The sequence below is a fragment of the Tamandua tetradactyla genome, chromosome Y (genome assembly GCF_023851605.1).
Source record: "Tamandua tetradactyla isolate mTamTet1 chromosome Y, mTamTet1.pri, whole genome shotgun sequence".
Lineage (NCBI taxonomy): Eukaryota > Metazoa > Chordata > Mammalia > Pilosa > Myrmecophagidae > Tamandua > Tamandua tetradactyla.
This window is the reverse complement of record NC_135354.1, coordinates 10,342,485-10,414,573: the sequence shown is the minus strand read 5'-3', so window position 1 is coordinate 10,414,573 and position 72,089 is coordinate 10,342,485. Positions and strand designations below refer to the sequence as shown.

The following is a 72,089-nucleotide window of genomic DNA, read 5'->3' as shown; positions in this document are numbered from 1 at the left end:
GGAAACCTGGGTTTGATCCATGGAGATGCCCATGCCAAAACAAACAAACAAACAAAAAACCCAAAAAATCTCATTTTTAAAACTAATGAAGGCTTTGCTTTTTCTCCCTCAAGAACAATGAAGTCCCTATTTGAGTGCCTCACTAAAGCCCATTTACTTTTATTTCTCTTTCACATGCTCCCTACTCTCAACCTCCCCTTTTCCTTGCCTTACTTGATAGTAAGCTTGTTATTTCGGCTCAGGATGATAACTGTAATCTCTTAAATGACCTCCTTCTCACAAGTCTCTCCATCTTACCAAAACGCACATTGGCTGTTGTGTCTTCCTGGACTAAATTCCATCAATGACTTCCCACAGCTTTCAGGATAAAGTTCGAACTCCTTGGCCCAGAATAAAAGACCCTTTACAATCTGCACACTGCTTCAGCTCCAAGCTTAACAGGGTAACACTACTGCTCTTGAAAAGCATGTGGTTTTCCAACTCTTGCTCCAGAACTCTAGAGGTCTGCATGAAAACTCTTATTTGGCCTTGCCAAAGTCTCAACATAATGTTTATCTAGCACAGATACCTCCTACATCATGGGATCTATGGAACCTTAAGTTCAGGATGAGAGCTGCTCTCATAATAAAGCTTGGGCATTCTTTAGTGCCCTTTTGGTTCTTGTCCCCACCTTTCAATTCCTTCAATAAATGTATTGGTACAACATTCTCAAAGATGTTATATACTGCTTCTAAAACTGAAAAGTTCTACCAAGCATTATGCCTCTTTCTTAGTGGTAGGAACTGTAACCTCTAATGTCTAATTAGATATCTATATCTAACATTCAAACTACCCTTAGGGAGTTTCTCTTTTAGTACTTTCAGGTCTGATATGGTAGAACTGGTAATTTCTTAAACTACACCAGGATCAGAATCTCCTGGAAATCATTGAACATTCCCCATTTTAGATGTATTGAACCCAAATCCATAGAAACTGCTTCACAGATATGTGTTCTTTAAAAAAAGTCTGAAGTTGGAGGTGTAAGGGTGGTTCAGTGGCAGAACTCTTGTCTGCACTGTGGGAGACCTGGGTTCAATTCTGAGTTCATGCTCATCCCCCAAAACAACCAACCAAACAAAACAGACAAAAAGCAAAATGAACAAACAAAACTTCAATAAATGGTGCTGCAATAATGAGATATTCACGTGAAAAAATAATGAAATATCACCCTGCCATACAAAATCCAAAAAAAAAAAAAAAAACATTCTGCAGGTGATATTGTTGCAGCCAGTAGTTTGGTATTTGAAAACTATGGACACTGTCCATATGGTCACTTCATTTGTGTACTATTTACTAAAAATATACTGTAGGTAAGACTTAGTGCTAGGTATAATGGAGCAACAAATTTTGATGCTTGGGGTCTTCTTAATTGCATGAGTACTTCACGCCTCTTTAAATCTGTTACCATTATGCTGAGATGATTGGAATTCAGTTGCTTATTTTCCACTTGTTCATTATTTTCTGGTGCCTTTATGGGTCATATAGAACAGAAAGTAACCAGATATTTGATAGCATGTGAATATCTGTTAAAGTCAAATTCAAGGAAAGGGAACCACACAAAATATTTCAAGCAGAAAAAGACTTAGTGAAGAGGATTTTGTCTTTGAAAGTATTTTTAGGTGATGGAGGAACAAATGAGAGGAACACACCAAGAGTGCTGGGATTCAGAAGTCAGGAAGCTGCCTCTCATTTTCTGATGCACATGAGTAGACCCTGGAATTCCCCATCTGGTGATGGCAACCACATCTAGCCACTCATGTTGCTTTGCTTTGCTGGACAGAAAGAAGTCAATCTTCAGCTGACTTTTACTTTCCAAATTTACTACGAGTAAATCTGATTTCCACCCGTAATGCTAGGTGGAAGCACATACGGTGAATGTCCTTCTGAGCTTTCAAAATTCTCTAATTAGAAGAAGAGTGGAAGGGAAGTTAAAAGGGATGATTCATAATATCTGCCCCCCAAATCAAGAATGATCTAAGTGATTACCATTTTTTAGGAGGATTTCTCCTCCTAAACTGTAAGAGAAGATAAAAAATTCTATGAGAAAGGAAAAATAATATTTTAAAAATGGTTGATCTTTGAGTTTCTGCTTCAGGGATTGTTTTTCATTCTTCATTCTGGCTTACCCTGCAGCTACCTCTATAGTTGGTTGTCTTGGCTTCAGGAAGCTATTCTAGCCTGTGAATGAGTCCCCTACAACTTAAGCCCTCTTTCCTTGGGAAATAGGGTATTTTATTGGGGGGAAGAAACTCAGATGTTTCTTCAAGTCTCTGGATAAGACATGGCCTCTGTTTCAATTATGAGACTCCAGTGGCCTTATATATTGAGGAAATAAATGAATGAATGAAGAATGAGCCAATCACCTTTGTTCTATGTGGGAGCCCAGGGGCTGAGCTGTTCCTTGAGTCTTTGTGAAACTCTAAAGCATGAAGCCACTTGTATGACCTGGGTCAGTTAATGTTTAAGCTAACCTCTTAACAAAGGAAGAATGCACAAATGATCAATGTACTCAAGAAACCAGACCCCTCTCTGTGTAAGATGCTCAACTATACCTTATAAATCCATTCCCAGAATCATGTTTACTGTTAACATATAATCTTTTTCATAAGACCCATCTGCTGTTTTTGTCTTGGACCCCTATAACTGGCTCTGTTGATTCCTGCCTAATTCCAGAACACTTTCACACTGAGGTCTGTACTGGCCAATGTCAGAGCAACTTGGTTCCCTGACTGACTTCCTTCCTTCACTCCTTTGAGTAAATTCTTATAATAAGATTCATGTCTAAGTCCATGCCTAGTGCTTTATTTCATCTTCTGACTGGAAAGGCCCCTGTGGACCAGGATGGTCCATATTTGCCTTCCTTCCTCTGAAGCCAAATTGCCTAAAAGAGTAACTAATGAGATGTTAAATAATGGGTAACTATGCAACTTCAGAACATTACTACTTCACAGTGTAGAAATGAACATAGACTCTTGAATTTATGCTAACTGTTGCTAAGTAATATCAGGCCAGGTCCTAGCACATCTGATTCTACATTTGCATTGGATACTGCTGCTTTTGTTTACTTGCTGGAAGTTCCATTTCCTCTTAGGATTTCCAAGCTAAGTAGTATGCAACTTTACATTTTGCTCCATTTCCATTGGACATTGTACATTCTTACATCTGGAAAGGGTTTTCTTAAGTGGAATTCAACATTTCTCTGGAACCTAATTCAATTCTTTGTCTACTTTTCTAATGACTCTTTAGTAGTATCTGGAGGTTCTGGGCTTTGAATGCACATGAACCCACTCTGGTATAGAAGACCCTTTCTTTTAAAAATAAAAAGTCTACTTGGAGGAAATTCTATATTGATTTCAGGTTTTGTTTCCTCTCTTCTCTTAGAATTTATGTGGGATATAATATTGAAAAATGAATCTTTTTCTCTTGCCTAATTCTCCTTTTATTTTTACTTTTAAGTACATCTTTTTGGTATGTTCATTAGACCACCTGGTGTTACTTTGATGGGAAACCTGTTCTGTCAACCAGTTGGCATAATATTTGCAATACTCTGTTGGTAATTTCTATTGCCTACCTCAATCTATTTGTCAATGTTTTTCTAGCAACACTTCTTCTTGATTTAGAGGGCTCATGGCCTCTGTTGGAGTTCCCACTGAGTTTCTGTACATTAAATGCTCTGAACTAAAATGATGGATATGTATCTCATTAATAGATGGCCACCATTTAGAGTTTTAAATCTATCTACATTCTAAATGCTTTCTCTCCATTAGTGAAAAAAATAGAAAATCATTGCACCACTCTCCTTTCCCTAGTCTAAGAAAGAGATAGATTCTGAATCAAGAGGCAACTAATAACAGAATTAATTTTTTCATGTGTTAATATATGCTGTTATCCTGAGGATATAAGGTAGAAAACAGCCTGAGTTATGAAATGCTTTTGTTAATTAAAATGCCTTTTAAATAATACATTTATTTTACTTTTAAATTTGTGCAAAATAGGAAAAGAATTTAAAAGTGCTTCATTGTAGATGATTCAAAAACTTGGAATTAACAGAAAGTAGTGTACTTTTAATATTCACTATTTAGTAATTTTTAATACTTATGTACAAATAAGAGTACTTCAGCCTTTAAAAATATTTTTGAAACTTATTTGCACTGTTAAATACTTTGCAAAATGTATACATGGTTTAGATATTTAGATAGTCTTGATGAAAGCCTTTTACACAGGCAGTGTCAGACTTATTTTTCAAAATATTCTAGGGAAAATTAGACCCACGAAAACTTCTTACTCTAATGCCTACATTCTTAGATCTTATATATTTTAAAATGTAGCACTGATCAAAGTTGAGGGCATGTTCTCAATTTAAGAAATAACAAATCATATTAATTCATATCTATTGGAGGCAGGATGTGTTGCATTTTAATAACTTCATTCAATCAAAAAGAATGTCTTATCACTTTTAGAGCTTTTTTTAACTTCTTTATTTCTTTTTTTTTTTTTTTTAAAGAGAGAGGGAGGAAGGGAAGGAAAGACAGAGAAGGAAGGAAGGATAGAAGGAAGGAAGAGAAACATCTTTAAACATTTTCTTGTTTTATTATATTTTGTTTGTTTGTTTGTTTCTTACATGGGCTAGGGCCAGGAATCGAACCGGGGTCCTCCGGCATGGCAGGCAAGCACTCTTGCCCGCTGAGCCACCGCGGCCCGCCCTAACTTCTTTATTTCTTAAAGTATAGATCAGGGCATTCAACATGGGAATCACAATACCATAAAATATGGAGGCAACCTTCATGTTGTTCTAGGAATTATTAGAACAAGGCTGCAAGTACATTCAAAAGAGGGTTCCATAGAAGATGGTGACTGCTAGCAGGTGGGAGGCAAAGTAGAGAAGAATTTTTACATCCCTACAGATGAAAGCATCTTTAGGATAGTTACCAGGCTGTGTATATATATATATATATATACACAGGCTGTGTATATATACATATACATATACATATATATATGAGAAGATGACGACAGACACGGTGAACATCAAGTTAAATCCAACAAATACAACAATTCACATCATGCTGATGTCAATGTTGACACATGAAAAGGCAACATCACAATAAAAGCGATTGACGTGTGGTACTTACAAAAGGACAGAGTAAATGTAAAACTTGTGTGTACAGAGGAATATTTTGAGCCCATCACATAGGAATCAGATACCAATTGGATGCAGACTATTTGAGACATGACTAGAACATAGTGGAGTGGATAACAGATGGCTGCATACTGGTCCACTCCCATGGTAGCCAGGAGATAGCAGACACTGTCTGCAAATGTCACATAAACCCATACTTACATTACACATCCCACAAATGATATTGATTTGTTTTCTGATATGAAGTTTGCAACATTTGGGAAGTGATAGCAGAGGTATAACAGGTATCAACAAATGCCAAATGTTCTAGGAAAAAGTACATGGACATATGAAGTCTGGAATCTGCTTTGAAAAGTAGGATTGTTCCATTATATAGGTCACATAGAGCAGTAGAAATACAGTGACAAGGACATGGTGAGAACTGTATTTGGCATCAAACCCCAGAATAAAGAATCTTAACACTTTAGGGCTATTTCCTTGTGTCATGGCTGTCAGTATGTAGAAATGATCAAGAAAGGAAGGGAGATTTTTGAAACTTCTCAAAATTAAAATACTTTCAATGTTTTATGTCACTTGTTTGACTTGGCTTTTCATAGCAAATATTCACAAAAGTGTTTATTGCTTTCCAGATTTTGTTTTTCCTTTTTTGAAATCACTGAGAAGCAGTTATAACTTAGCCATGGATTCATTTTCAAAGTCAAGAATATTTGCAAAGAAGAAGACTGAATCTAATATGTGCAGTTCAAACAAATGTAGATGAAGATTTCTCCCATTATATTAAACAGATATTCATATTTATTCAAATCACTATGCAGCTATTAAGATATGATCAGGCACAGTTTACAAAGACCTAATTTTTTTAATATTTGCTACATTAATCTGGGTCCAAACTCTTTACATTAGTAACCTTAGATAGGGAAGATTTTTCCACGAGATATCTTTAAGAGTCACATGTATTTCAAGGCTACTTACAAGAGTGTCTTTCTTAGCACATCTAGGTGACGTTTTTATAAGTCAGATAGATTTCATATATATCTAAGAGCCATGGTTTATTTTTTGCTAGATTATTTATAGGACAGCCAGTTAAATTTGAGTTTCAGCTATACTATAAATAATTTTTTAGTTTAAGCATTGCCTAAATTATTGCATTTTCATATATATATATATGAAATACTTTTTTTATATATATCCATATATATATATATATATATATATATATATATATATATATATATATATATATATATATGAAATGGTCCAAGTAGATATCTGCCCATATATATATATATTTATATATATACTTCTGAGTAATAATATTCTCCCATTGCATTGATTTTTTATTTTTTGATTATACTCTAGTTGCAAGTAAATCATCTTATAATGATTTTGGGTTTTTTGTTTGTTTTTTGCTTTGATTTTTGTATTTTTGGTAAATCTATCTCTGTACATGTATCTGTTCAGCTGACATAAAAAAATTAACTCATGATTTTTCATATACTACAAACCCTGAACTCTATTTCTCCAGTGTCTTAGTTCTTAAATGCCATTCTTTCTGGCTAAATACCAGTGGAATAACATTCCATTTACCCTTACATGGCACAGATTGTCTTGCCACTCATTAGCATGTGTCTTTTCTTACAGGCACAGAACTTCACCAAACTTCTAATCACACACACAAGTGTGCATGGCTATGATAACTGTTCAGCTGAATGGAACATGGGGAAAGTGATGTATGTTATTTCAATGTTGAATCACCCTCCCCAGCAATAAAAAACCAATTCCCGTAAGACTTTCAATTCACTTTCTTTTTCATTTGTTGGGTGAATATTGCATTGGGGAAATTTGAGAGCCACGTGTTTTTTGTTTGTTAGATGATCTATAGGACAGCCAGTTAAATTAGAGTTTCAGATATGGTATAAATAATTTTTAATGCAAGGGTTGCCTAAATTATTGCATGGGACAAAAAAAAACAAAGAAAAAAGAAGGGAGAGTTACAGCAGAGAAGATATGTTTTAACAAATGAATATGACTGCTGAATAATTATATTAATATATCTTTTGATCTCCAGTGTCTTGGAACAGGTAGAAGAGAAAATGAAAAATCTTGGAACTGCACATCATACCAAACATTAAAATCTGTTCCATAACAACTTGTTAAAATGTACTTGGAAATTTGTTGCTTTTCTGTATGCATGTTATTTTTCATGTTAAAAAAAAGAAAAAAATGCTGCATGGGACATACCTACAGAAAAAAATAACTCAGTGTTCCTCTGAAATTCATATTGAACTATCAATTGCATTTATACTTGCTAAGTGGTTCTCTCAGCCTGGGTTCCTGAATGACCATGGCCCCTGCCAGCATCTTCTTCCTCCATTTTTTTAAACAGAATTTTTTATATTTTTTTAATTAGGAAAATTGTAGGTTTACCGAAATGTCATGTAAAAAAATACAACATTCCCATATAGCCCTCTATTGTTGACTATTGCATTAGTGTGATACCTTTGCTAAAACTGATGAAAGAATATTAAAACGTTTCTAACTACAGTCTGTAGTTTACATTAGTTGTAATTTTTCCCATATACCACCCTATTATTAGCACCTTAATGTTGTCATAAATTTGTTGTAATTCATGAAAGGATATTCTGATATTTGCAACATTAGCCACACTCATCATCTTCAAGATTTATTCTGCTCTATTATCACATCTTTTATTTTCAAACATTCCTTCTAGTAATTTGCATGGCCCAAAACTTTCTCTTTTAACCACAATAGCAAACATAATTCAGCAATGTTAATCATACAATAATGTGATACCATTAACACCATCCATTTCCAAACATTTACTGCCAACCTAAATAAAACTCTGCACAAATTATCAGCTCATAATTGTCTACTTACATTCAATTCCCTTGTAGCCTATATTCTAGATGCAAACTCCATGAGTTTGCTCATTATAATTACTTCATATCAATAATATTATACCATATTTGTTCTTTTTTGTCAAGTTTATTTCATTCAACACATTGGTCAAGTTTATTCGTACTGTTGCACGCATCAGGTCTTCATTCATTTTTACAGCTGAATAATATTCCATCACATGCATATACTACATTTTGTGTATCCACTCATTGGTTGATGGATACTTGGGCTACTTCCATCTTTGGGTAATTGTGAATAATGCTGCTAAAAAATGGAATTCGCCTGTGTCCTTGAACAGGGGCCATGCTAGCCATCTCTGTGTTCTTCCAATTTTAGTATATGTGCTGCTAAAGCCTGCAACCTACACAGGATTCTGTGATTGGGAATGACTATCGTGATAAGTCACTGAGATTTGGGGATTATTTTTTGAAGCATGTAGTCTTATTTTGACAAATACTCATTGCAATTATGTTTTTGAATGTTCATAAATTAACTTGAGCTTCCTGTGACATGTAATTTTAATATTGCAAAGGTAAGTACTACACACTGTGAGTTGTGAGTCTGTTGTATGGTTTAGAATGCATCATTTGGTTAAAAAATAATTGATACCTTTCAAAGTGTTTCCCTATTCTTTCACTCTTCATCTTGGATTATTATAATAATATTTGTGAATTTGGGTAGTATGACTTCAAGCATTTAAAGATGGTCTCTACGCGTACTTAGTACAATTGGTAAAAATAACATCAAGTGGTTGTGTAGCTGCAAAATTATGGTGTCAATTCTATCTATGTTATTCAACAAAATTTTAATAGTTTACCAAACCTTACATCTAAATGTGTATTGTCCTGTTCAAAGTGATTTGGATGCAGAATATTTAATACCAGCATTAATATTTTTAACCAAATAGTGTCTGAGAATTCTTGTTTGGTATCTGTTTTCTGGATGCGGACTCTTCTTGAATATTAATCTGTTGTGTAATTATTTAATCCTTGAGAGGTATTCAAAACAAATGTGAATATATAATGGGCAAAATTACTTAATTACTTTTGAAAATTCTTTCAGCCTTCTGTAACTCAGTAATGCATAAGATGCAAAAATCACCTGGAAATGCTAGGAAAAATATAGCAATGATGTTGTAAAGTAATATGGAGCTCTCAGGCAAGTAGAGAAAATGCTTTTCAGTCATAGATTGAAAAGGAACCTGTAAACCAGTGCAGAGGCACTGGGATGAAGCTGACTTGATTTAAGAACAAAGTGAGGGCTGGGGAAGGAGAGATGTCTTGGATACACAGAGTGTAGGTGAACCCAGATACAATGTAGCTCCTTGAAAGGTTACAAGCTCAGTGAAAACTGCTTAGAAAAAATCTTTCAAAGACCACAGTAAATTGTAACAACCATGAAAAACTGTGCACACCCCAATGATCCATACTGAAAGGCTACAGTTATTTAGATTAATCAATGAAAGTGCTTTAAAAAGAAAATGATAAAAAGGGGGCGCAATATGTTTAGTGAAAGAGTTCTTGCCTGCCATGCCAGAGACCCAGGTTCAATTCCCAGTGTTTGCCCATGCAAAAGGAAAAAATAAAATGGTTCCAAAATGCAACAAAGCTCAACAGAAGTAAAGCTGTTTTAATTACATGAAGTTGCATCTCCTTTACAAAATATTAGAGAAACCAGGGCTTTAACCATTTTTAAGGTTAAAAAGTGTCAATTCTGTACAAAAGAAAAATTGAACACCTGACACATTGAAAAAAATGTGCACAGAGTATAATATATACTGGTGAGAATGATACATTCAGAGTCCTCAAGACACTATAGTCACTTTTTAGTCGATTTCTTTTGGTAAAAGTCAGAGTTTATAGTGTCCAAATGAAGATGTAAAGAAAAATTATTTTATTTTAATTTAAGGAAAGGTCTCAACTGATTAGAGGACCTAGAAACATCTCCTGCAGAAAATGGTTTTAAATTTGACTCTAGAAATATTTTTTGATCATATCAGGTAGAGATTGGAACTGCTAGGGAAGGCAATTCTAAGCGAATTTCCATGAGTAAAAACATGGTGATATTGTCCCACAAGCTAAGAATAAGAGGCAAAGTCGACTCATGTTTATATGCACTTTGAATGGTATTGCTCCAATTAACAGCAGTTTCTACACTGACCCACAAATGACTCTTCCTGGACCCTTCTAAAAAATATTAACTATAGCAAATTTTGAGACTAGAACTGACTTCTTTTTTTTTGTCATAGCGTTAGCTGGTAACTGACATGAATTATCACACTCAAAAAACTCTTCTCTTATTGAGAATCGACTTTGTAGGAGGTATTATTTTAGGTGCTGAGTGATTAAAGAATTTCCAAATTACCTCATTGGCATATGTTATTCATTCGTTATCACTTTTGATTTTCTGGAGGTGGGGTGCTTCAAAAACCCAAAGATACTATTTTTTTTCGGTGAATTTCCCCAACCTGTATTCTTGTAATTTCCTTCCAGACAATACAGATATGTTTGTCTCCTTAGGAAAAGGACCATAGCAGTTTCTTTTAAAAAAATTATTTTTATATCAGAATATACCCTTTAAAATTGCTGCAGGTTCGTGGCTTCAAAGAGGATTTTTTTTCATCTGCTATAAACATTTTTTTTGAGGCCTGTGGAATTAGAAACTATTCTCATGAGAATTCCAGACTCAGGCTGAATTGAAAATTAAGGGTTAAGATTTCCTCTCTCATTTTTTTCTTTCTTTCTTTCTTTTTTTTTGCATGGGAAGGCACTGAGTATCAAACCTGGGCCTCTGGCATGGCAGGCGAGAACTCTGCCCACTGAGATACCATGGCCCACCCTGAGATTCTCTTTTGAGACAATTTCTTTCTCTCTTTTTATTTTAATTTCTTGTGTCTTTCTTAAAGGAATTTGTGTCTCGTTTACTTTCATGATCTAAGGACCAGTGTCCCAGCCCAGGACATGCTGTGAATTCTGAAAATGTGGTTTTCAATCCTAGATCCTCAACAATGACTCTCCATGCTTACCAGGATAAAATTGAAAATCCTTGGATCACTACAAAAAGGCATGCCCAATTTTTCCACTGCTGTCAGCTATAGCCTTATCAAGGGCAATGTCACCATTCTTTGAAGGCATACTTTTTCCTGGGATGTCTTCTGAAACCCCCTGCTCCCTACTCCCTTCCACACCCCTCCCTTCACCTTTCTCTTGATTAGTTTATCCTCATCTTTTGACTCTTGGCTCAGGGAATTGTGCATCTTGTCCCTCCCACACCCCTTGTAACTTGGATCTTTCTCCCTTTCTTCCCATCTTCAATAGGTGTTTGTTTATAGTTTTTCTCTCTGCCCTAATTACTACTGTGAATCTTTTGTTTACACTGGATGGAGTGCTTTTTGAAGGAAAACTACCTGGTTGTATTTGTGCAGCTTGTTCTCAGCTAGATGTCTCATACTAGTGTGTATTCAAAATGTCATGGAATCAGGGCAGGCAATAGTGGCACAGTGACAGAGTTATTGCTTGCTAGGCCAGAGACCCAGGTTTGATTTCCAGTGACTGCCTATGCTAAGAAACAAAAACAAAGACACCCAACTTCATGGATTCAGTGAATGAACATATTTAAATGAAGGAGGCATGGAGTCTGATAAGGAAATCTACTCTTTTGAATTTTGGTGACAACTGTTGAGCCCGCAAACCTCCACACCAATAAATGCAATAGTGTATATTGTAGGCTTGCCATCTTGAGGTATCAAACTAAAATGTCTTGTTCAATCCACACAACAGTCCTATGGGTTGGTGCTTTTATATCTGCATTTTACAGATAAAGGAGCTTAGGCTCAAAGAGGGGAAGTGATGTGGCTATGGCCCCATTGATAGTACAGGATGAAGGTGTGATTGAAATAAGTGAGTTTAAATGCAGAGCAAAGATCTTGGTTACCAGGCTGAGCCAGACCAAAAGACTGATAAGACCCAAAATGGAGAAAACTTCAGCCTTTTTGAGGAAAACTATAAATTCAATGATTCTATGTTCATATGTTCTATGTTAGCACAATAGATGTTATTGAACCCCTACTATGTGCTGAACATTATTCTAGACAGTGAAAACACACAAGAAGCAGGAACTCACATTATGATGTGTGGACTTTGCATTCTGCTAGGGAAGGGTTGGGGTGGGGCAGAATGCAGACCAAGAAATCTATCAATCTTGTGTCTGATGTTCCTTATCTCCAGGGTATGGACAGATGAGTGACAACTATGTATAAAAAATAAATAAATGAAAGGGAGAACAAAAGATAAAATAAATTGGGTAGTTGGGAATGCTCCCAATGAAAGGGAGGGGTAAGATATATGATATGTATGAGTTTTTTCTTTTTCTTTTTTTGTTCTGGAGTAATGCACATGTTCTTTAAAATGGTCATAGTGGTGAATACACAACTATTGATGAAATTGTGAGTTATTAATTGTATACCATGTATAGAATATATATGTGTGAACATTTCTCAATTAAAAAGCCTATGAATGATAAAGATAATTTCTGAAGAAGTAAGTGCTAAAAGGAAAAGAAAATCCAGTTATTTGATGGATTCTTGGAGCATCAGAGAATCCAGCAAATAACTATGGAGCATCATATTTTGGATAATATGCACTGTAGGTAAATGGCATCTGGTAAACCCCATTGTTCTTCCCTCAAGGAACTGATAATTTTATTGAGAAAACAAGAGTAATATAGATTAAAACAAAAAATTAAATTAAGACAGTACAGTGTTGTGCCAAAAACTAAAATAAAATGAAAGTCTCAAAGAGCTCTAAGAAATTGGTGTAGGCATGTGGAATAAGCCCTAGTTAGGATACCTGCTCTACTTTGGTATCTGTGCATTCATTTCATCATATTTTAAATGAAACAAAATAGTTCGATTAGAAGAAAACTAAGATTTCACCTAGCTCTGACATTCTAACAGACTTCATGGCCAGATGGGAGATCTGGATGCTCCCAATAATTGAATAATTTAGATAACATTTCATGTATGTCTCCCCTACCAGACTCTAAGCTTCCTTTTTTATATAAATGTGACTTTATTGAGATATATTCACATACCGTACACCCCATCCAAAGTATCCAATCAATGGTTCATAGTATCATATGTGTAGTATCATCACATAGGTGCACATTCACCACCATGATCATTTTCATAACATTGCATCACTCCAGAAAAAGAAAGAAAACCCCATACATCACATATTCCTTACCCCTCCCTCTTATTGACCACCAGTATTGCACTCTACCCAGCTTTAAGATTTAAAATAGAGGTAAGTTACCTAGAACAGTGGAGTATTGTCATATAAATATTCAGTAGAACAGAACAAAACATCCAGAAGTAGAAAGTAGTTTGGAATGATGGACATTCTCTGGTTGAGATTAGCTGATCCCTGGTTAGGATTCCAAATCTGTGTGCATGTCCCCCTATATGACTTTAAGAGAGCAGGTGTAGTTGGTTCCACAATTTCTTACTTCTGCAATCTATAGTCTGCAGTTCAGGCAGAATAACTAAGGCTCAGTGGTACTTTTCACTTGAGACATCTACCTGTTTATCACCACTCCATTTTTCAATACAAAGAATTTGAGGTTTACTTGAACACCTGCCTTGGATTCATTTTGATTGCTCTCGTGTCAGTTGGTGCTGTACTTTGACCCTCGAGTCTTAGAACTATTGTTTTCTGGGAAATTTCTTGAGCTAATAATATATCTATTACCATTTAATTCATTTCATGAGCAGGGAAAGGTGAGATTTATGAAGTTAACATTTTCCTGCAGAATTCTGTGTTTCAAATGTTGTATGCTTCCTGGTTTCCATAACACCAAGTGATTTTGTTGTAAATGAGAGAAGAGGCTCAACTTTCAATCATTCCACAGTTCTTGATTTGATTCTTCTACTATTCTAGGCATTGGGTTTCTGACAGTCAACAAGATATATGTTTTGGCCCTCAAGAAGCTTTGATTTGATTCTTGTGGGCCAGATGGGCTCTGTGAGGAAGGCCACCATCTTCTCCTTCAGATATCATCATCATTAAGTCAGAACAGCAAGAACTTCCATGGTTATAGTATGTGGTTGTGAGGTCCAATTCAAGCTTGTGGGTTGCAATTTATTCTTGCTGTTCTCCATCTTCTTTATATCCATCTTACCTTGAAAACAATCTTCTCTGCAGACCTCAAGCTGCTGTATCAGATGTGAAGACAAGAGGTGACTGCATGAAGTTCCTACAACTAATCCTTGAAACAAATACATAGACAACTCTGGTGGTTCTGTCTGATTGAACCTCAAATTTCAAGGCACTAATGACCTTGCTAGCAGTAGTAAAAGGGACAGCAATAGTCCTTGGTCTGGAGTGGACAACTAGTTACACAAATTATTAGCCTTAGATTCACATACTCAAGTACCTACAGAAGGCAATGTTCTAAGTGACCAAGTATATGCTGCCATGGAATATATTAGTAAAAATAAGGAGTTTAATAGATTTGGTTGGTGTGCTGATTTGAAAGGAAGTATGTGCCCTAAAAAAGCCATGTTTTAATTAAAATCCCATTTCATAAAGGTAGAATAATCCCTATTCAATACTGTATGTTTGAAACTGTAATCAGATTATCTCCCTGGATGATGTGATTTAGTCAGGTGTGGTTATTAAACTGGATTAGGTGATGACATGTCTCCACCCATTTGGGTGGGTCCTGATTGGTTTACTGGAGTCCTATAAAAAAGGAAACCTTTTGGAGAATGGGAGAATCAGAGACAGCAGAGAATGCTGCAGAACCACAAAGCAGAGAGTCCACAAGCCAGCGACCTTTGGAGATGAAGAAGGAAAATGCCTCCCAGGTGTGGAGGTCCAGGAAAACTTAATCAGGCCTGAGCAGGAGCAGACAATCAGACCCAAGCAGGGAGAGTCCCCACATCAATGGGACATAATGTCCCTGAGAGTTAAACAATAACCAATGCTTAGAAACTGTGGGAATGGGATAGGTTTTGACAACGCTAATGGCATTCTTCTACTTCTAAGAACTGCTTGCTTGCTAACAACTGCAAAAAAAAAACACAGCATGATTTCAGCCTTTATAAGCACACCTTGATAATCTCTAGGGGCTGTTCGCTGAATCCTCTTTCTTGGAGGTTTCTGAGGCAGTCGCCAGGTGTCTAATAAAGACTCCGAATTGGCTTGCAGTTTTAAATTGTGTGGTCTCTCTTTCAGTGCACCCCACAACACCAGGGAGTTTCATGAAACTGAAAGCCAGGAGAGAATGCTAGAAAATGATATCTTGTTTGCCATGTGCCCTTCCAACTGAGAGAGAAGCCCTGAACTTCATCAGCCTTCTTGAACCAAGGTATCTTTCCCTGGTTGGATGCCTAAGATTGGACATTTCTATAGACTTGTTTTAATTGGGACATTTTCTTGGCCTTAGAACTGTAAACTAGCAACTTATTAAATTCCCCTTATTAAAAGCCATTCTGTTTCTGTTGTATTGTATTCTGTCAGCTAGCAAACTAGGACAGTTGGTCATTTCTAACTCTGCTGGAAAAGACAGAAATAAAATTATGAGCTGAGGGCTTTAAATTTAGAACTCGAGGCCTGCCTCCACCATCTGAAAACTAATATGACTGTTTCAAGAGAAGCTCTTCTAGTCTACACCCACAGGACTGAGACTTCCAGACTCAAGGCCTTTCAGACTCCTGAGGGTGTGATGCAAGCTGTGTGACTCATGTGACAGTGAGATACACCTCAATGGAATTACATGATGTTGCCAACTAATGTTGGCAGGAACCTGGGGAATGTGTGTGGAAGTGGATTTTAAGGATTTGGAAGCAGGGTCGGTAGATTATAAATTTGGATCAGGCTGAGTTTTTCACATGGGCTCATGAAGCTGAGATTACAAATTCAACATGTTAGCTTGTATGGCTGCAAATGGTTCTGTTGTTTGTTTGTTTGCTGGACAGAAACATGAACTCAGAGGTGGTTTGCAGTAAGTGAGGCTGAAATGACATAATGACCTTGGTATCTAGCAGAGGAAAGTATTCAAAGGCTTAGGGAGATTAGAGTACTGGAGTGGATATACCAGGTGTTCTAGTTTGCTAGCTGCCAGAATGTAATAGACCAGAAACAGAACGTCTTTTAAAAGGGGGAATTTATTAAGTTAAATTTAGCTATTAACTTACCAATTTATTAAAGCAAGGATACAGAAATATCCAGTCTAAGGGATCCAGGGAAAGATACCTTGGTTCAAGAAGGGCAATAACGTTCAGGCTTTCTCTCTCAACTGGAAAGGCACATGATGAACATGGTGATATCTGCTAGCTTTATTGAAGCTCCCCCAGGAACATTTTCCTTCTTCATCTCCAAAGGTCTCTGGCTGTGTAGGCTCTCATGGTTTTTGTTGTTCTGTTGCTCTTCCCAAAAAGCTTCCTGTTTTAGGAGATTTCAGTAAACTAATCAAGACACACCTGGAATGGGTAGAGTCACATCTCACTGTAATCAAAAGTTAATGCCCACAATTGGGTTATGATCCACATCTTGGTAAAGATAATCCAATCAAGTTTCCAACTTACAGTTGAATCTACAAGGTGGGCCAGGATTAAAACATGGCTTTTCTATGGTACATAATTCTTTCAAACTGGCACACCAGGTAAGATCCTGGGAGAGCCCAGAAGACACACCTTTTAGCACAACTGTGAGAAATAAATTCATGAGAACAAGGTGAGCATCCTTGAAAAGCTCTGTGATTGCACTTCTCTGTATGCAATCCGTATCCAGCTCTGTATTACAGTTGGAACTGCTGTCACTGAATTGGGAGCTCTGAATTTAATGAGGATGTGGTAATCAGGGTGGCTGAGAACAAGCAGCACTTAATCACCAAAGACAATATGGATTTTGATGCAGGGGGATAACCAAACCAAAGCTGCAATCAGAATAGTTTGATTTGAGGTCTTTGCTATTAGCTAGCTGATTATGGCTTTCATAGAACTGAAGTAGATGGGCAGTCTACTAGAGTCTTCTTGGATCTAGAGAAGCAGAAATATTCTAGGTCTGGTGAGCTTCTGACTGGTATAACCAAACAGCCACTGCCCCTCAACCAGTTCCCAGGCTTGAATGAGTTTACAGAACCAGAACCATTTGAATAAAGTGGAGGCTGGATTCCCTTGATGAAAAACCCTGAGTACTGCCAAAAACCCTGTCTCTCTCACTCTTCGCCTTCATTAAATGGAGCTATGGCTATTTACCACAGTGATGGCCTTGAGAAAATGAACATAATAAGACTTTGGGGCAGTGTTGTGGCTACTGGACATTGGCTCTGATTTGATCCTAATCCCTGGAGATCCAAAATGTCACTGTGGCCCACCAGCCTGTAGGGACTTACAAAGGTCAAGAGATGAATGGAGTTTTAGTTCAGACCCATTTCACGGTGGGTCCCCAAACCCATTCTGTGGTTATTTCTCCAGTCCTAGAATGCATAATTGGATAGATATACTCAACAACTGACAGAATCCACACATTTGTTTGCTACTTCATGCAGTAAGGACTATTAGGAGAGTAAAGGCCAAGTGGAAGCCACTAGGACGGTGTCTACCTATGAAAATGATAAACCAAAACAATAGCTTCTTCCTGGAGGTAGAGCTGAGATTGTGGTCACAATAGAGGATTTGAAAGATGTTGCAGTGATGATTCCTACTACCTCTCCATTTAACTGTCTTCTTCATATCAGGAGAAGCCAAATGGAACTTGGAGAATGACAATTGATTTTCCTAAACTTAATTAGGTGGTAATTTCAAGTGTGCTGCCATTATTGAAGAAATCAGCTCATTTCCTGGCACCTGGCTAGGCAACTATTGATTCAGCAAATGTTTCTTTCTTCATATCTGTGGATAAAGACCATTAAAAGCAATTTGTTTTCAACTGACAGAGTTGGCAATAAACCTTCACTGTTCTACCCTTCTGTGGACATTAGCCTCTTTCCCCAGTATCTCCTTTCATTGCCCAATGGGCTCATGAACAAAGCATCCTTAACAGCAAGAATGGGGGTTATGTTCTGGCTTAGCAAATGGACTTCCACTCACCAAGACCAATCTGACTACACCACTGCTGAGTGCCCAATCTGCCAACAGCAAAGACCAACAATATGAGCTCCCTATATGGTAACTTCCCTATGGGAATCAGCCAGCTACCTGGCAGTGGGTTGATTATGTTGACCTGTTTCCACCATCAGAGGGTCAGTGTTTTGTTCTTAATGGAAAATGCACTAACTTTGAGTATGGACTTGCTTTGCTCAGCTGCAATGATTTGCAACATTATCATCCATGGACTTGCAGAATGCCTTATCCACCATTATAGCTCATACATCATTGCTTTTGACCAAGAAATAATTTCATAGGAAATGAAACACAGCAATGGGTACATGTTTATGAACTTCACTGGTTTTACTACATTCCCCTAAAGTACCTAGCTTGATAGAATGATGGAATGGCCTTTTTTATTGTCTGATTGCATGGTCTCATTTATATGAAACACCTATAATAAGCAAACTTCAAATAGATAGCTAAATTACAGGTGACCATGGCCTCAGGGAAGGGCATAGTGGGTATGGTGAAGCATTATTTTTTAACGTATGTAAAGTTTCTGTTTGAGCTGATCAAAAAGTTGAGGTATGGATGCCAGTGATGGTAGCACAATATTATGAATAGAATTAGTGCCAATGAATTGTATACTTGAAAATAGTTAAATTGGAAAATTTTTAGTTACATATGTGATGCTATAATAAAAATATAAAAAAGATTAAAGTAAAAAGCAATTCTATCTTCAATTTTCTACTTCTCTTTCTAAGAGATAATTCATATGAGAATGAGGTGTAGCTGAGAAATTAGGATTTAAAAATGACTGTGACTACCCACTCATGATATAGATATTTCCTTTTAGGGTCTAGTGTTTTAGTAAGACAGAAGGAAATACCTGAATTTTTTGAATTGTAATCCAGTAGCCTAATCTTTGATAATGATGGTATAATTATATTGTAAAACATAAAACATAAAAAAAATCAGTTGCGGGTGCCTGTATGAATCTACTTCTGGATGTTTTGTTCTGTTCTACTGAATATGTATATGACAATACTACACAGTTTTAGGTAACCTACCTCTATTGTAAGTCTTAAAGTTGGGTAGAGTGCAATACTAGTGGTCAATAAGAGGGAGGGTAAGGAGCATGTGATATGTGGAGTTTTCTTTCTTTTTCTGGAGTGATGCAATGTTATGAAAATGATTATGGTGATGAATGTGCAAACATGTAATGGTATTGTGAACCAATGATTGGATACTTCAGATGGTATGTGAATATATCTCAATGAAATTACATTTATTAGAAAAATAAGCTTAGACTCTGCTAGGGGAGAAATACATGAAATACTATTTAATTATTTAAATAGGGGAAACAAATGCTAAAATAAATTTAGTTTGAAATGCTAGTGATCAGTGAAAGCAAGGGGTAAAGGGTATAATAGGTATAATCTTTCTCTTTTCTTTTCTTTTTTTTCTTTCCTGTGTTCATTTTATTTCTTTTTCTATTGTCTTTTTATTTCTTTTTCTGAATTAATGCAAATGTTCTAAGAAATGATGAATATGCAACTAATTGATGATATTGTGAATTACTGATTATATCTGTTGATGTTTTATTTGGTTTCTTAATTTTTTAATTAATAAATAAATTTAAAAAAACATTTCAAAAAATTATTCAATTACTGACAGCATCCAGATCTCTCATCTGGCCACAAAGCCTATTAGAATGTCAGAGCTAGGTGAAATCTTAGTTTTCTTCTAATCTAACTCTTTTGTTTCATTTAAAATATGATGAAATGAATGCACAGAGACCAAAGTAGAGCAGGTATCCTAACTAGGGCTTATTCCTCATGCCTACACCAATTCCTTAGAGCTCTTTGAGACTTTAATTTTATTTTAGTTTTTTGGCACAACACTGTACTGTCTTAATTTAATTTTTTGTTTTAATCTATATTACTCTTGTTTTCTCAATAAAATTATCAGTTTCTTGAGGGCAGAACAATGAGCTTGTCCATATGCCATGTACCTACAGTGCAAATTATCCAAAATATGATGCTCCATAGTTATTTGCTGGATTTTCTGAAGCCCAGTAGCAGAAGCTGTTCTTCAAATATTACTCTTTTGAATACTCTCAGTGGAAAATGTAAACTCCATTTAGGTTTAGGCTTTGTACACTCTGTGGACCTGTGTAAGTTTTGACTGATGTCTTGAAGGAGGGAAAAATTATTAATTCAAGAACAAATGTTTACTGAGCAACACTCATTCTCAAGTACCTAACATTATTTTCCCATTCTCATTCTCCCTTATAAATGATAAATAACACTTAAATTCATTCATTCATTTGCTAGGCAGTTTTCTAAGTTGTCTTAAAACACGTTCTAATGAGATGAGTCTGAAAAATAAATACTTTCTGATGGTTATGAAGGAAATAAAATGGTTAATATTTAAATAAGTAACCCTCATGGTGGGGGACAGTAGAGGTATTGTATACTTAAGTTAGATCAAGTGTTATGGGAAGACTTTTTATAAGAGATGAACTGAGTGATGAAAAGAAGACCCTCTTGCAAATATCTGATAGGATCCAAGCAGATGGATCATCATGTTCAAAGGTCCTAATGAAATTGAAAGTGTGAAAGCAGAAAACATCTAGGAAACCAATGCCTTAGGTCATGAATACTGACCAGTGCCAGGCAAATCACTGATACCTTCACATACCACTTATTTTTTAAAACTGATTACATTGCCTTACATGTTATCCATCTTCTTATGGATAAAGGAGGTAATCTCTAGAGAGTAAGGGTCAAGCACATGATAACCCAGAAATTTAGGAGTAGATGTACAACTATTTATAGGACCCAAGTCCAGGGTTCTGGTCACTGTATCCTCCTGGCCAGAGACTCTACACTGTGCATAGGACAGTCTTGCTTTCTTGTCTCTTCAGGATAAATAAATATGGTTTATTTATTCTGAATAAACAATACATCAGAATATTGGGTTTATCCTTCACATGCTCCTGCTGTGAGTCAAACTTTGGGTTTGTCCCAGTGAGAAAGAATCACTGTTGTGCAACATTTTTCAATTAACTGAGCAAAGGGTTCCAAATTATGGGCTTTAAAAGTTCCATTCGCTCAGACACTTTTTTTTCATCCTCATACTGAACAAAGAACATCAGAATGACAGTGGATTCTGGGAAGCAATTACCAGGAATTCAGGCAATGCTTTTTTAGGAGAGGAAAGATTTATCATTGTTTTCATCACTAAGTTTGGGCCATTTTCCTTTAATTGTTACAATGACTAGGACATTTTTTAGGTCACATGAAATGATCCAGCACAAAGCATCCAGGGCATTGGATAGGATATTTGTCTTTCAGAAATAAGCTGCTTTCTCAGTACATTAACAATGGCCTTTATACTATAAAACATTACTACCCAGACACTCACCCAACCTAATTTTGAGGCAAGTCTGAGGGTCCTGAGAGAAGACATAAGGTGGTTGGGAGAGTGGACTGTGGAACTCACAGCAGTACCTATTTACAGGTTGACCTTGTTGCATTTTGGTTTTTTAATAAATTAATATTATATCTGCCTGTAGAATTAATAGTAAAATCCAGACATGTATGCTTTGGTGGTGTAGACTGTGATTTTCCAACCCACAGGCTGGGACATCCTGATATGCTGAGATATTGATACATCCATTTCATATTGATATCAAAACTGTTGCATAGCCCCAGAAAAGTCATGTTCTTTAATCCTGATTCAATATTATTGGGTGAGGTCTTTTTGACTAAGTTCTTTCCATGGAGATGTAACCCATCCAGTTGTGGTTGGGACATTTTGATTAGTTGATTTCCATGGAGATATGTCTCTATCCATTCAAGGTGAGCTGTTTACTAAAGTCCTTTAAGAGGAAACAATTTTGGAAAAAAGCTTCAGAGCTGACATGGGCAGAAATCTTTGGAGATGAAGAAAGAAAATATCCCTGGGGAAGCTGTTTGAAAGGAGAAGCCAAAAATCCCAGCAAATGCCAGCCACATGCCTTCTCAGCTGACTGAAAATATTTCAGACCCATGAGTCTTTCTTGAGTTAAGTTATTTTTCCCTGGATGTCTTAGTCTGGAAACATTTATAGCCTTAGAACTGTAAACTTGCAAGTTAATAAATTCTCTTTTTAAAAGCCATTCCATTTCTAGTATATTGCATTCTGGCAACTTTAGCAAACCAAAACACTATCAAAGGTTAACCTCATTTTTCTGCATAGTTAGGAGGGGAATACACCTTCGTAATTTCTGGGTGGGTCATCTTGATGAAGAAACATCAAAACATCTTCTCCATTCAAAATATTAAGATTTTAGGTTTGTGCTATTACATGGGGAAAAAAACAACTTATGGTATGTAAATATAACAGGTTTTTCTTTGTGTTTTAGATGATGCCAAACTTTCAGAAGCTGTTGAAACAATCCTTTTAGACTATAGGGACAATATTTTCAGCTCACTTTCTTCAGTTTATAGGTTTATTGATATGAACCTAACTCAACTTTTTTAGAGCAAGCAAAGTTAATCAAACATGAAATTTAAATAGACTTTTCTACTTAATGCCTTTTCTCTGCATTTGACTTAGCCACATCTTTAAACTTTCTCTTTCCCCACTTTCTGTATTGTGCACTCTCTTGATTTTTCTGTGAGGCCTCAGCTAATTTTAACATTACTTGTCCCTCTTTCTCTTATCTCCACTACAGTGAAAATTTCCCTAAGACTGTATGTTAAATTATGTCTTTTCTTCTACTCTTTCTCTCAGTGACCTCATTTATCAGCTCTTTGGAGAATATGTCAAAGTTGGTTTCTCTTGCTTTTGCACTTTCAATGTCCAGAATCACATTTTCCCCATACCTGCTGAACATTTCCACTTGGGTTTCCTATTAATTACCACAACTTAATATGTTTCAAGGAATGCTTCACTTCAGTTTTGTTCCCAAACCATTTACTTTTTCTCTACTGGTTGATTTTACCACCTTTAGTCAAAACCTGTGGTCATCTTTCCCCTACTTACCATGTTCTGTGAACTCAGCCTCCACAATGAGTCTTCATTGATTCCTTTCAACTTCATATTCATTATCACCAGCCAAACTCAGATTCTCATCATCTCTCACTGGACTCTTGCTTTATCCACCTACCACCTTCACTATTCTATTCTCCTTTTTGTATTTCTGCTAGATGGACACTTCTAGAGTACAGTTCCATGTACGCCAGGTTCAAAGATTCTTTATGGACCCAAGTAATCTATTGCATGTACTATATATATTCCAGCCTAGCTTTATTTATTTTTTTGTCTGTTATGAGCCTAAATTTAACTTTCCAGGCTTATTTACCATACTTGCAATTTATTCAGCACTTATTAATAATTCATTAAAATTTTTATTGAACACCTACTCTATGATAAGCAATGATGGTAGACTTGTGATTAAATGATAAATAATAGCAGACAGAGACACTATCCTCATAAGGAAAGATAAATTGCATCAGTGAGGTGCACAGGGTGTGTGAATATAGAAAGAGGAACTTAGCCTGCTCAGTTAAGTCTGGAAGGTCCTCACTGCAAAAATTATGCTTGGCTTGAGACAGAAGGGCAAAAATGGAGAGAGCTTTCTAAGCAGAGAGTAGAGTATGTGCAAAGTTCCTATGGTAGTGGGAAACATGCCAGACAAAGGCCACTGGCTGAAGCACAGAGAAAGAGGCATGAGTAGAAGTTAGATGTGTGAAGGGGGAATCTAAGTCATAATACACAGCTTTTTCTCTTTCCTGAGAATAATTCCCATGGAAATCATTACACAATGTCTCTACTCTGCCCAAACCAGAAAGTAAATGCTTTATGAACATTTTCTACCTACCTCATCTCTGTGTTTTTACCCATGATGTTTCTTCTACCTGAAGTGCCTCCCTCATCTTTCCATGGAAATCCTACTTATCCTTCAGAACCCCCCTTAATGTATTGCCTCCTTTTTTTGGAGCTCCAATTGCATTTTACCTACATCTTCTTACAACTTTACTTTCTTGCATTTTAGAAATATGTGTCCATATATAAATCCCACTTCTAGACTGCAGATTTCCTGAAACCAGGTCCCATGACTTGTAGGTCCCTAGTGTTCCTCAGGATGGTCTCCTTTTCATTCTCTCTGCAAAGGAATTCACAACCTGTATTTTCTACAAATTTCACTTCTGAACCATTTTACAGTCTTCCTCTTAGGAAAAGAAACCTCTCTGAAGAGAATAGGATATTGTTGCTTGCTCACCACACCCCCTCCCCACCTTGATCCACCAAATTAGAGAGTCTGAGAGGGTGGAGCTAGAGTCTTTTAACTATCTTCACATCTTCTTGTCTTGTACAATGACTGGCACATAGTTAAATGAGTACTGAATGGGATAAAAGGAGTCTGGGCAAGAAAGAAAGTCAATTTCAGGGGGATGGGGATGAACAGTGTATCCTAATTCTCAATTCTATGGGTGGGATTACAGCAGTGACTCAAAGATTCCAGAAAAAGGTGCATTGAGGAGTGGAGAGAGGAGATAGCCTGAGCTGCTGCACTGGGCTGCAAATAATAACAGAATAATATTTATTCTAGCAGATGCTATATGCCAGATACTGTCCAAAGTGCTTCACAAATATTAACCCATTTGGTGAGGTATATACAACTAAATCTCCATTGAATAGGTGAAGAAACCAAGGAATAGAGAGATTAAGTATTGTTCTAGTTTGCTAGATACTGGAATGCAATATATCAGAAATGGAATGGCTTTTAAAAAGGAGAATTTAATAAGTTCCTAGTTTACAGTTCTGAGGCTGAGAAAATGCCCCAATTAAAACAAGTCTATAGAAATGTCCAATCAAAGACATCCAGGGAAAGATACCTTTATTCAAGAAGGCTGATGAAGTTCAGGGTTTCTCTCTCAAGTGAGAAGGCCCTTGGCGAACATGGTCAGCACTTCTCTCTCAGCTGGAAGGGCACATGGCAGATACAGTGTCTGCTAGCTTTCTCTCCTGGCTTCTGGTTTCATGAAGCTCCCCAGGAGGAGTTTTCCTTCTTCATCTCCAAAGGTCACTTGTTGGTGGACTCTCTGCTTCTTGGTGCTGCAGCATTCTCTGCTCTCTCTGAATCTCTCATTCTCCAAAATATTTCCTGTTTTATAGGACTTCAGAAACTAACTGAGACCCACTCAAATAGGTGGAGACATGTCATTCCTTAATCCAGTTTAACAACCACTCTTGACTAAATCACATCATCCAGGGAGATGATCTGATTACAGTTTCAAACGTACAGTATTGAATAGAGATTATTCTACCTTCATGAAATGTGATTTATATTAAAACATGGCTTTTCTTAGGGGCATACTTCCTTTCAAACCAGCACAAGTATTTTTCCCAAGATTGCACCAATCTTAGAGCTGAAGAAAATAACTATGAGAATCCTTAAATTACTCATAGTTTTGTGGCACAGGGCCTTGTATATTGCAATGAGAATCCCATGGAAATTGAGACAAAGAGGCCAACACGATTCATCCATCTCATGTTCATTCCAGGGTGTACCTTTGTTGAATGGAATGGTGGACAGAACTCTGTTCAATTAAACATAAGTCCTGTCCATGTTATATTGCTTGGACCAGAAGATGGAAACTTACAGGAAGAACCAATGGCTTCAAGTAAAACCTCCAAAATTCATTGGAAAACAATGTATGAGCTCAGATTATTGAGAATACTGTTTATACAAGCCCTGATTTCACTTACTGAATACATGTAACCACATGAGTAAGTTGAAGCAAGGACAAGGTGAGTGAAGTAATGGCAGCACAGGGTAGGGGTGAAGTAGAAAGAACCCCTGGAATTGAAGGAATAAGACAAAGTGCCTATATTATATTATTTTAAAATCCAGAAGTTACAAAACAAGTCCTGGTTCTGCTCCCATGAGCCATGGCTTTGGGCAACTCTTTCTTTCTTTTTGAGTCTATCCTGGCTTGTAAAATCAAAATGGTGATACTCCTCCTTTAGCACTATTGAGAGAATTATAATGGAGGTAGTAGGACATAATGTGTATGAAATGTTATCTTTTTTGTTTTAATGGCACAAAGTCTTGCATGAGCAATAGAAAATAATTTTGAATGGCACTGAGAAGCCAAGTCAAACTACATTTATGAAAAAATAAAGTTTAAGTGACATTGCATAAAGAACCTTACATTTCACTCCATGATCACATAGATTGTTCATTCTGCTCTTTGTACAGAATACTTATTCCTGGCTCAGGGCCTTTGCACTGATCTCAGATAATCTCATCTATCAGGCTCTCATGGCAGACTCCTTCACATTCTTTTCAGATTCACTTTCCAGGATCCGCTTATCTAAACTCTTCCCATGCCTGTTGTTATCTCTCACAAAACCCTTGATATGTTATCATCTTGTTTCTTCTTCCATTTACTTGTTTGTTGGCTGCCTTCCCCCGTAGAATTTAAGCTCCAAGGAGGCAGTGTTCCTACCTCTGTTATTCACCTCACTGGTCACGTAGTAAGTGCTTATTAAATCTCAACTAATGAAAGAACATACATACGAGGTCTCTTCTCTCTTGAGTTAATAATTGATTTTGCAGACAGGGAATTATTGTACTTTAAAAACCAAGCTGTTTCATATTTTTCAACAATTTTTAATTGGGGAGGAAAAAATCTTTGGTTGTCTGCATATTTTGGATTTTTTTTTAAGTAAGCCCCTTGGAATTTACTTTGCAGTAAATTATAGAAAAATAAGATGGGTTAATATACACATAGAAGGATGGGTAGATGTATAGCTATGGGATAAATCAATTTTATTAAAATGTTAATATTAAATGAAGGTGATAGCTATACAGATGTTCTTTGTAAAATTCTTTCAGCTTTGTTGCTCATTTACAAACTTTCATAAACAGTGTTGAGAAATAAAGAGTACTATGTTCCTGACTTCAGTAGCATCCAAGCCCCATACATTCTGTACCTTTAGGATTGTATCAGGAGGCTTGATACTTAGCAAAGAAACCCTCAAGAAAGTCCTTTACAATATATCAGTTAAGCAACAAATGATATGTTTATATTTGGCAAGATTTTCAGCAACTAGAGTGGTGCACTTAACATGGTTAACCATAGGCTGTATGAGCAGAGTTTCTGGGTCTCTCTCCCTCCAACCTGGGATCTGAAGGGTGATCTCAGGAGGTTAAGTGCAGTGAGAAGGAGAGCATGACTCATGGGTGTCACCTGTTGAAACAGGAGAAATCATTTTCTCACTTGTGATTCATAAGCCTCACTTTATGGGGGGAGGTGACACTTTCATTGCTGCAATGATTTCTTGTCTTTCCATCCTGTGGGCAAATGTGGCTCTATGGTTTTCGTTTACTTTTGGTGGGCCTAGGATGGGAAGGCCAATCATTACCATCAAAATAATAAGCAGTCTGCATGGGTGTTCCTGACTGTGAAATCATGCCAGTAATTTTGTTTGGGACTCACAGTCATGCTGCCATGCAGGTAGAAATACGTGCCACACCTGTAAAGGCTGTGAAGACTGGAAGTATCAAGTATATAAGTGACCTGATCATGCTTATCATAGGTTAATAAATTGAGGAACTGAAATTATAATTGAGGTGTCTGATTTCTAATTTTATCATCTTTACTTCATGCTCGAGTAAAAATATGGGCAATTTCTCATTGTGTAATTTTACCAATGCAGTTGACTTGTGGGAATATCTCTAATACTTTACCAAGAGCTGATGGAATGAACATAAGGGTGGTTTTATCAGTGGGAGAGAAGCTTCAGAGAAAATAGGGTCCACTGGAAGGCTCCCTGAAGATGGTAAAGGTGAGTTTTCCTTGCATTGAATTCATGCCACTTTGCTGCAAAATCACAAATCCATTTCTCCTTCCTGTTCCCTGTGTTTAATGTGGTGTCTTCTTAGAGCCTCAGTCAGATTGACTCCTCCCACATGAAACTGCCCTGTTCTGGATCCCAATGCTCTCTCCACAGACTCTGTCTTTTAAGACTGGTGAGTAGAAGTTGGAACCTTTCTAGGATGATGTGGTGCTTGTCACAAGCTCCTCCTGCCTTCCCCTTCTCCGACTGCCTGTTCTCAGGGGTTGTTCATCCGGTCAGCTCCTGAGAAGCTATCAGAGATATTCCCCAAAAGTCAACTGCATGCTTTCAAAAGACACTTACTCCCCCTTTACTTTGAATTTCCTGACATTAATACAGTGCAATAGCTGTAGAGTCAGGCAGCTCTGGGTCTAAAACGTTATCCCACTGCTTCCTATCCATGGCATCAGGAAATCAGCTTACCTCCAACAGCATTGGTGTTTTCATCCATAAAATGATTTAATCTATAGCACCTGCCTCATGTAAAGATGACATGGGTAGTGGCCCCCAAGGGTTTATTCGATGCTCCTTGATATTGGTGATAGTTTTAATAATAGAGTTAGAAAATCAAAGTGCTTCTCATATATTTAATAAAGTTTTTTTCTTTAATTGGAAGGAAGTGCATCAACATATTTTTATGATCAGAAAAAATCCTGCAATGAAAAAAACCTTTAAATGATTTTATAGCTATGGATTATAAACTGAAGCTGCAGCAGTAAAAATTAGGGATCTGGAGAAACTTCCTGGTGGGTTGTTAAATACAAGGTTGAGAGAGGCCAAGGAGGTTTTTGTTTGGAGTCCCTTAGAATTAGCATCCCTTCTCCCACTTGCTCTCCCTCCCATACTTTCTTCGGTCTCTTTATTGGTATCTCTAACATGCTAGGGAGTCCCTCCTCTTATGGATATTGCAATTTATAGGGGCAAGACAATTAATCAAGGAATCATAAAAATTAATTGTAAACTGACACCTGTGTTAATTGCTATAGAGCATATCACAGGAGGCTTTTGTTTGGTCTGGGAAGCCTGGAAAATCTCCCCTAAGGATGTGATAATGGCATTGAGATCTGAAGGTAAGTAACAATAACTATGTGAGATGGATTCAGGGCCAATGAGAGTGACAGAGATATTCAAACACTGGAATCAGGACAAAGAAACTGCTGGGGCCTAAGCAAGAGAGGTTTAGAGTGGGGCAGGGCTCAGGGGAAAGGGCCTGTGTGTAGGCAAAGTCTGCTGGCAATGTTAGGGTTTATTCTCTAAGAGTCGTGGGGAGTTGCTGGACTTTTGGGAATAACAGTAACATAACTCTCAGGTGTCACTTAGTTTAAAGAGGTATGAGCCTAGCTAATTAAGTCACCTTCATTCATACACCTATAGAACAGAGGTCTATAAAGCACGAAGGAGAGAAATGAAGTGATCTGAAGGACTTATAATCTAAATTTTAACTCATTTCTTGGTGGCCTAAGGTGGAAGTAGCAGACATCGATCCCCTTCCTCTAGGAAACTAATTGAACAGGCAAAATAAATACTCAGTCACCTATTCCACCAACTGCAAATATCAGCCACCATGGTTGAGAGTGAAAATTGTTTGAACTATTGAATTAAGGAAAATGATAATTTCTTTTTGACCATCAACCCATTAAGCTGTTCATCATTAAATGTATACCAAAGGAGTAAATTTTAGTTCTTACCTAGTACCTTTTAAGAACTGATTTCACATGTCTTCCCTACATTATCTGTCTAAATGAAAGTTGAACAGCAACCAACCCCATACATGGAACTATGAAGTTGGGCTCTTTTTGACACTAAGGGGGAATGCCTTGGAGGTAGCAAGTTTGTCCAAGGAGATATCTGGTTGCTATTCCTAGTGACTTGGAGAGTAAATAGTGCTTGGGCATCCCTGTGGGAGTAGGAACAGGAAATAGAGAGTATCCTGCTACCACTTCCAACCCTGATTTCATGCAGGAAGAATTATCTATAGACTTTCCAGCAGGAGAAATATGTACTTTTGCCACATCCATCCAGGACTATTCTTAATCGAGTCAATAGAACTTTTCATTTTTTTCATCACCAGCCCAACTCTTCACTATTTGACAATATAGCCATTTTCAAGGATCTTCCCTCCCAGACAACTAATTCTTGTTTTCTTAGCCTTGATATGCACAGCTAACTTCCCAGGAGATATGAATTATTAAGTATGTCAGCCTTCACTGGGGATTTAATTAAGAGACAAACAAACCCAAAAGAGTTTTTTGGTAGAGAGTTTGGAGCAAAGAAATGAATGCTTACTGGTAGGATTTCATATAACTGAGGTAAACCAACAGTGTTGACTTGCTGGGAACTGGTGTTGGAGGCTTGTCCTATTGTGATTTCATTCCCTGCAGACTGAGGTCAACTTAAACTATGTCTCCCAGGAATAGATAAGAAAAAGTAGACACTAGAATACAGTAGTAGGTACTGAGAGGGTCCACTAATTTTTTCCAGTGTTGGTTTTGGTGAGATCACGCTCATCCTAAAATAAGCTAGAATAATGCCTTGACACAGCCTGTAGTCTATGAATAGAAAACAAAGATCTTTCTTTCATTGGGGTCACCCAATAATATGGTATAGTAGTTCTTCTTTGGTAAGTAGGGAATAGACGGCCAAAATTCATCCAGTGTAGACTTCAGAAGAACATAGGATACTCTTTATATATAGAATTTTAACCTGCTTGATCAGTTGCTACTGGCACTGGATTCGGGGAGTTCCTATGAATGACTTTACAGAAATCCCAACTTCTTCCCTTGAAATAAAAATATATATGCACACTAATTATACATATGCAGGTACAATAATGAGAATCCAAAGTGAGTATTGAAATATTTAAAGAGAATTTAATGTTCATTATATTCAATTTTTATGGACCAAGAAATTTACAAATTTAAAGAGAAATCAGCAAAAAATGTGTGCACAGCAAGTATTTCTTAAGTACATGGTTTCTTTCTAAGAGCAACTGCACACTTTTCCAACATACCCCATCAAGATTTCTTTTTTGGCCCATTTCATCCATTTCATTGGCAAAACTTTTACCTGATTTCTGTAATTATGCCCTCTTGGCAGAGATGATCTGACTAGTATTTCTTGGTAGGACTAAGTTCCAGAATCGACTGAAAAACTAAAACCATCAGACTCTCATTTCCCTTTTATCCCCCTGGCCAAAATCATCTCTGCTTCCTCTGTTTCTTAGAGAAAGACTGTAGGAAGGAGTAATCATATTTCCTTGGGATTTGCATTCCTGGCACTCTTAGGTAGGCCAATGGCACTGATATGTAAGCAGAGAAGAACTTTCGCACCTTCACCAGCCCCCTTTGGAGATGAGATTAGATGAGCATTGAAGCTGATATTCTGTATCATGTCTCATAGTAAACTTCTGCCCAGAGAGCTGCATATTTCTTCAAGGCCCTGTGGAAAGAGTAAACATAATAATCAGGAGGTGAGATTCAAACGTTAAAGGAGGCCTCTCCAAGGAACATTTGCCCCAATGCTTGTTTAAGGCAACTTTGTCATTTTCAGCTGTATCTGGCTCCCAGCAGAGGAGTCAAATACTCTGAACTGTTTTTTGTAGTTAATTAACCTTTTCATTAAGGATGAGACTGGGTGTTTTTCCTTCTGTAACCTGACTGTCACCTTAGGTTTTTCTCCAGTATTATTAAAAAAAAGAAATTTCTTTGAGCATTTACCTGTACACCATTCCAGCTATATCTACCTATTCAGGCTGTTTTACAACATGAAAGATATTTTTTTAGACTCTGTGAATGCAACAATGAATAGGACAGAAGTGGGCCCTGTCTAATTGGAGTTCTTGGTCTAGCTTGGGAGACATATGCCCAACAATTTATTACCCCTTATGTTATCTAATAACTATTAAGATAAAGATCATGAATGAAGAGAAGCAGGTGCTGCAACAGATATAGTGTTGGTAATCAGAAAAGACTGATATGAAGAGAAGACATTTAAAACCAGCCTTGAAGAGTGAATGGCAATTGACAAGGTGATGTAGGGGGAGGTTACAGCTTGGAAGAACATTGCAGGCAGGTTGCATCAAAGGAAATATGTTGGCCAGGGACAAGGAGTTTTCTAATAAAGAAGAGAGGTCAAATACCTGGCAGGTACAAAGGCAGGTGGAGACATGTCCTGAGTCTGAAGTTAGAACTGTATGCCTCGTTCATGATTCTCTTTTTTTCCCCCAAGAAAGAGAAATCTTATAGAAATTTTAATTTCTCCACTTGGAAAAAAAATGCATGCACAACTGACTGTTAATCCAATGGGCTCAAGGTTCTTTCAGAAATTGCATATGAGTGCCTAAAAGAGGAAGGTGGACTTTCAGTACCCACAGACCCACAGTTTTGGTAAGTCACTATAGCTATGTTCACACATTGCAGTTCTGGCAGACCCTACAGGTTTAAGTTTTCAACCCCAGAGCAGATGATTTGAGAGTCCCTTCCACCACTTAAATTCTAAAGACACAAAAGGCCATGTGGGTGAAAATCTTAGAAAAATCTTCAAATCTAGTAAGGCAGTAAAGTGTATTCCCATGAAGTACCTACATAGGAAGTAGGTAAGGGGGGTTATTGCCATCATGGTTGTTATTATTGTTCCCTGTTGAGCCTTGTGTGCATGTGGGTCAAAGAAGTGATCCTTAATCAATCACTTTTGGATGAATGCTTCAAAAGCCAGTGAATACTCTTGGGATCTGCAGGGAAGGGCAATGAGAGGTATGAGCTGAGAGAGAATATATTATTACCTGGGGATATCTCCAAATGCCTTTAACAAGGACTTATTCATGTACTGCAATCCATGCTTCTCACAAAGTGACCTCACCAGAGGTGCCACCTTGTAATAATTATGTCGTGGCATCGTGGGGAACAAACTGAGGAAATAAATGAGAGAGGTAAAAAAAAACTTAGACTTAAAAAGAAACTCAAAGGTGTTTTCTTTTCCTATTGCCAAGTAAAATCCTATCAGTAATACAGACCTAACCTTGACCTTGCTTAATAATTTTTTTTTTCTGGGAAGTTAAAAAACTCTGGTCTGAACACTATCATCATAGTCAGGTAACACCTGCATGAGCTCTGAGGGTGGCAAATATATGGAAAATGATAAGGGAATAAATTCTACACCCATTAAATGTGCTTATTTTTGGCCAGGTCAAATAAAGTACATAGAGTTATTGTTCACTTTGAACTCTCTAAAAGAGCTGGAGATCTCTCTCTCTCCCTTTAATTTTTCATGTCCTACCCCATGAATAGATGAGTATTTGATAAGTTCTAGTCATAGTTTAACGAGAAAGGTCCTAAGGGACAATAAGAAGTGAGGAGATGCATGTTATTTTCCAAAGGTTTTCTATTCATCAGCCAGATCACCTTCATGTGTTTTAACCTTGCCTTTGATAAAATATCAATAATAATCCTTTCTTGTTTTGCTGAGACTCTTAAAAACCAACATAAAGGCAAAAACAAGAAAATCTAGAAATAGGTATAAGACCTCTTTCTTTCTATGACTATCCTAGAAATGGCTATACAAAGAGGATCCAAGAAAAGGTCTTCCTTCCCTGAATATTCTGGAGAGATTGACTCTCAAAGTTTCTCTTTTATTTTCTTTTTCTTTAAGAGAACATATATTCACCTAACTAATCCAATAACTAATTCATTGGTGAAGTACCACTAGATACCATTTAAAATTCTCCTCAGAGACTGGATTTCATTGCTGATGATTTTGTAATGTCAGTTCTAAAGAGATAAAAACTTAAATTAAATTTCAATGCAGTTTCAACACAACTTGGCTACCAAAATGGTATAATTTTTCTTGGGTTTAATCTATGAACCAAATGCAAAGAAAACAACTATCAATTTCTAAACCCTTGGGAACCTGGAAATTGAGTCACTGGTACTTTTCCAATATTCCACTCCATCTACTTTCAATTGTCATGCCTCCTTCATTTCTTCCTCCTACCCTTACCATTGAACCTTCTAGGAAGATGGAAACCTTTGAAGGATCCTGGCTCATTTTTTTCCTCTGAGACCCTGAGGGGTCTGCTCTGGCCTTTATGGGCAGGGGACCTGTTATAAGTGACTGTTCTTTCTTTTATCATTATCTGTTTTATTACTCACTGGTGTTCAATTTGGAAGTTCAGATGTCCAGTGAACCAGTCATTGAAAAAAGACTGTTCAACATTACAGGTGGCCAAGACCTGCAAAGAAAAAGGCTTACATTAGATATAAATGATCAAGCATCTAATAAAAAAAAGTTGATTTTTTATTCTATAGATCATTCAACCAATATTTAACATGAACATATTATGTATAAGACACTCTGAGGGATATAAAAAATACATTTAATATCCCAAGTCTCAAACAGATTAAGGACAAAAAGACATTTTGCTAAGAAGTATCTCTAAGACAAGACCTATGAAAGAGTATTTAGGAGTTGAGGGGACTAAGCCAGTAGCAAAACTTGGCTATGCAAAAGACTAAGGAGTTGTGACTGAGGACTGGGTGTTTGGTAGAATTTGGTAGGTGACAATGGGACTGTAGGAATTAGAGTCCTATAGGGAAGACTGGGAACACTTTTAAATGAAGGATAAAGCATTCAAGTGTTCTAACAAGGGCTCTGTGGATAGAAGTGCATTTCAATGTAAGTGGCTTCTTTTGTAATCTCGTGTCTTTAACTTTGTGCATTTAAAAAACATTATCTTGAAAAAAAGTTCACTAGCTTTTCCAAACTGCCAAGAGGACTCATCATACAAAAATAATTAAAGATATTCATGAACATCATCTTATTCACACACTTTCAGGGTTTAATTCTAGCTGGAAGCTGGTGCTATTTTGAATGTTATTTTTGAAGTGCTCTATGCCAGTGTTTCTCAAAGTGCAGCTCAAAGAATCTTGGGGTTCTGAAAGATGCTTATCAGGGAATACACAAGGTCAAAACCAACATCTTAATACATCTAACACATTTTTTGCCCTTTTCATTCTCATATTGTCATCCTTGTACAGTAAAATTTTCCAGAGGCTCCTAAACATGTGATGATATCATCACTCTGACATTAATATGCGTTGGACTTATTCTTGTTATTTTTAAATGGATAAATAAATATTTGAAAATCTCCCAGTTTTAATTTCAAATAGCAATGGATGTAACCTACATAAATAAAAGCCTTTAAGGTTCTCATAATTTTTGAGTGTAAAGTGATCCTGAGACCAAAAAGTTTCAGAACCACTGCTGTACATCCTCCAGAGGCTCCACTGAGTTGTAGGTGTCAGTTTGGAGAAGGGATTAGGAGAATGACTGGCATTCCCTGTCAACTGTAACATGATTCAGTGGAGCAGGCATTCACTTAGAGTGTAAAGATGTTTGGGGATGGTCCTGACTGTTCAACATTAATGGCATGTTTGGAGAGGAGCCCATTTCTCCTCTTGCTCTGCTTTATCTTTTAAATGAAATGAGACAAATCTCAGGGTCCTTCTAGATGTAAAATTATTCTGTAATTCTTGCAGTCTCACATTCACGTGGTGGAGTGCCATCCTTCAAGAGACTGGGTCACGTGGGGTTTTGAGGAGGGCTTAGGAAAACCTTTCTGTAAAGTGTCATGCAGTAAATATTTTAAGTCTCTGTCACAGCATGACTTTGTTGTAGCATGAAATCAGCCACATAAATATGTAAATGAAAGAGCATGGTTATGTTCTAATAAAACTCTATTTACAGAAACAAGCGAAGGCTGCATTTGGTCCCTAAACTCTATCTAGTCTCCTGATTCTCTGATTCAGAGCAACTACTCTGAAATAAAACTGTCTGGGTCTAAAACCTGCCTCTACAAGTTACCAGCTGTGTGACCTTGTGCAAGTTACTCAATCTGCTTGCACCCCAATTTTTTATCTAGAATGTGGGAATAATCATACTGCCTATTTCATTTAGTTATATGCAAAGCTCTTAAGAGTACATGGCTCCTGGCAAGCATTTAATAAGTGTGAGGTATTTTGTTTTCAGTAACCAGATTGTAAAGCAGCATAGTTTAATGAATCTTACCCTAGGAACAGCATCATTTACCTGAGTGCTAAACCAGTCCTGGTTTTCCTCTGAACTCATTTTCATTGGTATGTGGCTCATCTGGGTAATATATGCAATCCAGGGACTTTCAAGAAACCTTTCAGAGGATAAAAGGAGGAATTAATGACTCTGTAAAATTTCACTTCCAATAATTGGGCATGTATAACCTCTGGCAGAGCTGGCTGAGAACTGGAGGTCACAGAAGGAATTTAAAGTTTCCAGTAAAATTCAGGTGGTTTGCTTTCCTCCTTGGAGAGCTATTCCAGGCTCTTTATATAGAGAATGACTTATTTGACATTTAGCTTCATGATCTGCCCTACCAAAAAAATTGAAAGAACAGTGCCTCCAATGTTTGCTTAGCACTAGTGCAAATACTGGAGAAATTAAGGGCACATGCAAAGTAGTTAGAAGACTGGTATTTCATCATCAGATAGACCCAAATTCAGGTTCTGGCTTAGTCCTGGCACTCGCACGGGCACTTACCCTTATTTGCTCTAAGACATTGGAGAAATGACTTAATCTCTTTGAGCTTCAGTTCCTTTAGCAAAAAAATGAAGATTATACTACCTACATTACAAGGTGTTTTGAGGATTATATCAAATAAGATAACATATGTTAAGCCTTCAGCAAAGAATCTGATGCATGTCTTTACTATTGTTTAGGATTTATAATAATAATGCTTCAGAATGGGGGAGGATAAATAGGAAAGTACAAGAGGATTATTCAGTCAAACGATGACAGTCTGAAGTCATTTTGATTTGGTGAAAATCTCTAGCCATGAATAACTTTAAAAAATCCCTATTCTCCCATTATCTCTGGCAGAAGTTATGTTGTTCAAATGCATTAGAATTTTAAAGGACTTGGAGATCAGCTGGAATGGTGCAATCATGAGTTTAGCAAGTGAAAACAAATGGAGATTGGGTAAATTCTTCTTACATGCTGTTTTTCTTGTTCTAAACTTGGCATGTTCTAAACTTCTAAATCATCTTGACTTGCTAATTTGTCTCAGATGTGTTGACTGAGAGGCCTAGCATGGGGTAGCAGGTTTATATGTGCTAGATCTCTTACAAGAGAGACTTCTGAAATCATCCCCTGACATTAAGGGCTCTAAAGTCATGTGATCCAAGTTCCTTTTTGCCTTTGGTATATCCCTCTAATTTGAATGGATAAGCAGGATTTTAAAGCCACTTTTAAAAATTGTCTTGGGCAGTGTAACGATGGCTCAGGCTCAGTGGCAGAATTCTCACCTGCCATGCCAAAAACAAAACAAAACTATAAAAAAAAATGTGTCTTTAGATTCTCAATATTCAGAGTGCCTCTAGGGCAAGAACTGATGTCTGACTTTGTAATTCATGAGAAGTGCTGAATCTCAAGCTACCTCCAGATCCATTTAATTGCAATTCCCATTTTAATACTTTAAAGTCTCAGAAGCAGTGCATTTGGCCATCTCCAAGCCCTTATCAGCTTGGATAATTCCATGGTTTGGGTACAACTCAAACACGCCAAGGCAGTGTGGAAACAGCTTTAGAGAGTTAGGAGAGTTTTCACTAGTCAGGTTTTTCTCTCTCTCTCTCTTCAGCTCTTTTTTTGTAATGTATTGGGATTCAGACTATTTGGGTTATAGTTCAACTCACTCAGTCACTCCAGTACAGAGTCATTCTAAGACAGCTTTAAGCATTCTGTTCTAATTGAACACAAGACTGTCCTTGATTAAACCAGATAAAATAAAAAAAATTAAGTAGAAGAGAGGGAAGGGGACCCCAGTTTTCTTAACTATTTGCTTTGGAAAGCCTTAGTTGCAGAGAGTGAGGCATGATGTCATAATCTTCTACTAGTCATAATCAGCTCTATCTGATTTATGGGAATAAGAGAACAATATTCTTGCTTCCTTACTTGACCAAAAATATGAGCAATATCGTTCCAAAGATTCCATAAAAAGGGCCAAATGTGATGAAGTGGCGGATGTAAAAGCTGCTGACCCAGACAATATCCTGAAGAGAGAAAAATACTTGAAAGTTACATGCTGTTAATACAAATACATTTCTTCTTTATTGAGTTGGGGTCCCTTCCCACATGCTGATTAAGTCTTAAGCTCTTCTACTCAGGGAAGCTACACATGGAAGCTATCAAACATTTTCTGTTCCCCTTTTCTACTTGGTTTTGGTTTTAGAGAATGAGAGAAATTACTCACTGTCCAATGCTTTCGAAGGTACATAGATCGCATCGATTGCAGGTTGAAACATACTGGCATGAATAATGGAACTGCAACTGAAAATGAGCAGAAAAAAGAGGGTGAGTAAATGAGCAGAATGAGACCCATCACAAGCCAGCAGGCACCAATCTCCTTACCATGCCATTCTAGAATACTGCCTCTGGGAAGGAATGCAAAGTGGAGATTCTAGAGCCATATACTGGACTCCAATTGAGCATTCTGAGTCTCAAAGGCTGATCAAAAAATTGATGTAGCCCCCCCAAACCCAGGAATTCTGTTGGTTATAACTTCAAGTTCAAACTCTGTCTAGGAACTAGGGAACATTTAGAGATTTGAGAACTTTTAATGGAGATGTCCCAGAAGAGCTTCTCTGTGAACTTTCCAACTTTTCAAGGGCTATGGAATACTTAAGTCCTCACAGTCTTGGAATTGGATCCTATCATAATATATTGGGGTGGTAGAGATAAACAAAATGTAGTTATATCCCACCCAGAGAGTTAGTTACCTGCATCTCCTGCAGGACCAACAAGGCTACCTGAAAACAAAGGAGTCTCAATTGTACCTGAGATGCTAAAATGGTACTTGAAGGACACAGTGAGACAGCTCTTGGTGTCAGCATGGTCTGTGAGGCAGGCATTCAGTAGTGAATCTACACAATTCATTCATTCCTAATGAGCTAAGGGCATGTCTCAGGACTTGCTTACATGGAGGTAAAGACATACTACTCAGGAAAGTTTGGGAAAGGAACTCCAACAGTCTTTTTCTTCTGTGACTGTACATCTATTTAAGTTAGGGATCAGCTACCTTACAAAGTAGGACACAGATATTCTCACCCTCTTTGTTTATACGAGAGAAGGGGTGAGAAATTGGTACAAGCTGGGGGCTCTTGAATTCCAGCAATGGTCAGTGCAATGTCTCAAAAAATGGGCTGAAAATTATTCTCATCAATCAGACCACAGGTGGCCACTGGTGACCAACACTTGGGACATCAGATCTTCTGTAGAAGGGTTTCTAAACCTCGATACTATTGACATTTTGGGTTAGATAATTCTTTGTTTTGAGGGGGCTGTACAATGTTTAGCAGCAAGCCTAACTTCTACCCACTAGATATCAATACCATTATCCTCCCTGCCATTGTGATAACCAAATGTTAATGCCCTAGACACTGACAAATGTTCCTTGGAGGACAAAATCACACCTGGTTGAGAGGTATTTGTACATGGGAAATATTTGGGTCTTTTCCTGATTTTGGTTTCTTTCTCAATTCTGCAAACATGTTTTGGATGAGCAGAGTTTGGGGCTTCTTGAAATCTTTCTGTCATGATTTTGGATATGAGCAAAGCATGTTCAATTACAATGTTCTTTTATAGGTATTGGAACTACTCAGATACACATATTCTCCTTCAAACCTGGGTCCAGGTTCATACATATTTTAAAATATATAAGTCTTTGTCCATCAAAATAGTTTCTACAGTTATATGGAAGCCATGGTAGAAGACAGCTTTCTTCTACTCAGACAACCTGCAGTGCCTTTTGTTCCCAGGCTTCTACCTGAGTGATGAGATGGCTGTTAAAAATGATATTCACTGTTCTACTTTCCTGTTTAGTTCTTTGCCCCAGTCAGTCTGAAGCAAGACAAGCTGCTTTTTTCTGTATTCATAAGACATGGGTTGGTCTCTTGTGAGAGGATACCAGTCCTGTCCTTTGGCTGGATGACTATTTGCCTCCAAATGTGATGATAATGTACATGGTTCCAAGGAGACTCACCCATGTAGAAGTACAGGTGCTGCTTTTCATAGTCGATATATTTGATTTTCTTCTTGCCATACTGAGTGGAGAAAGAATAAAACTAATATAAGAGACAGCACATAAGTCATTACATTCAAAGATATGTGATGATATTATATATATATATACAATCCCACTACTTGGAATTTAATTTATTTTCTACACCCCCCCAGTTACTTTAATATGTCCTTAATTCATGAAGGTAAAAAAACATCTTAACAGGAGGTACAGAAGTAATGGCTAGAACCTAGTAATTTATACATTAACTCAATAAATGCAATGCAATTCACATCTGCTTTATGTTTTTGCTGCATGTTCACTCAGTTACAATACTATGGTGAATGATAGATACATGCTTACTGATACTTTTGATATCTTCCTGCCTACATGTAGATTTCTTTTTGTTTTCAGTCTGACTATGGGTTTATCAATTTTATTGATCTTCTCAAAGAACCAAGTTTCAGTTTCAATACTTCTATTGTTTTTGTTTGTTTGTACTCAATTTCATTTATTTCTGCTCAAATCTTTGTAGTTTATTTCCTTCTTCTTACTTTAGAATTATTTTGCTGCTCTTTTTCTTGTTCCCCAGGTATGCACTTAAGTCTTTGATTTTACTTCTTTCTTCCTTTTTAATGTAGGCATTTAGGGCTATAAATTACCCTCTCAGCACTATCTTTGCTATATCCCACAAGTTTGATATATTGTATTCTCCATTTTCATTTGTCTTAAAGATATTTATTGACTTCTTCTGCAATTTCTTCTGTGATCCACTGATTCTTTAAGAGTATGTTGTTCAACTTCCATATATTTGTGAATTTTCCAGTTCTCCACCTGTTATTAAATTCCATCTTCATTCTATCATCAGAGAAAAAGTTTCATATACTTGTAATCTTTTTAAATTTATTGAGGCTTGTTATGTGGCACAACCTGTGGTCTATCCTGGAGAATGATCCATGAAAACTTGAGAAGAATATATAACTTGCTGTTTTGGGGTGCAATGTTCTGTATATGTTTGTGAGGTCTAGTTCGTTTATCATATTATTCAAGTTCTCTATTTCCTAACTGATCCTCTGTTTAGATGTTCTATCTATTAATGAGAGGTATACTAAAGTCTCCAGCTTGTAAAGATGTCTATTTCTGTCTTCAGTTTTGCCAGTTTTTACCTCATTATTTTGGAACAACCTGGTTAGGTGTCTAAATATCTATGTCATTTCTTCTTGGTGGATTGCCCCTTTTATTAATATGTAATGTTCTTTTTCTCTTTGAACAGTTTTGAGTTTAAAGTCTGTTTTGCCTGATGCTAGCATAGGTAATATCAAGTTCTTTTTTTTGGTTACTGTTTGCATGGAATACTTTTTTCCAACCTTCCAATTTCAGCCTATTTGTATCCTTAAGTCTAAGCTGAGTCTCTTGTTGATAGCATATAGATTGCTCATATTTTTCAAATCTATTCTGCCAGCCTGTGTCTTATGATTGAGGAGTTTAATCCATTAACATTCAATGTTATTACTGTAAAGACAGTACTTACTTCAACCATTTTATCCATTGGCTATCATATGTAATATCTTATTTATGTCTCTCTTTTTACCTTTTTAATTACCTTTCTGAAGTCTTCATTTCTACATTCTTCTCCAAGATTCTCTCTCCTGTCTTTTCCTTTCAGCCTGCACAACTCCTTTTAGTATTTCTTGTACAGCATGTCTCTTGTTAATGAAATCTATGTCTGTTTATCTGTGAACATTTAAACTCACCCTCATTTTTGAAAGACAGTTTTGCCAGATAAAGAATTTTTGACTGGCAGTTGTTCTCTTTCCTCATACCTTGGTCTTCTTGCCTGCATGGTTTCTAATGAGAAATCCAGTTAGTCTTATTGAATGTCCTGCATATTTGATATATATACTTTCTCCTGTTGCTTTCAGAATTCTCTCTTTATCATTGGTGTTTGATATTCTGACTAGCATGTTTCTCAGAGAAGATCTATTCAGATTTGTTCTTTGTGGAGTATTTTGCACTTCTTAGACATGGATATCTAAATTTTTCATAAAGGTTGGGAAATTTTGGGTTATTATTTCATCAACAATTCTTTATGCCCCTTTTCCCTTCTCTTCTCCTCTTGGGACAACCATAACACATAAGTTTGTAAACTTTGTGCTGTCATTCAATTCCCTAAGACTCTGTTAAATTTTTACTAGGAAAATGCAAGGAAAAAACACTTTTTTTCCCTTTTGCTTCACTAAAGGTGTTATTTCTTGGGCTGTCCAGAAGATGGTGCTTTTCTGCAAACCTTCCCCTACATCAGAGGGAGTGCAGTTTCTCAACCTCTTTTTGGCAGTGTTGAAACAATAACCACAGAAGTTCTTTTTTCCCACAGGCTAGAACAGCAATTGAGAAGAAACTAACAGTCCAAAATCACATATTAGAAGCCATGCTTGGGACTTGGTCTTGCACACCCCATTCCCGGGAAGGGAGCCTGGTCATGTGCTCATATCTTGGAAAACATAAGATTCTCTGCCTGTAGCAATGATAGACCATATCCAAGGCAATCTTTGAGGGCAGGAGCAGTTGACTCAAAGTTTTTCTGCAATTCTCAGTCTCGTTTTTCTGCCCTTTTCTGGAATGCTATAATGTGTTTTCCAGACTCTAAAGCCACAGAACCATTGATTCAGACAGTTTCTTCCTGTACTTTTCAGAGAAGAACTGAGGACTGTAGTCCCCCTAACCCTGCCATGATGCCATCTTGTTTAAATTATAACTTTCTTTTCTTATCTGAATAACAAGGTTGTCCTTTCTTATTCAAATAAAAATCTCATGGTGATGAAATAACAATACCTATGTAATCATTGCAGTTAATCCCATGCCACCACATATTTAAATGGTGGGAAATATGGGAGACAGATTAGGTAGAAAATGCTTGGGACTTGGCAAATTTAGATGACAGGGTGATTTTGAGTATCACCAAAAAAGAGAACCTTATATCTTTCAACATATGAGCATATGATCAGGCACCTAGATATTCAATCAATGCCTGTTGGAAGAATGAATGTTTTAAAAAAGTGATTGAAAGACTGCCAATAAAGAGGGAAGAAAGGAAAAGTTCAGGGTTCAGCAAACTTTTTTTTTAAATTGCAGAAGTTGTAGGTTTACGGGAAAATCATACTTAAAATACCAAGTTCCCATATGCTTATTTTTCAATGTGGAGCAACTCAAAAGTCATTTGAGCTTAAATGATTTTAGATGATTCTTGCAGACTTTGGAACTATCTTATATAGAACCTTAAGGTTCTAGAAACATGTCCCAAGAGCAGCTACAGAAGTTGAAATGGTGGCCTCCACCACTGATGAAAATACAGTTTGTGTATTGAATATAGCTCTAAAGAATATATCTCAGTACAGAGAAATAAATACAGAACATCTCATTAATAATCCTTTAAGTTGACTGCATGTTTAAATGATAATATTTTGGAGATATCACATCATAAATTCACTTTCAAAAGTTGTTAGGACATTTAAAATGATATGCATCATTTTAGTTTGCATTATTTTTAGGTTGGAGAGTATCAAGCTGCTTCGTGAACTTCAGTTAGGCAAACCTCCCTTGTTCTGGGGGGAACAATTAGATAAATCAACATGCTACAATTCTAGAGATGAACATACAAATCTACAAACAATAAGGATATCCAACTTGTTGTGGAAGTATTGTCAAAAGCATCTGGTGTGTGATCATAGCTAAGGATTTTATATTTTTAAAATCTGGGCAAGAGACTTTATTTCTTAATTCAGCTAGAGAAGAGGATAAGCCTCTCAAAAATATATTCTGGAGAAATCTGTTTTCAAAGAATGGAACACTTTTGAGTTTGTGTGTCATAGGTTTAGGTAGCAACTTGGCAAGCTATACACCATTATTATAAAGTTCTATTTTATTCAAGATGGAGACATCACCTTCTTCATATTAGCTAACTCTTAAGATTCAGCATTTCCCTTTTAGAAAAAGAGACATATTTTTCTTTGATTATACTTATATCCCTTTTGTTTAAGGAAGGCTCTTTCAGTGAAAGCTTTTAATTCAAATAGTTCATTACATGAGAGTTTGGAGTGGAAGTTTAAGGGAATCAGTAACTGAAAAACTCTAGATAGGACTTTTTCTTCTTGTTTTTCTGTTGTCCAAGAAGTCCAAATTATAATGAAGTAGACATTGTAGGTGTCTTTGGCTGTACTTCATATATACATGAACCAAAATGAACATGAGCAATAGTATCTCCTCTAACTGGGTTAGAATTAATTGAGAAAAATAGATATTTGGAAGTTCATGATCTAGTGCTTACTTAGTGTAATGACCTATCTTCTCTGGGTGAATGTTTCTACATGTCACTGTCAAACATGGAAGAGTCATTATCTCCCTCAGTTACCTAGTTCCACATTGTAATGTTGGCTTGTACTGGCTCAGAGGAAGTGAACAGGTATTGAGCAGGGTCATGAATTTCACCCAGATTGTTCAAGGACAGCAGTAAGTGTTCTCATATTTCCTCCTTTGGGAAGTTCAACTGGACAACATTTAAGATCACAGTCATATACTCTAAATCTCCTTCCAGTCTTACAACCCGTGATTCAGTTACTTCACTTCTATATCCTGGATCTACAGTTGTAGAGATGCTCTCAAGTGTGCTTGAATCTGGAATTTCCTACTTCATCTTTCCAAGACAGGCTGGAGGCATTTCCAGGAACCATTTTGCAATTTTATGCTGCCCAGGAGTCTAAATGTACCTTGACAGATTGTGACTCTCCAAGCAGAAAAAATGGGCCCAAGTCAATGTCTGGATCTTTGAGATAGATGTTTGGTTTTGCATGATGTTGGAAGTGTCGGTAGTTCCACCAGTTTGCTGACAAGCCCTGAGGAGAAGAGAGGGTTTCATTAGCTTCAAGACTTCTTTCCTGTTATACCCTCCATTGTCAGAGTTTTCTGCATGCAAGCACAAAGTCAAAATAGGATATCCAAACTTATCAGTCTTGTCCCCACCATTGGGTCAGAACAATTAATTCATCAGAGGCTCTCCTAGTCTAAAAACAAATAATTCTCGGGCCCAGAAGATAACTTCAGGCTAAAACAACTCTTCTTGATGAAAATCATAAAAATCTGTTGAAATCAATTTTTTTCTACCTTTTGTTTTATTTGATCCTCATTAAAAAGAAACAAAATGGATAACTCAGCAAGTATGTAGGGCAGAGATTATTATACTTATTCTGCAAAAAATAAACCTTAGCTCTGAGACTTAAATTAGTTCTGGGGTAAAAAGTGGCCCCAGGTATCCTACTTCAATAAGTATTCAAAGAATCATGGATCTGAAGTGATCTCAAGATGGGGAATTGACTCAGATTTCCATGTCTCAAGACCTCAATGCTCTCATATAAAAATAAACGAAACAAAAATTCTTTTAGCTGATACCAGGCTTGAATCATTTCTGACTAGGTTGTTTGTGGTTTTCTCTCAATAAATGTCTGCTGGCTTATATAGGTGAAAGAATTTGGAGGCACATCAACCCAGGTTCATATATTGGCGCACAAATACTGGCTGTGTGGTTTAGGAAAATTCTCTATCCTTTTTGAGGCCAAATTCCCTCTCAAGTAAATACAGTATAATGATGACATTTATCTCTATTAGCAGTTTTGAATAAAATATGAGACTATGTGTGTAAAATATTGGCACATAGGAAATATTCAATTTCTTCCCCCTTTCCCTACTAAGTTAACCAATCATGAAAAAATAAGCAGTAATATTAGTTTCCAAATTGTGCATTTGGATCTGGCAATAACTAGACTATACAGGTTTTCTAATGTGATGGTCACTAGCCACATGTGACTATAGAGGCCTCAAAATGGGGCTAGTCAAGTTAAGATGGGCTGTAAATGTGAAATACACACCTGATTTTGAAGACTCAGTACAGAGATAGGAACACAGAACAGCTCATTAATAATCCTTTATGTTGATTGCATGTTGAAATGATAATATTTTGGAGATATCAGGTCATAAATTCACTTTCAAAAGTTGTTAAGATATTTAAAATGATATGTGTCATTTTAGTTTGTATTACTTTTCAGCTGGACCATGCTGGTCTAGAATATATACATCCGTGGTAGAGGGAACCAGGTATTTTTGGAAATCTCTATGCATTAGCATGGTTTTCCCATAGTTTTTCTGGCAGGGTTCTCAGCCTGACCCCACCCCCATCAGCAGCGCTATTCTCTTATCATCTCTAACAGTCTTCCTAACACTTTTCAGTGGAATCCCTCTCTCCAGGCCAGATCTCTCTCCCGAATCTCATGCCTGTATGCACACTTTTTGAATTCCCTTGAGATTTCTCATGATATCTTAAACTCAGTTATTTTCATCAATTTAATTTCCCTTTTTGGGATCCATCACACTCCATATTTCTTCCATCAGATAGCATACCACCCATTCACTCCTTCACTTGTGCATTCATTCAGTCACCCATTTGCTGTTTGTTTTGAAGTGCATCCCATGTGTCAAATACCAATTGAGGTATTGTGAATACAAATAGGAACATTATAAAATAAAGCTCCCACATTTATGGAACATGAGATTGAATGGGAGCAGTAGACAAATATGAACTGTGTGATGATCAATGATTCTCTCTTTCAGTTAAATCTACTGAGATTCAAAGTTTTGGTCTCTTCCACCAGCTGATTGTACCCTTTTCAGTAACAACTACCTGTTGCAGTTGTAATGATGGGAGATAGGTCTTAATTCACCATGCATTGGGGAACAGATCTCAACAGCTCAAGGCCCCAGACCTTAGAACAGTGGTCAGCCAGCAGAATAATTATGCATGTCCTCTAAAGCAACTGCCTGGAAGCTTACTTCCAGAGACAGAAAAAGAGTAACCCATGGGGAAGAAAAGGATTATTAGCTTCATGTAAAACTGGTTACCCTGGGTCTAATTCTACTCACGAACCAATCTAAGTCATACCTCATTTCCAAGTTAGGCCCTTTCTTGATGCAGTATAAAGAACCAAAGCTTTGGGCTGGAATTGATTTAAGTTTAAACACCCCACTTGGCACTTGGCCATCTACTAGGTTTATGACCCTGGATAAATTCCTAATCTGTAAAATCGACAAGGTTACCAAGGGGATCACAGGAAACAATATGTTTGATACTCCTTCCCCTCAACTGTTTTAGAGTATAGTCATCAAAACAGGATAGGCCAGATTTTCTAGAAAAGTATTAATTTCAATTATTCTGCCTCATTATCCATGTAAGAACATTTAATTGTTATAGTTTTCAATTTACATACTGGTTCATCTGTGAAAAACATGCTACAAGGGGTCCATTTTGATTTTAGGATTGAATACAAGTCCAAAAAATATGCATGCATTTCATGGTTTTGTTTTCAAAAGGGCTCTGTTTATTGTGCAAACAGGCAGACCAGGCCACATATATTTTTGCACAGCTAGTGAACAAAAGCTTCAAATAATCTGAGTATCTGTGCCTTTTTGAAGAAAGAGGTCAACTGATGTGAAATCAAGTTTTAAAATTTTTAAATTATAATGGGGGTGAGGCTGTTTATATTACACTTTTCTTTGTCACCTCTTTCAGGTGCATCTTTCCTCCCCACAGGTAATTTTCTCTTCTGCACATAATGGAATCCTGTACTTATGTAGCTCATGAATCACTACAAAATGGCCACATTTGATTTGTTTTTAGAGTCATTTCCCATTTTCTAACCTTATTCACAAGTCATCGAGGTTATATCCATTTCAACTAGTGCAAAATTGTTTCTGAAGACACAATTTATATAGCTACATACAAATTTGAACCAGTGGAGAAGAAGTTGTTTTTTAAAGTACCAGCAAATGTGGAGATGATCTGCAATATTCCACAGCCTGGTACAAAATCAACTGCCAATTACCTCTAGGACAAATGAGTCTTACCTGTCATAGCTCTGATTCCTCAGAAAAGAAAAGGGCTTGTTTCACAAGAACAAGAAACTGTCTTTGCTTTTAGTTTGTCATGAAGATTTCTGAGTGAATCAAAAAACATCTCATCTATCTACCGTCATGCTAGTGGGCAGAACAGGTATTTTCCTGTTAAATGAAATGTCCCATAAAATGAACATATATTATTCATCTAATCATCTTGGAGGATAGACGTATTTTAACACATAACAAGAACCAACTTCCTGTTATTTAATCTACTTAAGCTTCCATGTGAAAAAAAATAGATGAGATTAGGTAACCAATAGACCTCCTAACTCAGTGATGCCCTTACTTACGGTTTAGTTCCCTATCTCCTTAATACCACCATGACTGGACATTTTTCTTTATGATTTGCATCCTCATTTCATATCTGGAAAGATTGTTTCTAAATTAATGATAACTAACAAGCAATGATTATTTCTTATATGCCAGAGAACTGGGTTAGCACAATGCGTGAATACCACATATAACTCTAACAAGAGGCCTATGAAATTGTCAGAGCAACCACTAGATCCTGTACTGTTGCCTTCATTCATTTGTTCATTCATTTATTCATTCCTTCATTCATGCTTATAGAGGGTCTATTATGTGAAAGGTGTTCTGCTGGGTATTGCGTTGCAGTTGTGCATGAAACAGTGCTCCTGCCCTTTTGGATCTTAATTTAGGAAGAAAAAAGCCACCTGCCATCATCACACCTGCTTTCTCCAGCAGCCTGGGTTTCACAGTTTTCAACTCTTGAACAAAGCCGTTTGGTCTTCCCTGCATGCTCTTTCTCTTTCCTTTGAACTATTACCCATTCTCCCACATTTTTTCCTTTATCTATTCCTTCATAACCCAACCCTTCTAGGACTAATCAGGCCTTCTAGGGATGCTCCTAGATCCTTAGCAACAAGTGCCCAGATTCATGCTTTGAATATTCCCAATTATGACTCTCTAGTGCACACCTTTATTTTGAAAGCTACAACCCTTCTCTTGAGGGGTGGTTTCTTAGGGTAGTGAGGTGCCAGGAATTGGGCAAAATAATCTGTTGGGATAAGGAAAAATATTAGAATTTCTTAGAAACATTTTTTCCTGGCAAACATTGGGAATTCCATTTTAGTGTATATGTTATAATATTATGTACATATGTTATCTTGAAACCACTGCCTGCAGAATGACATTCAAGAAATTCCCATTATTTGGCATGAATATTCTGTACCAGGAGATGGCACATCAGAAATTTCTGCATCAGGTGGTTCCACTTGCTTTTTTGAAACATGGTAAGATGTCCTACATCATGCTGCAAAAAGGAGCTCTGGACCTAGGAAAGACAAAGTCATTGTTAGAGAAGTTGGGAATCTAAGAAGCATTCAATCAATGAGATTAGGAGGGCATTCAGGAGCCCATTTGAGAAAAGTAGGGGACTTGTTTTGCCTCAAGCCATGTTTACTTTCTTTTTCTCATACTTGTTCTGTACTTTTGCACAGGTCTTTCTCTCAGCCTAGAAATTTTTCTTGTCTATGGTTAAAATCTTCCCATATTTGATATTTGGCAGGTTACTCAATAGTTCTGAAACTCAGTTCTTCACCTTATAGGTGGAGATAATATCTGGCTCATAGGGATGATGTGCAACTTAAATGTGTGTAAAATGCTCTGCTTATGCTAAGCACCAAATGTTTCCTTTTCTTTTTGTTTCCAAAAGTCAATTTTCAAGAAGTAAAGCAAGTTGGCTTTTCAAAAACAGTTAATACATTTCTGAAATCTGCACACACATGGCTGCTAATTCTTGACCCAGTCTTATCCAATCATTCCAGTCATAATTAAATGCCTCTTTCTGCTCCAATGGCACATAAGCTATTCCCCTGCTTGAGTAGCATACTTTGTTGTTTGAATGACTATCTCTCCCAGTGGATGACCCTTTTCCCAAAGTCAAGGACATGTGAATTTCTCTTTGTTTTCACAGCACAGTATATTGTGTTCAATGAAGGCTGAATTCAGAGATTCATATTTCATTCAAAAAAGATTAATCAAATGCCTTGCAACATGATTGTTGTTGTATTGTCTTTTGCAGCAGAATTCATATGTTCTTATTCTTATATAATAAGATGTAGCCTCTGCCATTGAAAAATCCTTGGTCTGATGCACTGATAAATGTTGGTTGGTTAATGAATGAAAGATAAGGAAGAGGATTTTATAAGCAAGGACAAGTCACCAATAACTGAACTTGCCAGAAAAAAAATGGGGCTAATAATGACAGCTAACATAAATTAAATATGTACCATATATCAGCCATTGTGTAGGCATTTTATCATTAACCTATTTAGTTCTTCTCAGACTAATTCCATAAGGAAATTACTACCCCTATTTTACAGACAAGGGAACTGGGGTCTAGTGAGGTTTGGTAACTTGCTGGTAAGTAGTACATTGGTGACAAGCTTGCCAGGAAGTGTCAGGCAGCAGCTGACACCAATCTAAAGAGAAGAGAGAAGAACGTCTGAAACTTTCCCCAAGGCTACTTCCTGGGCTTAGGATATTTCCTCACCTGAGAAACTGTCAGAAGAAGAGAAACAAATATTGTAACAGTCCAGCCACTGCCAAAATGGCACAGTGTTAGCCAAGCTAGGGCTTCCAAAATTAAGACCTGAGCCAGGTGAAGGAAAAAGAATCCCATGTTGGCCTTGAACATGTTCATTGCTTCTAATGACCTTCTCAGTTCTTGGAAATCTTCCACCAACTGGGACTGTGAAATAAATATACAAGAAAGAAATCAGTACCTTCAGGTGAGAGACAATACAAACCAATGTATTAATAATAAAACAGCTACCATTTGCTGAACTATTATCATATACTAGACACTTAGGTTGCTAAGCATTTTAGATAAAAATCTTAGTAATTCTCACAAAGTAATAAGACTAGTACTATTATTTTAGAGCAAAACAAAAAAAATTATATATTGTACTGAACTCTTATCTGTGAAAATGTCACCTGATTTAAGACCTCTCTCTCCAAAATGATTGGATCACTTGGCCAGAATTAAAACCAAAATGCACTGAACAAAGAAACAAAATCTTTGAAGAAAGGTTATGAATTTTTTTCCAGAGGAAGAGAGAGGTGAATAGTTATTTGTAAACTGTTTTCAAACTGTTCTTATGGAACTTAGTTTTTTTTCTTTTTTTGGAGGGGGTAGAGAGTAGCAGTGTTGGTAGACAGATACACAGCCTTAGAGTTGCCTTCTCAACCATAGTGTTATTCAGGAGTTGATTGGACCTCAATTATGCTTTGAAGATCTCAATTATCTAAATGGATCTATAGTTACCATAACTACTTGTAAAGTTTACACAGTACTTTCCAAATCATCAGCTGTTAATATGTGGAAAAAGCTCTTTCATAGAAGATGGTGGGAATAGAACAGTAGCATTCATTAAGATTAACTCTAAGGATGAATTATCTGAGAGCTGGTCAATAAATCCCCAGCAACAAGACAGGTTCCACATTGGTATGAAAGCATGTCTGCTAGTGGGAGTGGCCTTGTATGTGTGTGCTGTGTGTGTGTGTTCATGTATAATGCTAGTGGTTTATATACTTGACACATGGATCTTTTGGTTTAATACTATAATCAGTTTGAAAATAAAACAGCTGGGAAAGTGAACAGAGAATGAGACAGAGTACAGAGTTGCATAGATTTAAGAAAAAAGAGAATTTTTTAAAGAGCTATATTAATAATTCTAGAAGCCAAAAATTGATTTCAAATTTCACTGCTGAAACTTTTAAGGGAACTGGTAAAGCCTGGGAAAAGCCCTGATGGCTTTATCTGTCAAGCCCCCATCAGCCTTGGAATTCTGTGGCCATAAAAAGAAATTAATTCATCACCTCTAGAGAGCATCTAGCCTGGTTATCTTTTCCAGCCCATTTATTGTGCAGAGTAGGGGTCACCAAAGTCCAGAATAGAGAGTGACTGGTTTCAAATCATCAGCAAGTCAGTGTCAGACCCTGGACTTCAATTTATGCCCCCTGCCACTCTGTCATGTGTTCAGACATTAAATACATAAGTATTTATGTATTTAATGTATTACATATATGTATTATATTATTTGTATTATATATATATATATAAATATTCACATAGACATGCCAAAGAAAATTTATGATAAAACTTTTACCCCCAGAGAACAACATCCTTTTTGATAATGATTTATTACAGCTCTCAGCCATTAGTTATTAGCAGGATTCTCCTTTCCCTACAGAAAAATTTTAGGAAAAGCAATTAATCTATGCAACTTCTTTTAACACAGGGTGGCCTGAAACAAATGATGGGGACACATCTGGAGATCTATAAATTACTAGTGCCCCTTTTGAGCTCATGATTATAAGATTTAAAATTCACTGAGCATTTCCTATATGCTGTGTGTGAAATGCCTTTACTCTTTCAATTATCTTCCTATTGACTCTTATGATGTTGGTACTAGTATTGTTGATATTTTACAGGTAGAGAAATTGAGCCACAGAGAGGTATCATAACCAGTCTAAATGCATACATCTTAAATGCCTGGTCTGGGATGCATGTGCAAGCCATCCAAACCTCAGAGGTCCCTTTCTGGACCACCAAGCTATGTTGCCCAGCACTCAGCATGGGGGCCTAAAGTGTGAGCTGAAGTGTTAGTCTCAACTCCACACTAAAGTTGCGAGCTGAGCTGAAGTGTTAGTTTCAGCACTGCACTAATGTGTGAGCTGAAGTGTCAGTCTCAGCTCTTCATGTAGCTGGTACTATGTTCTCAGATTTGACCTGCTTTGCGTGTGCATCTTTTTCCTCATTTCTTAAAATGGAAATAAAATTGTTACTCTCTCTGCCTGACAGGTGTATATGGATGAGCCCTGTGTACATATAATTTGAAAAGACTTGAGAATCATACAAATGTCAGCTGCTATGAAAAGTGAATTGCTTAGTGTGCGCCATGGTGCCTCAGCAGGCAGAGTTTTTGCCTGCCATGTCAGAAACCTGGGTTCATTTCCCAGTACCTGTCCATGTAAAAAAAAAATGAATTTCTCAATATTAAGTACAATTCTTTTAAATATCAGGCGAAACCATCCAAGCAATTTTCTGCCTGATGAAGACCCTGTTCTTTAGGAGACAGTATTTTGTGTAGCCAAAGTATTAGAGAAAGAATATCAACCCTTCTTGGGAGTTTCAGAGGGTTTTGGGGTCAGAGAGAAGTGATTTAGAGTTCCAGACCTCGGGCCTACCAGTTTTAGGACTTTCACAAGGATATAATTTCATCAAAAACCAAAAGAGCTATAGTGAGGACATATTTGCATCTTTAATTCAGCAGTTATTTATGGAGTTCCTACTACATGTCTGATAGTGTGCAGGCCCTCAGAAAACAGGGATGGGCCAGATAGTCAGCTCTCACAGGTTTAACAGGAAACATAGACATTAAACAAATAATTACAAGCAGTTAATGAAAACTTATATGTATAATTTGCCTGGCCCAAAATAAACATGTAGAGTCATGGGATTACTGTTTGGTGCAGAGCTAAGAATTCCACTTCTTTGTTTCACAGAGATGTAAGAGGTATGAGGTTCTAACGGGAATGAAATTGTTTCAAAATATGTGGGATTCATTCATTCAATCTATTTCAGCCCCACCCAAGAATGATGGTTGGTTTGTCACACAGAATAATAAGTTGACCTCGAAATATGCCTTGCTTGTCACCATCCCTCCACACACATTTTGGGTCCTGAGATCTTACTCACATTTTTATTTCTCTCCTGGTTAGGCTCTCCTGGGGAAAGCTCTCCAATAAGCAGTGGCTCAAGGTACAGCCGTACAATGTCAAGATTTAGGTGCATGGCCCTGAAGGCATCCTGTAAATCAGACAGATGAATTAGAGCCTTAGATGAGATGTGCATTTCCACAGATGTGTCTCCTTACTTACCTCATCCTGGGAATCAGCATGGGACTTCATGATAGAATCTTTGCTTTTAACTCCAGGTAGATGTTTCTAATGGATTGATCGAAATTACCCTTGGAAATCTTTTATGAAAACATCATAAATCCAGTAAGGTCCCCATACTGGAAGCATCACTTCACTGGGCAGGTTCAGCACAGTCAGGTTATCTTCTAGCATTGGAAGAAGTCACTGTTTCTTTTATTGAGCACCAGAAGAAATAGTTAGGTTGAGTTTATGGGCCATGATGAATCTGAATAATGGCATCAGGCTTACTGTGGGCATTGCTCTCCCTCTCTAAGGCATGTAGTGATGAAGACAGGCTATGCAAGTCATATTTCCCATGTAAGGTGGCTCTTGGTTCCTGACCACGTCCAGAGAATGAGACACTTGAATTAAATTATTTGTAGAGAAAGTAAGTTGATGATGAGAGGAAGACAAAGGCATGAGGGAATGTGGAAGCATGACCTTTGAGCTTCATATTATGGTTGGCTAAGTTTGACACTAAAGGAGTCACATCTTTCTAAACAAAATGTTACAATGGCCTGTGCAGGGACTAGTTATAACCAAGTAAGGAGTTGAGATGACCAAATGTATTTTTGGACCTGAGGTCCGTATTCAAGAGCATTTCCAGGTGGCTATGAAAAATGGTGGTGGTTCCTATATCATGCTTACTTTGAAAAGTGAGGCACAGCATACCCCATCCCATGGATTTAAACTGTTTTGAGGGAAGAAGGACTTTACAAGAGGGAGATGCTAGACCCCCTAATGATATGTCATTGGGGATCTAAATGATTTAAATGAAGAAATATAATCAAGACTATCACCTGAATATCAGTACAAACTGATCCAAGGAGGTACTAGTGAAAACGTTCTACATTTAAATTCTGATTTTGCCACAGATCTTCTGTTCTGTCCATGTTTCAATTTTCTGTTCTCTAGAATGGTGGTGACATTAATAACTAGATTCATAAAGTTATTATAAGGATTAACTGAATTAATTAGTACACTGATTGGCCTATAGTAGCTTTCAAAAATATCAGCTATCTTTCTTAACTGCATACTCCTGGTGATCAGAATTCAGTACCTATCTCCTCTTGCATACAACAATTCAGGGTTTTTCTTCTATATCCCAGTGATTAAGTGGAGCAAGCTCTGAACTCTTCAAGTGTATATAATGAATTCTCCTTCTTCAAATCCTAAACCAACTTTATGTTTATCCAAGAACTACATATGCACCTACTAATAAGAAGTTATTTATATAATGATAAGGTTAATTAGAGAAGTGTGATATCAACTCTGTAGACTCAGGTCACCTGAGTCCCTGATTCATTGAGGTAGAAATAATTTTGTATGTGACAGAACCAGTCCAGCCTCTACTGTTTGCTCTATTTCTGAGAATTTCCCTTGACCATCTTGGGAAATATAAACTAGGTGACTTCAAAGGTATTTTTAAATTGTTCCCTTCTATTATTTTAATGCTTAGTTCCCCTAAAGAGAAAAAAGAGTGGTTCCATGATTAAGAAAAGATTAAACTATTTCAGGGTGATCCAAACTGAAAAAACACCTTCTGCTTATTGTTTAGGTTAAAGTGGAAAATTTTGGTAGCTCAAGATCAGGGTTTAGAGAAAACATAAGTTATTCTAATTTAATCTTATGCTAGGAAGTCATCTAGAATCCTGGAACTGTGTGTAAAGAATAATATTCTTTAAGGTTCATTCACTGTTTCTTTGGATCCCCAACAGTATTTACAGGTCAGTGCTGTAATAATGGATATTGAAAAGCCATAGAATTTTCCAGAGGAGTAGTAGGTTCCTGATATATGGAACCATTTTCATTACACTGATCTGTATTACAACAAAGGAGTTTAGGTAGTTTTAGAATATATTCACTCTTTAGAAGACTTCCTTAATGCATTTTGCTTAGTGAGTAAATTTTGCAATCGTATTTTTGAAACTCCCATGAAAACAGATTCTGTTGTGAACATTCGGGGGTAAATGTGGTCTTGCTAAAGAAAGGAGAGGGCATAAAATGAAGAAGGAAAAGGGATGATGCCAGAATTTATTGACTGCATCATATATAAAGGTCATTTTACAGACTACTAATAATCATCACCATCACTCTGTGAGGTTTCATCATTTCTGAGTTACAGGTAAAAGGGAACAATGTTTTGCCTCAAATGACAGTAGAAAAAAATGACTTGAAATCAGAGCTATATGACTCCAAAGCCAATAAATTGTAAGGTCCTTCCTATCCTTAGATGTATAAATTTTATTCTGAATTGTTTCCCAAGAAAAGGGCAATGCCAGATTGTTTCTAGATGAGGCTAAATTCAGTAACTTTCTCTTGGGTAGAGAGTAATGGTATCTTCCTATCACTTAAGTTTTAGTTTCAGGAAGAACCACCCTACTTATATGCAGACTTAGCTTCTACCAGTAAGTTTCCTACAACATCTCCTCCGTTGGACTGCTCTCCATTCAATAAACTCCACGCCCCTTTATGATTCTGAGGCTTTGCACATATGATTCACTTTGCCTTGACTGCCTTCTTCTCTGTCTCTACAAAAAAGTTTATCTCCATCCTTCAGTATCCAGGTTAAATATTGTCTCTTTGTGTGATTTTCCTTAGCTTATATTAGAAAGTTCTTCCTGATTTTTTTGGGGGGGATCCAAAGACATTTTATTCATAGAGTTTTTCACCATAGTGGTATTGTGAGGTTTTGAAAACTGAGATTATGTACTATTAATCTGTGTATATCTAATGCCTATCACTATGCTGGGAATATGGCATGTGATCACTACATGCCTGATGAATAAAGAAAGGGTGAATAAATAGATGAATATAACATTTGTATTACTGTGAGTTGAGAGTATCAAAGTGTTGCAGAAGATGCAGGTCTTAAACAGTCTCCTTTTTCTCCTACTGTCAGCATCTCCAGTTGCTGAATTTTTTCTCATTCTAGCAGCTCTTAATTTCTTCTTTTAGCTTTCTGACTTCCTTCTCAATCATCATATCACTCTCTAACTTACTCATAAATTTGTATTATAGCTCATGAAGAAATAGGAAAGGAGTGATTATTGCTGTATGTTCATGAATAGCTTGAAAATCCCATTAATTTTGGTGTATTTTATTCATTTATTCAGTCATTATAAAATTTATCAATGATATAGACTAATAGTTAAGTGCTCAGGTTTTAAGAGGCAGTAATTATATAGTAGCATTACTTCATTCATCCCAGATGAATCAAAACTTTCCTAAAGAATATAACAAAGAAAAAAAATTCAGAAAAGAAAGCACCAATTGCTAAGTGTGTAAGTAGTGGCAAAACAAGATAACTTGAGTACAGACTCAGATTTATTCACTTTGAGGAGCTCACCAGAATATTCTATACCCAACATAGATGAAGGCCCCTCACTCTCACATCTTTGTGTAATTTCTCTTTTGTTTCCTTCTCAGATCTCTTCTGCATAAAAGCATTGACTACAATAACCATGTCCTCATGTTTTGCAGAGATGGTGAATTCTCAATAGGCTGGTTTGAGGGTAGAGTGCACTGTTTGCCTTTCTGGGAGAAAGCTGCTTTGGAACAGGGAAGTCCCCAGTGTTCCTTCATCCACAAGGATAATCAGAAATTTACTTTTCCATTGCAACTCATTCTATTGTTGGATAATTTTCATTGTTAAAAAGACCTTCCATATGCTGAGATCTTTTCTTATGATACTTTCAGTTAGACTCTAGACCAAACTCCCTCTATCTTTTCTCCCTTCCAAACCAGCTCACCATTTTAGCTTCACAATCCTGTGATGGATATCACGATTCACCTAGTTACCTTAGCTAGATGTCCATAAGTCATTGTAGATGTCTTCATTCTGCTTACTCATCTAGTCATTCACCCTATCTTGTAAATTTTTTCCTAAATAGCCTTCACATCTTCTACCTCTTCTCCGTTCCTGTTGTCAATGCTTTGTGAGGCACCTGGACTAGTTTGAAGTTGCATTCCTGTAATTCCTGGTCTTCCTTGTTTTCAATCAATGGCCCTTAAATTCATTCTTCTCTCTTCACAGCCCACTTTTATCTGTTAGCAGTTTAACTCCCTTTTTTCTTTTTACCTATTTCTACACATGTTTTTTAAATATTTGTTATTGTGAAATATAACATATAAACAAAAGTCCAATAAATTTCAAAGTGCATTGTAACAAGCAGTTATAGAACAGAGTTCAAAGTTTGGTATGGATTATGGTCCCAAAATTTCAGGTTTTTCCTTCTAGCTGCTCCAAGACACTGGAGATGGAAAGAAATATCAATATAATGATATGATATTGATTGATAATAAATTCTATCTTCTCAGCAACAACTCATCCTTCTCCTTTGATCCTTCTCCCAATCTTTAGGGGTATTTGAGCTATGCCCATTCTAACTTTTTCATGATAATGGGTGTCAGCAATATGGGATATGGGGAGGGACTGTTTGATGTTCTTAGAGAGGCTGGCCCCACTGGGTTTCAGGACTTATCTGGTCTAAGAACCATCTGGAGGCTGTAGGTTTCTGGAAAGTAATTTTAGTACTAGATTCTAGTACTAATCTTAGTACTAGATTCTCAGATAGATAGCGTGTTCTTTAGGGTTAACAGAAACAGTATTGCTTGGGGTTTGGCAAACCATGGCAATTAGCAACAACTAGGTGAAAGTTTCCTAAGCGTAGCCTCCAGAATAGCCTCTCAAGTTTATTTGAATGCTTTTAGCCATTGCTACTTTATTTTATTCCATTTCTTTTCCCCATTTTGGTCAGAATTCTCTCCACTTAGTTTTGAAATGTGAACCTTTGTTCAGAAACAGATTATTCAAGGAATTTTGACAAGCCAAAAAGTTGCAATTATTATTGATTATGATTTTCCTTTACCAATTGCTGAGAAATCTTGGTTGAGTTTTGCTGTGATAATAGGTTGAAGAGGGGTGTTGAACTACAGAAGCAGCATTCTATATAATGGAAAGATGAAGACATGCAGTTAGAGTAAAAAGCAACTCCTTAGCTCAGTAATCAAGGTCCTTTCAAACTTTTTCCTCTCCCCCTCCCCTTTCTGTTGATCCTCTATCTATTCCTACACCTTCTCTTCTCCTCGATAGTAACTGACATTAATTGAGCATGTACTATTTGCCAGTGTTGTTCTAAGCACAAGAAGTGTGTAAGCTGGAAAGCCCAGTCTGGCCACAGGTTTTCTCATGATGTTAATCCTATCTGCACTCCACCTCTGTATATACCTACCACCATCTCCCTTGTGCCACCCCAGTCTGCCTCTATTGTCTCTACTCATCCCAACCCACTTGGGATATGGGATTTGCACATAAGTCTAATCTCTTCCATATGATCATATGATAGTCTTCCAAATAGTAGAAACAGGCTCTGCTCTACTTCCTCTAAATTTTTGACATCCTTTCCCTATCATGTTGAGCTATGATTATCATGGGAGAGAACGACAGTTTCTTAGTATCATCCAAAGAATATGATGTCTGACCTAAGGAGAGTGTTGACAAGCACACAGAATAATGAAAGTCCTGCTTTCTTTGTTCTGGATATGCTGCCTCTGTATATGCATGACAACATACATTTATTTCTTTTCTGGGTCATAGAATTCACTGTGCCTTTTATAAAATTGTAGCTAGTTATTTATTCCTATACATTTTCCTGTCATCAGAATGCTTTATTACCATCAGCTCAATGATTTTTATGTAGTCTATCATACATACATACTGTAATGTATATAATCAGTTCTTATTGTTGGCATTATAAGTTGTTTCTGACTTTTCCTGGCTAAGCTCTTCCAGATAAGGAGAACTGGGTCTAGATTATAGTTATTAGCACTGCATCATTAGATTTGCATCCTATAGTTTGCAAACAGGAAGGCAAGTCACATGTTAAGTGTGCAGTGGCAGGCACTATGTCTCACTCATGCTTTATGGATTTATTTTTCTTAGTTAAGTTCTTTGCAGAAAATTAAAACCTATCTTGGAAGATCTAAGTAATAAAATCCAAAAACTGCCTTTTGTTGAATATTTCTTCTTTGCCAAACACTATGTGGAGCACTTTATATATTTTATCTCCCCTGACTTTCATCACAACACTGAGATCTTCATATTATTATCCCAGTTTTCTTGATTAGAGAGCTGAGGCTCTGAGGGCTTAAGCAACCTCCTCATGACATTCTTTATAAGTAATGGAGTCCAGATGCAAACCAGGATTGTCTCATTCCCAAATGTGTGCTATTAACCATTAGAGTGGGTCTCCAACAAGGGTTCTGGAACATCTGACTACATGAATGGATGAATTCATGACCCTTTGATACTGATTGCATAGATATTATCCACATATTAGAAAGAAGATTGAGGCCTGGAGAATGGCTCCTGTATAAATAAGAAAAGGACATACTCTCCAAGCAGATGCAATTATGGGTCGTAGGCTTGTCACAGATTGTATTTCTGTCCACACTTGTTCCTCAGGCACAAGCTGCAATCAGCTCTGAAGTTTTCCAGGGACCATTTTACTTCAGACACTCTGACTTTATGACCTAATGCTCTCCCACTAGAGAGCAGGGGATTTCTCCACTCATACCCTTTGTTCCCAGTCAAATGACACCAAATAATACAAGATTTCTAAGCACTTGGTGAATGGAAGGTAAGCATCATATCTGAGGATACAAGTTATTGGATATATGAATGATGATAACAAAATGTAATGGACTTTTATTGTATGTCCTTGTGCTAAACATGTTACCAGCACTAACTGTACTTAGCTTTCACCATAAACCAGTGAGATGGATGATGCCTTTTACATATATGAAACTGAGGCTCTGAGCACTTCTGTAATCTTCCCACATTCACATACCTGCTTCTGATGCTTGCACTTTCAGGAATTAGCACAGACCTGGGGTATTGTGATAGTCAGAAATTTCCCCTCCTATATCTCTTGAGCCATTCTCTGAGCATTTTGGACTTTGTTTTCTGAAAGTCTAAGGTACATGACTGACCATGCTCTGGATTTTCTTTCAGATATGTGAGTCCTAAAGTGGCAGAGTTATTTTCCCCTAGGGTTCTAATTGTTTCTATTTTATTAATAAATTTGTCTCTGTTATTTTTTAAAATTACTTCCAGGAGATAAAATTCATCAGCAAGTCCCAGACTTATTGTCTGGGCTGTCTCAAGTGGAACAAGATTATAAGGAATTATTTGAGTTGGTTGAAGGTCCTTATGCTAGTAAATAGATCCTCTGAGTGAATTCTGGGGATTTTATTAGAAAAGTGATGCCTGCATTTTCTCTGTGTTTGGGGGTAGGGCCAATGGATCCATATAACCCTGCAGTATTTTTTCATTATACTTTTGTCATTCTTTCTTCTGTTTTTCTCACCCCAACTCTGTCCTCTCTGCTTTTCCATGCTCAGGTCTCTGGATTCCTACACAGTGTGGATCTTCCTGCAATTGTTACAAGCTTGGGCTTATTTATCTAAGGAAAGCCCAGACATTGTTAAAAAAATACATCTGACAGATGTGATCAGATATAGCATGGAGTACATTCAGAAAGGTATGTATCAGAATGTAGAATCAAGATAGGCAGATGGTTAAAGAAAGAGAGTGCAATCAGTAAAGGAGGGTGATAAACCGAGAAAAAAGATATTCAAAGCACCAAGAGACAAAACTTTGCCTACTTTACACATTTGCCAGGTGCTTGCAAATCCCATTGTGATTACAGCAGTGCCACTTGCAAATTGGTGCTTAGAGAAATGTTTTCAGTCCTACACTTTGAGATCAGCTGGAGAAATTATATGCTAAGCTATAAAAACTATAGGAACAATAAAATAAAAAAGCCAAAGTTTAAATTTCAGTTCCATCACATATTAATTTTCTTTAATTTTTTACTTTGCTTAGACTAGCTAACTTCTCTGACCTTCTGTTTCTTCATCTGCACAATAGGAAAAACAAAATTCCAAACTGAATTAGAAATAACTTCATTTTAAAACATTTTAAAGTGATTCCCTAAATGCACTTAAGGGTTTGGGAGACCTCCCTATCTAATATTAAGTGGAAGCATTATATTTTTAAGGCTCCAGATAAAAAGAGCTTTATTGACAAACCAACCTAATTTCAGAATTTGGCACTATTACTTGCTGGTATGTTGTTTACAACTGTGAACACCAATGTTTTCATCTGTATTGGGGGATATTATCCACTTTTCTCATAGTGAGGTTTAAATGAGATATTGCATTTGAATGTGTCTATGGTATTCTAATATTCTAGGTACCCCAAACATATTATATGATTTTCCCCTTAGCTGTTTCAATGCAGGGTGGATGCTGAAGGAGAAGAAGTGAAGTAAAAAAGAAAGACTGAAAGTTAGGAAAGATATGAGATTTTGAATCCCAGATCTACTGCTGGGTGACCTTGAGTCAGTCACTTAACTTCTCTGATTTTAGTTTATTCTTTCATGAGAAGAGGGTTGTATGACATGTATCACCTTGACAGGACTAAGTAAACAAGCATGCAAAAGAGTTTTTTGAACTCTAAAAGCATATAGAATTTAAAGTTTTCATTATTACTTTTAACAACATTTTGATGCCCATTGATTAATTACTTTCTTTTTCTGAAACACTCCAATTATGAGAACCTGATAAATTTCTACTTGGCTATAGACTTTTTTCCCCTGATTTTAATCACCTGTTTGTAACTTTCTTCTGGCAAGACAGTGATCCTGCTTGAAACACAAGCAAAAATGAAACAAAACACAGAATACAAAAACATGGTATGCACTGTACACATCTGAAATCATCCCCAAACTGGTTCAGATAATAGACCTCAGGGCTTACTTTGCTTCCCGGTTCTTGCTGTTTAGGAATCCTGAAAAATTGGTTCGTGAGGACATGAAAGATTGTAGTGTCTGAACACATATGAGAATCACTTTTGGCAGAGAGCCAAACTCTCAGCCACCCAACAGTTGGAAGGAAGGGCAGGGTTTTGGAGTATCTTACCGTGGCATCTTCCCCAGCATAGTGCTTCAGCACCCGGTGCCCACCTGGATGTCTTTTGGCCCAGCTGGTGACATTGTAGACCTTGCGATTAATCACCAGCCACTGGTCCATCTCTTTGTTGTGTCTTTGGATCTCTTCCCAGGTGTACATGTTGAGGCATTTCCCAGGTATGTGGGACTCTCCATTTGCCTCCTGCTTTACTTTAGTTTCCTCATTTGTTACTGGTCTCCCATTTGTGTGCTGTTTCTTTCCTAGATCCTGCTGACTTTTCTCTATAAGGCTATAGTGTATATCATATTTTTCTTCAAACGTCATCTTCATTGAGCCCCTGGGACTTCTGGTGGATGCCTGAAATATCCAATCTTCTCCTCTGATTGGACCTAAAGAACCGCTTTTCTTTTTTTTTTTCATTCCATTGTAGCATGCTACCTATTCAGAAAACAAACATCTTCTTGTAGCTTAGTTCTCCTACACAAAGCTGAAAGTAAATGCCTTCCCTGGCTCTTGCTTCTCTCTCAAATCCTTTTTGCCTCTCCTCAAATTTCCTCTCCCTGCAGCCTGGCCTCTTAGAAGCAACCTCCTTCATCATTAAATGTCCCTTGGTTAAGGGCTGGGGCCAATTGTCATCCAGCTAGATTTTCTGCCTGCCTCCATGGAGGAGGGACTAAGCTTTGATCAGCTTGTTTCTTACGCACTGCCTCTTTCTGGGTTGGGTTCACCAGCTTTCTGACATACCTGTGAATGGAGACATTTAGATCTGTGAATTCAACAAGTGAGCAAAAGCTTTTGAAATCTCCAGTGAGTCATTTAGCTTAGAAATGATCTTGTTTGCAGTTGCTGTTTCTTTCTGGGGCTTTACAATTATTATCATTATTTTTTAAGTTTTGGGTCTCATTTTACCAAAATATTAAATCCATTCAAACTAGCTTTTTTATTTTTTAATTCCCTGCTAAATATGTCTAAATCTGTAAGCATGCCTAAATATAATAGCAATTGGTGTTTTCTAGAATCCACTATGGTTTACAAGTCTCTCATCATGAGCTTTACCTCCTTTAATACTTGCATCAATTTTCTGAGGGATGTACTATTAATGTCCAATCTTCCAGGTGATAAAAGAAGCTTGAAGACCTCAGATAACTTGCTGGAATTACCCTGTGAATGAGAAGTAAGCTGGGACATGAAAACAGATTTTCTGATGTTAGATTCTAAGATCTTTCCTCTCTACTTTCAGATTCAGGATCTAGACATATTTGGCAATAAAGTGACTCTATGATTCAGAAGCAAGGCAGGAGAGATTTTGGGGTGTTTGTGCAAAGAAAGACCTTAATATTTAGGGGAAAAAGGCAACACGGAATAATAGAACAAGCACATTCTCATATTTCAGAATCTAACCTAATTAAATCAGCAATGATTCTGTACAAGATTTATATTCAGAGATTTATTCCAATAGTAGCTTTCACACTTAAGAATCAGAAATACCTAAATGCCCAATGATTAGGAAAGAAAAGGTGCACCACCTTTGTATATACTGACTGTTTTATAGAATATTTATAGTTAAAAGTAGTTCTAACAGCATTATTAATGACATGAACTCATGCTTGCAAATATAACAGGTGAAAAATTAGTCTATAAAATTGTATTTACTGAAAGGCATATGATTAGAAGCAAATATACTAAAATGACTTTTGCCTTCTTTGGATTATAGTGTTATTAAAGAGTCTTTTCCTCTTTGTTATTTCTGGAATTTCCCAAGTGTTCTATAGGTCCCCGTACCCACACTTCCTCATCATGTTCTAACTCTTCCTCTGGAAAGATAAGGTAAATGCCTCACCTCAGATGGAATGCTCAAGATTCTGCTGACTTCTGTGTTTAAACAAGCTTTATGTTCATTTTAATTATAAAGTTCTGCAGTATGAATACCACAACCAGTCTTTAGGAAAGCAGGAATCTTTTAGCCATGGAAGACAATGTGGATTTTTTGCAGGAAATCATTCAATAAGGCATTAGAGTAGGGGTTCTTCTGAATTGAATCAATCACTCAGGGGACTGGAGGCAGTATCTCTGGATCCCTTGACCCAATGCATGCATTCCAAGTTCCTGGACTGCTAACTCTCCCAAAGCTCCTCAGAGACATTATAGAATTCCTTCCTGCCATCCAGGGCATCTTCCCTTTCCATAATTTATCAAGGATTTACTAGGAACTTACTATTTCCAGTTGTCATTCTGGAAAACCTGGAGTTGAGAGATGAACAAAACTTTCTTCTCTATATATGGAGAGCTTCCAAAAACAAGCAAAATAAGCCAAACACACATACACACATATGCACACACATGCATGAACAACTAAGTATTCAGTTTTCTTTTACAAATCCAGTCTCCCAGTATTCAAAATCCAGGTCTAAAGAAAAAGGAATAAAAAACAAACATCCAAATTGGAAAGGAAGAAGTAAAACTTCCACTGCTTGCAGATGACACATTATATGTCAAAAAATCCCAAAAAAATCTACAGCAAATCTGCTAGAGCTGATAAATGAGTATAGCAAAGTGGCAGGGTAAAAGCTCAATATCCCAAAATCAGTAGTGATTCTGTTCACTAATAATGAGCAATCTGAGGAGGAAATCAAGAAAATAATTCCATTTACAATAACAACCAAAAGAATAAAATATTTAGGAATAAATTTAATCAAGGTCACAAAAACCTGTGTGCAGAAAACTATAAGAAATTGCTAAAATAAATCAAAGTAGAAACTAAATAAGTGAAAGTAGTTGATGCGCTCATAGACTGGAAGACTAAATACAATTAAGATGCCAATTCTACCCAAAATGATTTATAGATTCAATGCAATGTCATTTAAAATCCCAACAACTTACTTTACAGAAATAGAAAAACCAATAACAAAATGCATTTTGTCTCTCTCAAGTGGAAAGACCCATGGTGAACACAGTGATGTCTGCTGGCTTTCTCTTCAGGCTTCTTGCCTCATGAAGCTCCCCGAGGAGGGTGTTCCTTCTTCATCTCCAAAGTCCTCTGGTGACATGTGCTCTCTGCTTCGTGGATTTCTCATCTCATGGATCTACTCTTATTTTCTCTGTTGCTCTAGTCATTCTCAAGCTTTCACCAAATGCTCCCCCTTCCTTTTTTTTGTATGCTGTGTGATGGGGTCATATTTCATTATTTTTCCATGTGAGTGTCCCATTATTGCAACAGCATTTGTTGTGCACCTGTTACCAAACAAAGTCACTGATTCTTTTGTCTGAAATGTTCAATAACAAATTAGGGAGGCATTGTGGTGTCAAGGAAGAAAAGGGTTTATTGCTAGATGTGTAGTAGGAGAGCAGATAGCATATCAGCCCCAAATCTGTCTCTATAAATGGGATGTCCTCAAAATTAATTGCTTTTGTGCATCAATGAACTTTGTCAGTAAAGTAAGAAGGTAGCCTATCCAATGGAAGGGTAAAGCTCTTTGTGTGTGATCTTTATCTAGTGAATGGACAGATGAGTAAGGAAAAAAGATAATAAGTAAATAAATAATAAGGGGAATGTAGGGTATGAAATGTTTTGGGTATTTTTTTCACTTTTTTTGATGTAATGAAAATGTTTGGAGGCTAATTGACAACGAATGTATAGGTATATGATGATACTGTAAGCCTCTGATTATACACATTGGATGATTATACGGTATGTGAATATATAACAAATATAAATACAATTTCATGAAAAATATCCAGGTCTATTACTTCTAGCTCTGTGAACTTGGGGAAGCCTTTGCTTCCTTATACTACAGTTTCTTCATTTCTAAAATAGGTGTCAATAATATTAAATATGTCATAGGGTTTCTTTTGTGAAGATTACATATGTTAATTCATATCAAGCACTTAAAATGACATACCTATAATTGTTAGCTACTGGGATTATTCTTTTATCTCTGAGCATGTTATTCAACCACATTTGATGAGCATTTGCTATTGCCAGGTACTGTATCTTCACAGTAAATCTGTTTTCCTAAAGGAAGTGGAGAGATAGACTGTCCCATGGGCAAGAAAAAGAGACAAAACTCTATCAGTTCAAAGAATGAAGTGGGAAAAATAATACCAAAGTAAAAATCATAGACTAGAAACAAGATGTTCTTTCTTTTCCCTCAAGGTTTTGTGTTGTAGTTTGCTAGCTGCTGGAATACAATATAACAGAAACGGAATGACTTTTTAAAAGGGGGAATATAATAAGTTGTTAGTTTGCAGTTGTAAGACTGATAAGCTCAATTAAAGCAAGTTTATAAAAATGTCCAAATAAAGGCACCAACAAGAGGTTACCTTCACTCGAGAAAGGCTGATGAAGTTCAGGATTTCTCTTTCCAATGGGAAGGCCCATGGCAACACAAAGATGTCTGCTGGCTTTCTCTTCAGGCTTCTTGCTTCATGAAGCTACCCCAGGGATGTATTCCTTCTTCATCTCCAAAGGCCTCTGGTGACATGAGCTCTCTGCTTTGTGGATTTCTCATCTCACGGCTCTGCCATTATTCTCTCTGTTGCTCTCCTTATTCTCAAGCTTTTTCCAAATGCTTCCCCCTCCTTTTTTTTGTATGCTGTGTGGTGGCATCATATTTCATTATTTTTCCATGTGAGTATCCAATTATTGCAACAGCATTTGTTGAATTTTTGTATGCTTGTTTTGCTTGCTTGCTTGCTTTTTGGAAAGTGCATGGACTGGGAATAGAACCCAGATCTCCCACATGTCAGGCAAGAATCTACCACTGAACTACTCTTGCATCCCATAAAATACTTCCTCTTTTAAAGGATTCAAGTAAAGTAATCAAGACCCACCTGGAATGGGTGGAGTCACATATCCCTCTATTCAAAAGTTAATACCCACAATTGGATGAGTCACATCTACTTGGAGATAACCTAAGCAAGTTTCCAATATACAGTGCTGAATAAGTTTGAGAGAAGTGGTTGCTCCAATATTGGATCAGGATTAATGGCTTTTCTAGGTTACATCAATCTTTCAAACAGGCAAAGTTTGGTTCTCTGAAGGACAGTTATACCTTTTCAATCTCTCTCTTCCAAGTTCTTCATCTCATTTCTAATCAATAAGTGAACATTCTACAATGCTGCAATGTATGCCACTCTCAGTACCTATGGATTCAAACTCTGAAAATAGAAGAAAAAGAAGTGCTTTTTTGGAATTGAAAAAGCTCTGGTCTTATCACCAGCAGAATTGTTTGTGCCTCTTTTACTCTACTTCTTTCTTAGAAGTTATGCATCTTTATATGTTACATAACCTCTCTGAACATCAATCTCTTTCTCTATTAAAATTGGCATAATAATACCCATTCTATTTATCTTTAAAATTTGTTGTCAGACTTAAAAGGGATAATGGAAATAAAAGTATGCTTTTCATGCTGAAACTTGTTATTTTTCTTTATTACTATAATTGTGATTTTACACCAAATGCAAAGATTTTCCAGGTTCCCCATGAGAAATATTCCAATCAAATCCTTTGCATCACAGAGAAGAATATAATCATTCTTCTTAGTTGCATAATGATATGGAATGTTCGGCTGAGTATTAGGGGTTTCAATCCTTCTCCTAACTCACTATTAGTAGTCTCTATTATCTCTTTATAAAGTGATTTGAGCTACTTGAGATCTAATATTAAATACATGTTAGTGTAGCTATTATTATCACTTGCTGATATGCTTTCATATAAGTTAATTTGACTTGGTGCACACCTTGATTTTTATTATTCCAGTAAAGTTTGTTTGAATAACATGCCAATTAGCTACTGCTGCCTTGGCTTCAAAGGTATTGTCTCATGCTGTCATTCAGGAAATTCTGCTTTTACCACAGACGCTCCCAGCCTCCAGTTGGTCCCCTGTCAGCCTGAGTTTGACAGGACAGAGTCCTGTCACAGGCAAGATGCAAGTAATGGAGCTTTCCCTGTTGGAGTAACATGACCCAATTTTTCACAGATTCAAAGAATCATTGAAGTTTTATTTTTTTGGTAGGGGTGGGGAGGTAAGGGGTGGGGGCACATGGGCTGGGAGTCAAAACTGGGTCTCCTGCATGAAAGGGGAGCATTCTACAACTCTACCCCTAGAATCACTTACTATTGTAATCTTAGCTTCTCCCTTCTCTCATGACTAGAAAGAAGAAATGACGATCTGTTCCTGAGAAATGAAACACAAGCATCTAGAACTCAGTGTTCTGGATATTCAATGAGTGAAAGGAGAGATGAGGAAAGCTAGAGGAAAGTAGGAGATTAATTCGTAAGGTCCAAGAGTGCAGGAATTTTAGATGTATTTTCACCACTCTGTTCAAAGTGTCTAGCATAGTATAAGACCTCTCTAAATATTTGTTAAATTAGTGAATAAACTCATGAATGGCCAGGAAGATGGGACCTGATTTCAACTTTGCCAGTGACTTTAGCTCATCTCCCACATACCCTGCTTGAACAAAGGAAAAGAGAAGAGATATTTGTGAAGGATTTGCCATGCACCCATAATTTTTACTTGCCTCATTTTCTTTAACTCTCACAATAGTGGTGCATGGGATGTGTTTTGAGCCTCGTTTTGCAGCGAAGAGAAATAAGAATCAGAGAGATTGTCCTGTGCCAGGGTCTAGGTGGCTTAAAAGTGATGGAGATGGAAGTGGCCTTTCAAAAATTTCCTCTTATGATTCTCTGATGTTCAAAGAAGTAAATGCATGCCCTGTGGTCATTATTCAAGTGGCTGGTTAATGCAGTTTTGCTTTCAAATTTCATGGTCATTTTACTTCCTGCTCAGTCATATCCAGTATCATCTCCCCTCAGTTTTGGACGAAGTGACAGGTTTGCTCTGGTTTCCCACAATCCTTGGCCCATGGTCCCCAGTGTAATGAGCTTTATGAAATATTTTTGGCCTGCAGGTGACAGAACACACGTTTTAGAGGTCTTTATACACCACTCTTACATAACCTCTTCAGATGCATGGAGTCAGATTTGTAGACAAGGGTTGCTCTAATGTGGGGATTTATTGAAGCAAACAACACCCTCTGTCCACAGCTGATATCGTGAACCTTCTCGTTCTCTCTTGCTTCTCTCCTTTCCCTTCCCTCCTTTTTTTGCTCATCCTATACTCCTTATCCCAATATCCCTCTTTTATTTTTCTTCCTATTCTTCCTTATTTCTGTGAAGTTTTCAGAGAAAAATGAAGTATCTCAGTTCCCAATATCTCTTTTGGTGAAGGAAAGATTAGCATTTGTGTTTCTCAAGATCTGGATGGTGCATCACCTTAGCCTGTGTGCATATGTAAGCATGTGTGTGTCTGTGTATACACATGTCTGTTTCAAAGTGAAGAAGGAAGATTTAACTGGCTTCCCTGGAATATGCTGTCCTAAAGGGAATATCTAAGCAGCTCTTTGTGTGTGAAGAGAGAAGTCTATTATAGTGATATGTGTGGTGTGGTAGTAAGGGATAATAAATATATTTTGGAAAATATATTTTTTCCAAAATAAATATATTTTGGAAAATATATTTATTGCTTATTTTGAATTGTAGAGTTTTTTAATCTTATTTCCAGTGTTTCTATTGCATTAGCTATGCACATAACATAAAAATTTTGCAGTTAGCATACATACTATACATCTTGCAATTATTGTATAGTACAATTTTTATAGAAATTAAGAATGATAAAATTAATGTTCCAATGAAAAGGAATAGAAAGATTATATGCACAAAAGGAGTTAATTTTAATTTTTTTCTAAGTATAGCCACATGTGTGACAATGTACACTGTGCCCTCAGTGTTTATTTTTTAGGGAAGGAAGGAGGAAAGAAAAAGAGACATAGAGAAAGAAAGAAAGAAAAAGAAATAAGAAAGAGGGGAAGGAGAGAAGAAGTGATAAGAGGGAGGGTAGAGCAGGCAGGTAAGGATCCCATTTACCATCTGTCCCCCAAATTTTCATCCAGATCATACTAGAGCACAATGTAAGAGCAAGTTGCATTGACTTTCTGTCTTAGAACTGATCACCTCTTGGCCTGTTATCCAGAAAAACTCATTCAGCTCTTTGTCATCTATATCAGAGTCAAAATATTGAGATTGTACAGTATCCATCCTTTTGTGTCTAGCTTGTTTCACTGGGGATTATGGCCTCAATGTTCATTCATGTTTTCGTATGCCTTGGGACCTCATTTTGTCTTATTGCATAATATATCATCATATGTACATACTACATTTTGTTTATATAATGTTGGTGGGCATTTGGATTGTGTCCATTATTTATCAATAGTGAATAATGCCACTATGATCTTTGGTGTGCAAATGTCTGTTTATGTCACTACTTTCAGCTCTTCTGCATATATACCTAGTATTGCTATTTCTGGGTCATAGCAACTTGATGGTTTAGTTTTCTGAGGGCCTGCTGAACTGTCTCCCATAGAGTTTGTACTGTTATACAGTTTTCACCTTATTCATTGAATAAGTTCAGATTTCTACAAATCTTCCTAAACATTTGTAGTCTCTTTTTGTTTAATAGCAGCCATTCTTAAAGTTGTGAGGTGGTATCACATTATAGTTTTATTTGCACTACCCTTATAGCTAAAGAAGATGAACAATTCTTCATGTGCTTTTTAGCCATTTGCATTTGCTTTTCAGAAAAATGTCTACTCATATCTTTTGCCCATTTTATAATTGGGTTGTATATTTTTTGCTGTGGAGTTGTATAATTTTTGTATGTATGTGGGATATCAAATTTTTATCTGATGTCTTTTCCCCAATATTTTTTTCCCAGTGAGTTGATGGTCTCTTCACCATTTTGACAAATTCCTTTGAGGTAAGAAGCTTTTGATTTTAAGGAAATTTATCTTTTATTTTTTTCACTTCTTGTAATTAGTGTGTAAAATTCAGGAAACTACCTCCTATTACTAGGTATTGAAGATGTTTCCCTATGTTTTTTTTTCCAGGAGTTTTACACTGCTGGCTCTTATATTTAGGTTTTTGATGCAGTCTGAGTTAA

The 72,089-nt window shown here is 36.9% G+C and overlaps 1 protein-coding gene and 1 pseudogene across 1 annotated transcript; both read right to left on the bottom strand.

The window, feature by feature from the left end:
- Positions 1 to 8,363: 8,363 nt before the first annotated feature.
- Positions 8,364 to 8,454, bottom strand: LOC143672657 (U6 spliceosomal RNA; annotated as a pseudogene).
- A 23,023-nt stretch (positions 8,455 to 31,477) lies between these two features.
- Positions 31,478 to 63,420, bottom strand: LOC143672585 (fatty acid desaturase 2-like protein FADS2B). The gene is made up of 12 exons (XM_077147179.1): positions 63,100 to 63,420; positions 53,894 to 54,004; positions 50,684 to 50,881; positions 49,361 to 49,462; positions 44,934 to 45,059; positions 40,153 to 40,213; positions 38,365 to 38,441; positions 38,067 to 38,164; positions 36,174 to 36,270; positions 34,238 to 34,317; positions 32,872 to 32,997; positions 31,478 to 31,529 (listed from the first exon to the last, which is right to left on the bottom strand). Exons 1-12 carry the CDS (start codon positions 63,418 to 63,420, stop codon positions 31,478 to 31,480), a joined length of 1,449 nt encoding a protein of 482 aa, XP_077003294.1.
- Between the last annotated feature and the right edge of the window lie 8,669 nt (positions 63,421 to 72,089).

What these genes read in the sequence shown, in the direction of transcription:
- LOC143672585 (XM_077147179.1), bottom strand. Translation starts at nt 63,420, where the DNA reads ATGAAGATGACGTTTGAAGAAAAATATGATATACACTATAGCCTTATA. An exon ending in ATGCTGGGGAAGATGCCACG is followed by an intron (nt 54,005 to 63,099) that starts GTAAGATACTCC and finishes TCTGATTTACAG; the next exon opens with GATGCCTTCAGGGCCATGCA. An exon ending in TTCTTCTGACAGTTTCTCAG is followed by an intron (nt 49,463 to 50,683) that starts GTGAGGAAATAT and finishes TGTCTTTCCTAG; the next exon opens with GTCCAGAGCTCCTTTTTGCA.